This window comes from Coregonus clupeaformis, unplaced genomic scaffold (genome assembly GCF_020615455.1).
Source record: "Coregonus clupeaformis isolate EN_2021a unplaced genomic scaffold, ASM2061545v1 scaf0328, whole genome shotgun sequence".
Lineage (NCBI taxonomy): Eukaryota > Metazoa > Chordata > Actinopteri > Salmoniformes > Salmonidae > Coregonus > Coregonus clupeaformis.
In genome coordinates, this window is record NW_025533783.1 from 162744 (window position 1) to 233859 (window position 71116).

General features: G+C 48.0%; 6 non-coding genes and 3 pseudogenes across 6 annotated transcripts in view; 6 read left to right on the plus strand and 3 right to left on the minus strand.

Moving 5' to 3' along the window:
* Positions 1–182, minus strand: part of LOC121558785 — a 187-nt gene extending 5 nt beyond the window's left edge. The window contains exon 1 of the small nuclear RNA XR_006658547.1: positions 1–182. This exon is cut by the window's left edge and continues 5 nt beyond it. This is a non-coding gene — a small nuclear RNA (U2 spliceosomal RNA).
* Positions 183–5888: 5706 nt separating this feature from the next.
* LOC121564253 lies at positions 5889–6005 on the minus strand. Its single transcript, XR_006000111.2, has one exon. It is a non-coding gene; the product is annotated as a U5 spliceosomal RNA (small nuclear RNA).
* Positions 6006–6409: 404 nt separating this feature from the next.
* Positions 6410–6584, minus strand: LOC121564256 (annotated as a pseudogene).
* A 20444-nt stretch (positions 6585–27028) lies between these two features.
* On the plus strand, positions 27029–27203 carry LOC121558791 (annotated as a pseudogene).
* Positions 27204–27544: 341 nt separating this feature from the next.
* On the plus strand, positions 27545–27661 carry LOC121558782. The gene has a single exon (XR_005998602.1). It is a non-coding gene; the product is annotated as a U5 spliceosomal RNA (small nuclear RNA).
* A 13767-nt stretch (positions 27662–41428) lies between these two features.
* LOC121558793 lies at positions 41429–41613 on the plus strand. Its single transcript, XR_005998609.2, has one exon. It is a non-coding gene; the product is annotated as a U2 spliceosomal RNA (small nuclear RNA).
* A 381-nt stretch (positions 41614–41994) lies between these two features.
* Positions 41995–42113, plus strand: LOC121558788. Its single transcript, XR_005998607.1, has one exon. It is a non-coding gene; the product is annotated as a U5 spliceosomal RNA (small nuclear RNA).
* A 5533-nt stretch (positions 42114–47646) lies between these two features.
* On the plus strand, positions 47647–47810 carry LOC121558777 (annotated as a pseudogene).
* Positions 47811–48067: 257 nt separating this feature from the next.
* LOC121558781 lies at positions 48068–48254 on the plus strand. Its single transcript, XR_005998601.1, has one exon. It is a non-coding gene; the product is annotated as a U2 spliceosomal RNA (small nuclear RNA).
* The last annotated feature ends 22862 nt before the right edge of the window (positions 48255–71116 follow it).

Sequence of the window (71116 nt, forward strand, 5' to 3'; positions counted from 1 at the left end):
TTGCACCGTTCCCGGAGGTACTGCAATACCGGGTCGATGCGTGGAGCGGACGGAGCAAGCCCCATTTCCGACTCCCTGTTCGAAAAATCCATTTAATATGTAGTCCCCCAATGGGGGACGTATCAGATATTAAACTGATAAGAACAGATTTTTTTTTTTTTTTTTTTTTTTGAAAAAATTATTTATTACGTTCAATGCCATTCATACTTTACAAAATCATACATTCCATTCCCACTCAAATAATATTGGCATTTTTAAATCAAAACAAAAACTCAGGGGAGCATCTTCCCTCCCCGTCATCCTACAAACTACCTCTCCCTATATCTCCCCGTCCCTAAACTATCCCATTAAACCATCTAACTTAACCCCAGCCCTAAACCCCCTTTCCACCTCTCCCGGGCAGCGTGCTGCCCCCACTTCCTCTCCTCCCTCTTCATCCTCCCCCTCAAATCTCCTTCCACCCTCCTCACTACCCCTTCCACCCCCCAATCTCTCCCTGTCTTAACCATGTTCTGCCTGGCTTTCCACAGCCCCCGTTTAAAGAGACTCATTAGAAACCAGAGCAGAAACCTATCCCTATCCGTCCCTCTCGCTCTCCCTACACCTCTCTCTAACTTTGCCCACGTCAACACAAAATCCCCTCTTACCCTTCCTAACAACACCCGTGCCCTAGCCCATACTACTCCGGCAAAGGCACAGTCCCAAAATACATGACGCACAGTCTCCTCCCCGCCACAAGACGGCCTTGGGCAGGTGGGGGATCTCGCCAAGCTATGTCGGTACATGATGGACCGTACCGGCAAACACTTGTGGAGGCTCAACCAATTCAGGTCCTTGAGCCTATTGTCCAGGCCCCGCGCCTGCACTCCCTCCCACACCACTGCCGGGATGCCCACTACCGGCGCCAGACTCCCTGCCTGTCTGACCTCCTCGTACAGGTGCCTGTGATCTAAACCTACTCGGGCAACTTCAACCTCGGGGTGTGCACGCAACCACTTGGCCGCATGACCGAAGTGCCACGGCAGCTGTTCCGCCCGAGGACCCGCGTTAGACCACACCATTACGCTTCTCGCCTGATACGAGAAGAACACCCGCAGGAGGTACCCGGACGGGTGTATTACCGGCTTAGCAAGCTCCGTCAACAGAAAAGAAACAAAAATTGTGTCCAGCTTGAGGGGGAGATGTGGTACCCCCCTACCTCCCTCCCCGATGGGGCAGAGCATGCGCGCCCTGGCGACCCTCTCGTACCTGCCACCCCACATGAACTGAAACACTAGCCTCACCAGAGGCCTCCTCAGACAAGCCGGCAATGGGTAGATGTATGCCAAGTACAAAAGAGACGGCAATACATCCACCTTGAGAACCAGGACCTTGCCTATAAAGGACAATGACCTAGCCCTCCACATCGCTAGCTTCCTCTGTACCACTGCGATACCCATGTTCCAGTTCAGCGTCGCTGAGCCGGAGGTCTCAAAATGGACCCCGAGAATCCTCAGGGCCCCCTTACAGAGAGATAACCCCCCGGGCACATCCGTCCTACCACGCCATCTTCCGAAGAACTTAACGGAAGACTTTGCGTGGTTAAGAACCGCTCCCGACGCCCGGGTGAAGTCCCCAATAATGGCAAGGGACCTTGTCAGGCACGAGTCCTTGCAAAGCAGCAAGGAAGTGTCATCGGCGTACTGCGTCAACTTGACGCGCAACCCACCGCTTCCAGGAATCAACAAGCCCTCCACCCCTGTGTCTGCCCTAATGGCAGCCCCCAGAGGCTCCATGTACAGAACGAAGAGGAGAGCCGAGAGCGGGCACCCCTGCCTGACCCCAGACTCGAGGTCAAAAACGTCACCCAAGTGACTGTTTACGCTAACCCGGCACCCCGCTCCGACATATAATGTACGGATCCATCCTATAAACTCATCCCCAAATCCTAATCTACCTAACACCCTGAATAGAAAAGACCTATTCACGCGATCAAAGGCTTTCGCCTGATCTAGCGCTGCTACCATTAGAGGCAACCCTCTATCTTCTACCCAAGCGATGGAGTCCCTGATCAACTGTAGGTTCCATCTAATGGAGCGACCCTCTACCCCGCACGTCTGATCCTCGTGGACGACGTAGGGAAGGGCTGTGCGCATCCGGTCTGCTAAAACCTTTGCAAGTATCTTGTAGTCTACGCACAGCATGGTCAACGGCCGCCAGTTGCCAAGGTCTGTTACTTCCCCCTTCTTATAAAGAAGTGACAGCACACCAACAGCCATTGATCCCCCCGGGACCCCCGTCCCAAGGATGGCCTTCAAGACTTCAAGGACCACCGGTCCAAGTATACCCCAAAATTTGAGATAAAACTCGGCCGGCAACCCATCCATCCCGGGCACCTTCCCTTTTCCCATCCTCCTAAGAGCGCTCTCAACCTCTTCTAGGGAAATCTGAGCCTCCATCGCTTCTCTGATGTCCTCCGGCAAACGCCGGGACAAGTGTTCTAAAAACACATTTCCCTGCTCTACATCTATTTCCCTCCCCTTGAATAAACCTCGGAAATGGTCAGTTGTCACCCTGACCATCTCCTCTGGCTCTCTGACTATCCTACCATTTTCTTCCCTAACCCCATTCATTACCTTCCTACTCTGTCTACTCCTAACTGACTTAAAGAACATAGCGGAACAAGTCTCATTGTGTTCTAGAAAGCCATTATGCGCACGCTCCAGGAAAGCTCGAGCCTTCCGCTCCTGCAGCTCCCTGAGCTGCGCCTTCAGGGCTGCTGATCTCTCCCAGTCAATCGACCCGCCGAGGTTGCCTGCCTCGTACTCGAGTTCGAGCAACCTTTGGATACGATCCACCTCCCTCCTTTCCTCCCTTTTTTTCCTCTTACAATATCCTATTATAAAGGCCCTAATCCTTACCTTAACTAAATCCCACCACTCTAACACCCCCTCACACATGGACCGGAGGCCTTCCATCCTCCGAAAGAAAATGCAAAAGGCGTCAACGAAAACTTGCTCCTCCAACACATCCCGATCTAATTTCCAGTACCCCCTACCGAAGAGGCAGACTGGCGACCCCACCTGCAGGAGCACCCCGTCGTGATCCGAAAAGAAAACAGGCAACAGCCGCCCAGACAACTGACCCAAAGACCTGGATATAAAAATGTAGTCAAGCCTCCGCGCAACCCCCCGGGAGTTGCGCCACGTGGGACCAGCCATTGTCGGAGTAGTGTGCAGGCCACCATCAACCAAACCATGGCAAGCCATTAGCCCGGTGATGGCACCTGCACTGCTGTCCCCCCCTACCCCTAAATATATATTAAAATCCCCTCCTATCACCAAGTGCCTATTTGTAACACACAGGGGCGCCAGACAGTCCACCATCTCCCTCCTGTCTGCCGCCACCTGTGGCCCATACACCCCCACTAACCTATACCTACTATCCCTAAAAGTAACATCCACCCCCAAAACCCTGCCCTGTATCACAACAAAAGTATCCTCTATTTTCACCTCCCTATTCCCAAACAAAATCCCCACCCCTGTTGAATGAACCCCACCTATACCCCAAACTGACTCCCCCTTATCCCACTCCCTCCTAAACCTTTCAACATCCCCTCCATCCCTCAGGTGAACCTCCTGTAAAAAACAAACATCAAAACCCACCCCTTCCAAAAAACTAAAAACTGCCCTCCTCTTAACAAAATCCCTCAACCCCCTTATATTTAAACTGAAAATATTAACAGAAAGATCCATTATAAAATAAACCTCACATCAACAAAACGGAAACCAACAAAAACAAAAACAGGAGACTCACCCGATGCTCCCCTGCTCCATCTCATCCGGCAGGGACGTCTTCTCCTCTCCTGACGTCCCCCCGTCCTCCTCCATCTCTCCAACCCAGGATGCAGGCATAGTGTTAAGCCTTGTAAAGCCCTGCATCCTGGGTTCCCCCTCAACACCCTCCAATCCTCCCTCCCTGTAGGCTGCTGGGCTAATAGTAGGGGACCCCCCCCACCCCAAACAGGAGTTGAGATCCCCCCTCAGCCAACCAGGCCTGAACCAACCCTTGGGAGTCACCCTCCACCAAACGTTGAGGGACTGAGGAAACCAACGAGGACAAGGGCGTTCTTCCCTCCCCCATCCCTCGCTTGGCCAACCCCTCCCCCACCCCCACTCCCCTCCCCCTCACAGCCTGTCGAGCCCCCCCTCCTCTTCCCTTTCTTCTTCTTTGGTGTTGGAGGCAACGGGGAGACACCACCCCCCTTCTCCGCTATCTCCTCCACCATCCCCCTCATCTCTTCAACTAAGGCACTCGACATGCTGTCCATCACGCTGTCCCCCCACTCCTTCACTCCTTCTCCCTTCTCCGCTCCTTCTTCTGGTCCCGTCTCAGCTTCTCCTTCCATTCCCGTCACCGTTTCCTCCTCCTCCTCCTCCTCCTCTCTCTCCACTGACCCAGCCTCCTTCTTCTCCGCTCCTTCACCTCCTTCCGCCTCCTTCCCCTCCTCTCCTCCTGTTCCAGCCTTCTCTTCTCCTCGCCCCTCTCCTCTCGCAGCCTCCTTCCTCCCGTCCTCTTCCTGTGCATTCTTTTCCCCCGTGCCATTACTGTCTTCCGCTCCCTTTCTTTCTCTTCTCCCTCCATCCCCCGCTCCCCCTCCAGCTGCGGACGCATACGACCTCTTACGAGTCGGGCAATCACGCCACAGGTGTGCTACCGAGCCACACCCGTGGCAAGCCTTGGGCTCGTCACAATCCTTGGCCTCGTGCTCTCCCGACCCACAGAACCTGCACTTTCTGGTGTTGCACGAGGCCAGGATATGGCCGTAGACCATACACCGCCTGCAGAACGGGGGCTGACGGGCATAAAACAATGTCCCCCTGTCAGCCCCCAGGGAGAACATTGCCGGAGGATGGAGGTAGCCACCCAAACCCTTCGGGTCCTCCCTGAGAAGCACCTGGAACCCTCTCCTCCCGTTCCAGAATCCCAGGGAGTCCCTGAGGTGCCTCACTGAGGAGACGTTGTCAACATATCTCCCCAGAAAGGCCCTCACCTCCTCATCCTTTACATGTGGATTGTACATAGTCACGGTGACCACCCTGAAATTGTTCCTTGCCAGGCTGGTCACCTCGTAATGGCACAGGGGTCTTGCGCCTTTCCCTTCCCTCACCTTCTTCATAACGCCCTCATGCTTCTCCTCCAAGTGGAACGTTACATCATAAGCGTTCTCCAATGGGTTCCCTTGAAGGCAAAGAACATCTTTTACCTGTAGCTTCAGGCACCCCATCAGGATATTTCTCCCAAACGTCTCTCTTCCCCACGGCTCCATCTCCTTGTCCGTCCAGGTAAACCTCACCGTGTTGGCCAGTCCCATCCCTGGTATTGGCTTCTGCTGCTCCATTTCTTCCCAAAAAAGCTCCCTTAACAAAAGAAGCCAATGAAAAATGAAACTCGAAAAAATCCGGTTCCCACCAATCCAAAAAGTTAAGCACCCTCCTCCCTCCTGCCTTTCTTCGACCTCCTGACTCAGCGGGCTTTGGGGCACCTCGGTACCAAGCTTGATCTGAGCCAAAAGGCCGAGAAGCGATAACCCACAAATTGAACCCTGCACCCGCCGGGCACCCGGGGGTCTCGGGAGACCTCAGCGGTTTGGCTAAAGTGTGCTCCACCCATCGCCACCCCTCCACGTTTCCATGGCGACAGGCAAGTGTTTTTTTTCTCCAAAAAAGTCGCTAATGCGAGTGTAATGCGTCCAGTGCTAAGTTAGGAGCCAGTCTAGTGACTACTTTGACTGGAAAAATACGCCGGTCAGCCAGCACGAACTCAAATGCCTGAGCAAAAAGTCTGCGCGGCAGGCAGGCAGGCAGGCAGACGCCGTCTCTGTTGATTTCTCTTGAAACAAGATATCGGGCTCTGCCAGAAGCAAAGCCCCTCCAAAAATACGTTGAACTCGTAAGTGTTCCTCTCCACGGAAGTCTTTAGTAAAAGGCGAAAGGCTTGTGCGTAATGAAGAGAAACCAGAGTCATATGGAAGTCAGAGGTCGGGGCCCGAGACGCACTCTGTTTACTCAAGGCTGGGTTCTCGCGGGTTGTCCCCGAACCCACTCGCCAAGTTTTCGGGGGCTGTGGGGAAAAAGTCACAGACAAACACACAAACAGACACAGACCCACTATCCTGGTGAAGTATTTGTTCTTTTTTTGGTGAAAAGACAGACAGACAGACAGACAGACAGACAGACACTATCCTGGTGAATGCCAAACCAAATACATTTTTTTTTTTTTAGAAAAATGGAGGGAAAACGCTGGACCGCACGAAAAGCGCTTCGCCCTTCTTTCAGTTTGGATTTTTTTTTTTTTTTTTTTTTCCTCTCTTCTTCTGCTGGCTGTTTTACCTACCTCCGTGTAGTTGTTTTCATTGACAATGGGAGGAAAGTGTTGCACCGTTCCCGGAGGTACTGCAATACCGGGTCGATGCGTGGAGCGGACGGAGCAAGCCCCATTTCCAACTCCCTGTTCGAAAAATCCATTTAATATGTAGTCCCCCAATGGGGGACGTATCAGATATTAAACTGATAAGAACAGATTTTTTCTTTTGGAAAAGTTTTTATTGTACATTTCCTTTAAAACAGCTCACATTTGCAATTCATTCACACACATAAAAACGGCATAAAGTGCATAAAAACCAGCATTATATTACAATTACATTTTTAAAAGGTACATGTTTATTTAAAACAATAAAACAATCCTATATAAAAGTACCAATTCTTGTAAAAGCCGATTAGTAAAAGCCATTTAAAATGTGTGTACATGATTTAACAAAGTAAAAACAATTTTAAGACATAAAAAGAAAAGCCTGTCAAAAAGTCACTTTGTTAAAAAAGCTGTCTTCGGTCCTTTGTACAAAAACAGGGTGAGTCCTTATCAAAAAAGCCTCCTCCTGCTCTTCCTGAATCGACTTCGTACCCGTCCGTCGGGGCCCAGAGGAGACTCCTCCCCTAGGCGCATCGCCCTAGGCACCGCAGCGCTGTCAGGCCGTGGCCGCCGGGACCTTAGGTGTTGTGGGGGACCCTTCGCCTGGGGTCGAGGCCCCTGTCGTTCCGTAGCACCCCAGGGCTTCCGTGGCTACCAAAGCCACTGCCTGGGGGTGGTCTCTACCTGTTTCCCCACCAGCAGGTTGCGGGAGGACCACAGTGCATCTTTCAGACACGTGAGGGTGGGCCAGAGTTGTGTGAAGGCCTTTGGTTGAATAGGCCTTCGGCCCACCCCATACAGCACGAGCTGGGGCGTTAGGTCCTCCCCTGCTGGCAGGCGTGGGGAGATCAGGGGGCCTGCTTCCTTCCACAGGTCCCGTGCGGCTCTGCACTCCCAGAGCAAGTGCCTCACCGACTCTTCTTGGCCGCAGCCTGGTCGGGGGCAAGCGGATGTCCTCGCCATGCCCCGGGAGTGCATAACGGCCCTGACCGGGAGGATCTCGTGGGCGACCATCCAGGACAGGTCACGGTGCCGATTCAGCAGAGCAGGATGGGCCACGTTGCGCCAAACCGTTGAGGGCTCGCCTATAGCAAGCCCGCGCACTGGACACACCGGTTCCCGTTCCTGCACAAGATAGAGAAGAGAGCGGTGTTTAGTTAAAACTGTGACAGGCTCTTTTTCCAGTTTAAAATGTCTTAAAAACGTTCTGAGCTGTACGTAGTGTGTGGGGAGCAGGAAAGAGACTGGGGCTCGCAGGTCGACTGGGATCAGCCTCAGAGACCTGAGGTAAGATCCCAGCCAGAACCGTGCGAGGGCCTGGGTCTTGTTGCTGACCGGGGAGGTGGCAAGAGTAAGATGTAACGCTGTGTAGCGGCTGCCCAGGAACAAGTAGAGGTCAGGCAAGCCTTTCCCCCCCTTGAACCTGGGCCTCTTTACCACCTCCCTCCTCAGCCTCTCCCACTTGCTTCCCCACAGAAAATAAAATAACATCCGGTCCAGAGCTAAAAGAGTTGTTCGTGGGGGGATAAAAACAGAACTGATTAATAAAAGGACAGGTAAAATCACAGCCTTGATGATTAAAACCTTGCCCTCAAAAGTCAGTTGTCTCAGTCCCCAAAACCCTAGTCTCTGTCTAACTGTCCCTAACATCCCGGTCCAATTACCACTACCTCCTCCCTCCCTGTCAAATTTAACCCCTAGAACCCTAATGTCCGTCATTCTAACAGTCAGTGGTAGTCTGGTCAAGTCTGAGTCTGCCCACGGTCCGAAAAATTGGGCCTCTGTCTTGGTTCTGTTCAGTCTCGCCCCAGAGGCTCGTCCGTACCAGTCAGTCCTGTCCAAAGTCCTGTCGACGGATAAAAGGTCAGTGCATAAAATGTTGACGTCGTCCATGTAAAAAACGCACTTGGCGGTCATCCCCCCACTCCCCGGGATACCCACCCCACTGATCCGTTGGTCCCTTCTCAAGACCTGTGCCAGTGGTTCTATGCAGGCCACAAACAGGAGGGGAGATAATGGACATCCCTGACGGACGCCGCAGTGTACTCCCACTGCTCTTGACAAATGCCCATTTACAAGGATTCTGCTGGTGATGTCCCCATACAGCAATCCCACCCACGCTAGAAAGCTTTCAGGGAATCCCATTTTTTACAGTACCTTGAAGAGGTACTGGTGCGAGACCCGATCAAAAGCTTTCTCAAAGTCTAAATTTAGGACTATAAGCCGCATGTTTCTGTCTCTCGCATAACAGATGGCATCTCTGATCAGTACTAGGCTGTCCGTGATCTTCCTTCCCGGAATGGCACAGGCTTGATCCGGGTGGATCACCTCCCCTAAAACAGAAGACATTCTGAGTGTTAAAACCTTGGTAAAAAGTTTATAGTCAAAGTTTAAAAGGGTGATCGGTCTCCAGTTTTTAAGGTCAGTCCTGTCGTTTTTCTTATGTAAAAGAGTCACTATCCCTGTTCTAAAACTGTCAGGTAGTCTGTCAAGATGTTCAAAGTCAGTAAAAACAGTCAGAAGTTCGTCGGCTAAAACATCCCAAAAGGTCAGATAAAACTCCAAAGGGAGGCCGTCCTCCCCCGGTGATTTACCCCTCTTAAAATGTCTCAGTCCTTCGTCGAGTTCGGTCATTGTCAGGTCTTTTGTTAGGTCGTTCGTGTTTGGTATAGTCCTGTCGATGTATGTTAAAACCTCCTCCATTGTTTCCTCACACACATCTTTAAAACCGAACAAATCCCCATAAAAACCCTCAACTACTTTTTTAATACCTTCTGTGTCTGTTTTTAAAACCCCATCTTTATCTTTTAACCCCGTCATAACCCTACCCTTACTAACTATCTTTTTAAAAAAGTACCTAGTGCACTTCTCCCCCTCTTCTAACTCCCTTTCCTTACTTCTTAAAATAACCCCCTTACTCTTTTGTTCTGCTAAAAATGCCATTTCTTTCTTTACTTCTTTGATTTCTTGGTTAAAATCAAAGCCCTGTTGGTGTAGGTTAAAATACCGTTCCAGTCGTTTCTGCAGTCCCACCATGCGTCTATCTTTCTCTCTACTTTTTTTCTTTCCTATCTCTCTAAAGAAGGTCCTCGTCTTACCCTTCACCATTTCCCACCACTGTGCTCGTGTGTCAAAGAAGTCCTGTAGCGTCTGCCACTGGCTGAACTGCTCCCTGTACTGGCTAACTACTCTATCATCTTCTAAAAGGGAGCAGTTCAGTTTCCAGGGCCCTCTTCCTACAGTCACACCCGAAGTTAGTGAGAGGGTGCACGTCAGCATCACGTGATCTGAGAAGAAAGCAGGGGTTATTCTAGCATCAGTTGGCGGGCAGTCGCGGGTAAACAGATAGTCAATGCGAGAGGCTCTGGTGCCGTCACCACTGGTCCAGGTGAAGCCCTCCTCTCTTGGATGCAGGGTTTTAAAACAGTCCGTTAGTTTAAAATCCCTGCACAACCCTTGAAATAAAACACTAGACCTATCTACCTTAAAATCTTCTCCCGCCCCTCTCCTGTCTGCTCTACTTAAAACACAGTTAAAATCCCCACCCACCACTAGAGGATCCCTCCCCAGCATGTGGGACTGCAGGTCTTCTAAAAGTGTACAACGGTCGTGTTTGTTATTAAAACCATACACATTTAGCACGTTAAAATCCCTCCCCATAAAAGTACAGTTGGCTAAAAGAGCACGTCCCCCAACCACCACTGTGCTCCCCTTCACCACCACCTGTGGGGTCTTGATTAAAATGGCAACACCATCATTTTTATTAAAATTGGATCCACTCCAAATGGAGGGCCCATGCTGCCACTTCTCCTCCCATTTCCTGTAAGAGGTTAAAAAGGGTAGACCACACTCCTGTAATAAAAACACATCTGAATTAAAACTTTCTAAAAAGGATAAAACAGATTGTGCTCTTAAATCCGTCTTGATACTCCTTACATTTATGGTGGTGATGTTAAAAGCCATAAAAGAGGTTAGTAAACAGTGCTAAAAGGAAAGAAGGCATTAAAACAGTTTAAAAGGGGTTATTTATTAGAAACTTTCTCTCTCTCCCTGCGGGGTAAGGGGGGGTGGCAGGGAGAGGAGGTAAAAACAGGGTTTAAAATTGATTCTTGGTTGGGGGAGTTTGATGGGAAGACCCTGGACTCATCCTCCCCCTGGGAGCTCTCCCACTCCAACTTTCCCTTCTTCTCCTCGCCCTGTTCGGGGTCGGAGAGCTCCTCAGCGTTTCTCTTCCGTAGGGGAAGGTGTTCGCCCAGGGTCTCTCCCACCTCTCCTGCACTCTCCCCACTTGACAGTGTCGTTTCCGACACTGTCATCATACTGTCAGACCCACTTGGGGAGCTCTCACTCTCAGTCTCTCCAGAGCCGTCTTTCTCGGCCCTTTCTCCTTCAGGGGTCACATCAGTCTGGGGCGGGGGGGTTGGGGTGGGGAGGGTTTTTGCCTCCACTCCCACTTCTCCCACCACCGCACCTTCCGCGCACTCCACCTTCTCTACCACTTCCTCCACTACTGCCACCACTTCCTCAACAACCGCCACCACCTCCTCCACTACCGCCACCACCACCTCCTCCACTACCGCCACCACCACCTCCTCCGCTACCGCCACCACCACCTCCTCTACCACCTCCTCCACTACCGCTACCTTGGCAACTGCCGCTTCCTTCTTCTGGCGCTCGGAAGCCCGGTCCGCAGCCGCCGCCTCCATCCTGCCAGCCCTGACCTTATTGGCCCAGGAGGAGGGGCAGCTGCGGATGAGGTGAGTTAAGTGTTTTTCTTCCCTTATTTATTTCTTGCTTTTCCTTGTGTTAGTTTGTTGTTGTTGTTGTTGTTGTGTGTTTGTGTTTACTCTTTATTAAAAAAAAAAAATCTATAAAAAAATATCTGTTCTGTGTTTGCTCGTTGTTGTTTCTTTTGTTATTTTTATATTTGTTATTTTTTGTTCTTTGTGCTTCCCCACCCTCTTGTAGCCCTAGTTTCCCTTTAGTTTTACCCCCTTGTTTTCTGTTTGTGTTTGCTAGCCTGGTTGGCTTGCTGGCTGGCTGGCCGGCCTCTCTAGCTTTTAGCTTGGCTGGCCTGCTAGCCTCCTCGCCCCTTAGGCTTAGCAGGCATTGTTTGTTCCTTTCTGTTCGTCTTGTACCCCCCCCTGTAACCCATCCATACCCCCTCAAATTGTATTTCCATCCCCTGAACTTTCCCTTGTCTTGGTTTTTGTTTGTTGACTTTTGTGTTCACTTGGGGGGCCATTTGTTGGCTGGCCGGCCTGCTAGCTGGTTAGCTTAGTCTGGCCTGCTGGTGAGGCCTGCTAGCCTTCCTCGCCCCTCAATTTGGCTTGTCTTGTGAGTATTTGTTTGTTTTTTCCGTGTCCTGTCACCCCATCCATATTATTTCCCTCGTTTTATACCCATTTTTTTCCCTCTTGTTTGTTTTGTCATCTGGGAGGTTTAGCATCCGGCCTGCTAGCTTGTTAGCTTAGCCTGACTTGCTAGCACGGCCTGCTAGCCTCCTAGCCCTTGTACATTGTTTGTTTGGTGTGTTTTTTGTATTATATTTCCCATCCTTCCCTCGTGTCCCTCTTGTTTGCTTGTTTGTTTGTTTGGTCAACTGGGAGGTTTTAGCACCCGGCCTGCTAGCTTAGTCTGACTTGCTAGTGCGGCCTGCTAGCCTCCCAGCCCCCTGTAAATTTGTTTGTTTGGTGTGTTTTTTATTATTATATTTCCCATCCTCCCCTCATGTCCTTTTGTGTTTAGTTTAAACCCCTTCCCCCCACAGTCTTTACCTAGCACAGCACCCAACTAAACTTATCAACAATAGGGAGTTTGTTTTGTGTCCCGGGAATTGGTAGGCCCTGTTAGCTTAGCATAGCTGGGCCTGCCAGCCTCCCCCACTATTTTATTGTGTCTTTTTTTTATCACTGGTGTTGGGTTAAAGGGAGTGGGCCTCCATCATGTCAGCAGCACAGGCTGGCATGCGGAGGCACCACGCCGTGCGCCTCCTGTTAAAGGAGAAGGGAGGAAAAACCATGGAGTTATCCCGGTTGGATTTCTCCAGGAAATTCCTCCAAAAGGAACTTCGTTTCATACCTGCGCAGGTGAACTGCATCCTAACCCTCCCATATGGGAAGGGTTTTGATGTCAGTTTCGCCGGCGCCAGCTTCTTGAGGGAGTTCTGGGGGAAACTCCAGAACTCCCAGAACAAGCAGGGATCCCTCGCAGCAATGTTTGAGGTGATCAAGCTGACGGACAACAGCATGAAAACTGTTATTGTCCGTATGTACAACGAGACGGTACAGCCGGAGGACGTTGCAGTATGGTTGGGAAGGTTCTGCAACGTGAAGGGGCCCCTGACCCAGGTGAAGGATCCCGATGGGATCTGGACAGGGGCCTGGAGGGTTACTGTCCAGCAAAGGGAGGATCCCGGGGGCTATGGTGGGTTGAAAGCCATCCCATCCACCATAGTCCTCGGAGAGAACAGGGGCCATGTTCACTACCAGGACCAGCCAAAAATGTGCCGTAAGTGTGGTGAACATGGCCACCTAGCAGACGCCTGTGAAAAGGTGGTCTGTATGAAGTGCCGGGAGGTGGGCCATCGCTACGAGGAGTGCACGAACGGAAGGTCGTGCAACCTCTGTGGCGAGCGGTCCCACCTCATCCGCAGCTGCCCCTCCTCCTGGGCCAATAAGGTCAGGGCTGGCAGGATGGAGGCGGCGGTTGCGGACCGGGCTTCCGAGCGCCAGAAGAAGGAAGCGGCAGTTGCCAAGGTAGCGGAGGAGGTGGTGGAGGAGGTGGTGGCGGTAGTGGAGGAGGTGGTGGTGGCGGTAGTGGAGGAGGTAGTGGAGGAAGTGGTGGCAGTAGTGGAGGAAGTGGTAGAGAAGGTGGAGTGCGCGGAAGGTGCGGTGGTGGGAGAAGTGGGAGTGGAGGCAAAAACCCTCCCCACCCCAACCCCCCCGCCCCAGACTGAAGCGACCTCTGAAGGAGAAAGGGCCGAGAAAGACGGCTCTGGAGAAATGGTGAGTGAGAGCTCCCCAAGTGGGTCTGACAGTATGATGACCGTGTCGGAAACGACACTGTCAAGTGGGGAGAGTGTAGGAGAGGTGGGAGAGACCCTGGGCGAACACCTTCCCCTACGGAAGAGAAACGCTGAGGAGCTCTCCGACCCCGAACAGGGCGAGGAGAAGAAGGGCAAGTTGGAGTGGGAGAGCTCCCAGGGGGAGGATGAGTCCAGGGTCTTCCCATCAAACTCTCCAAACCAAGAATCGTTTTTAAACCCTGTTTTTACCTCCTCTCCCTGCCATCCCCCCTTACCCCGCAGGGAGAGAGAGAAAGTTTCTAAAAAATAACCCCTTTTAAACTGTTTTAATGCCTTCTTTCTTCTTTAGCACTGTTTTTACTAACCTCTTTTATGGCTTTTAACATCACCACTATAAATGTCAGGAGCGTAAAAACCGATTTAAGAGCACAATCTGTTTTATCCTTTTTAGAAAGTTTTAATTCAGATGTGTTTTTATTGCAGGAGTGTGGTCTACCCTTTTTAACCTCTTACAGCAAATGGGAGGAGAAGTGGCAGCACGGGCCCTCCATTTGGAGTGGTTCCAATTTTAATAAAAACGACGGTGTTGCTATTTTATTCAAGACCCCACAGGTGGTGGTGAAGGGGAGCACAGTGGTGGTTGGGGGACGTGCTCTTTTAGCCAAATGTACTTTTATGGGGAGGGATTTTAACGTGCTAAATGTATATGGTTTTAACAACAAACATGACCGGTGCGCCCTTTTAGAAGACCTGCAGTCCCACATGCTGGGGAGGGATCCTCTAGTGGTGGGTGGGGATTTTAACTGTGTTTTAAGTAGAGCAGACAGGAGAGGAGCGGGAGAAGATTTTAAAGTAGATAGGTCAAGTGTTTTATTGCAAGGGTTGTGCAGGGATTTTAAACTAACGGACTGTTTTAAAACCCTGCATCCAAGAGAGGAGGGCTTCACCTGGACCAGTGGTGACGGCACCAGAGCCTCTCGCATTGACTATCTGTTTACCCGCGACTGCCCGCCAACTGATGCTAGAATAACCCCTGCTTTCTTCTCAGACCACGTAATGCTGACGTGCACCCTCTCACTAACTTCGGGTGTGACTGTAGGAAGAGGGCCCTGGAAACTGAACTGCTCCCTTTTAGAAGATGATAGAGTAGTTAGCCAGTACAGGGAGCAGTTCAGCCAGTGGCAGACGCTACAGGACTTTTTTGATACACGAGCACAGTGGTGGGAAATGGTGAAGGGTAAGACGAGGACCTTCTTTAGAGAGATAGGAAAGAAAAAAAGCAAAGAGAAAGATAGACGCATGTTGGGACTGCAGAAGCGACTGGAACGGTATTTTAATTTTTTGGGATGTTTTAGCCGACGAACTTCTGACTGTTTTTACTGACTTTGAACATTTTGACAGACTACCTGACAGTTTTAGAACAGGGAGTGACTCTTTTACATAAGAAAAACGACAGGACTGACCTTAAAAACTGGAGACCGATCACCCTTTTAAACTTTGACTATAATCTTTTTACCAAGGTTTTAACACTCAGAATGTCTTCTGTTTTAGGGGAGGTGATCCACCCGGATCAAGCCTGTGCCATTCCGGGAAGGAAGATCACGGACAGCCTAGTACTGATCAGAGATGCCATCTGTTATGCGAGAGACAGAAACTTGCGGCTTATAGTCCTAAATTTAGACTTTGAGAAAGCTTTTGATCGGGTCTCACACCAGTACCTCTTCAAGGTACTGCAAAAAATGGGATTCCCTGAAAGCTTTCTAGCGTGGGTGGGATTGCTGTATGGGGACATCACCAGCAGAATCCTTGTAAATGGGCATTTGTCAAGAGCAGTGGGAGTACACTGCGGCGTCCGTCAGGGATGTCCATTATCTCCCCTCCTGTTTGTGGCCTGCATAGAACCACTGGCACAGGTCTTGAGAAGGGACCAACGGATCAGTGGGGTGGGTATCCCGGGGAGTGGGGGGATGACCGCCAAGTGCGTTTTTTACATGGACGACGTCAACATTTTATGCACTGACCTTTTATCCGTCGACAGGATTTTGGACAGGACTGACTGGTACGGACGAGCCTCTGGGGCGAGACTGAACAGAGACAAGACGGAGGCCCAATTTTTCGGACCGTGGGCAGACTCAGACTTGACAGGACTACCACTGACAGTCAGAATTACGGAATTTAGGGTTCTAGGGGTTAAATTTGACAGGGAGGGAGGAGGTAGTGTCGTAGTAAATATATTTGTTATAGTCAATATGGAATATGATATGTTGAGTAAAATGTTGTGCTAAGATCTATTTAGGTCAGGAGCTGGTTATAAGTTCTGTTCCTATCCAATAACAATGGACAAAAGGGTCCTATCTTGTCAGCAGGTGGCCAAGGACAACACCCACGCCATAGGCCTCTCAGTTCTTCCAACTCACGAGTTCTTGCTCTGACGACACACACACACACACACACACACATCATCACTGATAACACACACACACACACACACACACATCATCACTGTTAAACACACACACACACACACACACACAAAATCCCCTCCTTTAGGCTGAACATTTGAAGACAGAGAACCCGACTCAGAGCCAATGCAACAGTGACACTAGCCTGGAGGGGACCTCGCCCAACTCATCAGGACCAATCAGAAGATCAGAACTACTAGATTCAACCTACTTCATTTATTGCATAAAATGTCTGCACACAATGTTTCGGGGCTCTCTTCAGATAACTCCCTACGAGTTTGACGAACGAGTCCGTGCACGCTATTCCAGATATCTTTACCTCTGAATAAACTGCCTTATATTATACCATTATCCACCCTGTCCAAAGTCTCTACTTGGTCTCAGTTCTCCAGTAAACTTGTGATCATCAACAAAATTGGTAGCAGAGGATGGTTTTCTAACTCTGAAATTCGGTCCATAGAAAGTTGATAGAGAAAGGAGACAAGTAAGAGACGGATCAGAAAGGACGGGTGACCTGTCCGCAGGAGCAGCCGGGAATCCAGCTCGCCTCAGGAAACTGATCTAAATGGCCGACAATACAAAGGTAAGCAGAACCTGTTAAAACAAAATCTGCATATTGTATTATAGGATAAACCAAAATTAAGATCAGTAGTACTGAGCGTGAGTATGGATTACTGTTAAATTTATAACATATCTATTATGACTCAAAAGGCACATATGTAAAGATAACTGAAATCTTAAGGTTTTTACTGTTGAAATGTGACTCTCTAGAGAGGAGTCTAGTTACAGTGGTTCACAAGAGAAGGACCGACTTTTATTTTCTGTTGAATTGTGACTCTCTAGGTGAGGAGTCTAGTTACAGAGGTTGTGGTTCACAAGAGAAGGACCCTTTTATTTTTACTGTTGAATTGTGACTCTAGGTGAGGAGTCTAGTTACAGAGGTTGTGGTTCACAAGAGAAGGACCCTTTTATTTTTTACTGTTGAAATGTGACTCTCTAGAGAGGAGTCTAGTTACAGTGGTTCACAAGAGAAGGACCGACTTTTATTTTCTGTTGAATTGTGACTCTCTAGTGAGGAGTCTATTTACAGAGGTTTTGGTTCACAAGAGATGGACCCTTTTATTTGATCCACAAGAGAAGGATCTGGTGGCTTGATAAAAAGATTCAGATAGTCGGGTTGAGTTAATTCCGTGAGAATCCAAGTCCAGAAAAGGTTCTCCCGACTAGACGCCAGTTGAATGGTTAAAACGACTGGGAGTCTTGGTTGAGGAGAATCAATAAAATAAAATAAAAATACAAGTTCAGATAGTCGGGCAATGGTTGACTTGGCACTCAACTAGATGTACTGTGAAGAACTCAAACTGAATCCATGTGTTGATGTTGATATGTAATGCAAAATGTAAATGTTGAAATGTTAACCTGAATGTTGTGTAAGATTGGCCGTTTCATGAGACTAACTAGTTGATAACTTTTAAGAGGACCACCGAGTCCTATTCGGCCTGTTGTGCAGCCGCTACGCTGAAAGCTGACTTGTACTTTTTCCCTCTTGTGGTGTTGGTATTTCCCTAATTCCTAAAATTAAATTGATAATTATTTTAGGAGCGCTCGAGTTTGTTAATATATTGTTCCAAAAGGGCGATTCTGATACCTTTTGGGAAAATATATAATAACTCGAATAACTGAAAAACAATAATAACTTTTGCAAATAATTCCCAAAATTAAATTGATAATTATTTTAGGAGCGCTCGGGTTTGTTAATATATTGTTCCAAAAGGGCGATTCTGATACCTTTTGGGAAAATATATAATAACTCGAATAACTGAAAAACAATAATACCTTTTGCAAAATAATTCCTAATAATAAATTATTGGAAATTCTTTGTGTACGAGGGTGGGGCACCTGAGATAAGTCGGTGTTGGCACCAAGAATACATTGCTGACCTCGGCCAGTGACGGGCTAAGTACACCAAGATAGTCGGACCTTACCCGAAATTCTATATACATATATATATATATATATATATATACTGAAATAGCCATGGCCGTCACTACTATCCCTGATAGTTGTGAGTTTCCACAGTTAAAAGGTCCTATTTTAGATAGGTTGTGTGGTAGGTGTGTTTTGATGTATGAGTGGATAAGATTTGACCCATCATTAGGTGGGGGAGAATCACCGAAATTGACCAGAGGTACTAAATTCCCGGAGATGCCAGCTATCTCTGTAATTTCACATTTAAAACGTTCCATTTTAATGGTTGTGTGAAAGGTGCAGTTAACCTGAGACAAAAATCTCTAAGGGATCCAGTTGCTTCTGTGACTTCACATAATGAAGGTGCCTAAATAAGGCTGTGTGAAGGGTGGTAGTCGAACTGAGACTATGTTTTAGGACGCTCTGGTAATCTAAATTCATTAGTTGCTTCTGTGACTTCACATGTAAAATTGGTCCTTACATAAGGACGTGTGAAGGGTGGCAGTCGAACTGAGAATGTGTTCTAGGACGCTTTGATAGCCTGAATACATTAAGCATTGTAATTCCAATTGGCTTTTTGGGTTGTGTGTTTTTATGTATTATAACGCGTTAATGGGTGATGGGAAGTTATAGTGAAACTTATGAAACTGAATACCAATCTGTAGAATTGAGGGAATTGACGGAATTTTCTGCAGCACTCTCTTCTCAGGTGCGGAAGGCCCAAGAGGGGGAGCTGTCGGGAAACACGCCACCACTGAAGGTAAAAGTGGGAGACTGGGTGAGGGTGAAAGTCCACAAAAGAAAGTGGCTGGAACCCAGGTGGACTGGACCGTACGAAGTGAAGGAGGTTACTTCACACTCAGTCCAGGTCAGAGGTAAATCAGGAGCACCCTGGCACCATCTAACACATTGCACTCCAGCCCCCACTCCTTCCAGACTATTGTCTGAAGTAAGAGCTGATTTGAGCAGCGAGAACCAATCCTGACAACACAATGAAGAAACCCTTATGGGAACAACAATCTCACTCAGGGTGAAGAAGAACTTTTTCCCCCTGGGAGAGATTGGGAGTGTCTGAATGTTTGTATGTATGTTTTCTGATAGGAATTGGACTCCTGCTGGGCACTCCTTATGAGGTGTTGTTGTGTGAAGCTATTTTGAATTACTTGTTAAATTGACTTGTAATATAGAAAAGGTGGCTAAGGGATTTTTAACAGTACCAACCGGGGGGCAAATCCTCACAAGAGGTCCCAGAATTTACTGGGGACGAGAAATGCTTGATGTAATTAAAATGGAATCCAGAGATAGAAGAAATCTCCATTATATAACCAGGTGGAGGGAGAGGTATGGTTTTGAGGGACGTCTGGACGCAGATAAACTCGAATCCATGCTTAAACAGATACATAAGGTGTGTAAAGGAGAAATAAGCAGTGAGAGAGAGAGAGAGAGTAGGAGGGGGCCAGTACCCACTGATAGCCTTACCTAATCTATTGGCGGGGAATGAAAGGGGCCCCAGCAACCTTAGATGTATACAGTAATAATAATAATATGCCATTTAGCAGACAGGCCATGAACACAGAGGACGTGGCTTTAATTGGGGTTTTCAAATAGAAAACAACACACCTAGTATGATGTTAATAAAGTCTTGTTGTTTCAATTTTGGAGGGTTTTCAGCAGGTCAAGGGTTATAGGTCTTAGAGGTGCACACAGTGAATTTTATGGAGTTTTTTAGGTTTTGGCTGAGTTTGGGGTATACAGTGGGGAAAAAAAGTATTTAGTCAGCCACCAATTGTGCAAGTTCTCCCACTTAAAAAGACGAGAGAGGCCTGTAATTTTCATCATAGGTACACGTCAACTATGACAGACAAAATGAGAAAAAAAAATCCAGAAAATCACATTGTAGGATTTTTAATGAATTTATTGGCATATGATGGTGGAAAATAAGTATTTGGTCAATAACAAAAGTTTCTCAATACTTTGTTATATACCCTTTGTTGGCAATGACACAGGTCAAACGTTTTCTGTAAGTCTTCACAAGGTTTTCACACACTGTTGCTGGTATTTTGGCCCATTCCTCCATGCAGATCTCCTCTAGAGCAGTGATGTTTTGGGGCTGTCGCTGGGCAACACAGACTTTCAACTCCCTCCAAAGATTTTCTATGGGGTTGAGATCTGGAGACTGGCTAGGCCACTCCAGGACCTTGAAATGCTTCTTACGAAGCCACTCCTTCGTTGCCCGGGCGGTGTGTTTGGGATCATTGTCATGCTGAAAGACCCAGCCACGTTTCATCTTCAATGCCCTTGCTGATGGAAGGAGGGTTTCACTCAAAATCTCACGATACATGGCCCCATTCATTCTTTCCTTTACACGGATCAGTCGTCCTGGTCCCTTTGCAGAAAAACAGCCCCAAAGCATGATGTTTCCAACCCCATGCTTCACAGTAGGTATGGTGTTCTTTGGATGCAACTCAGCATTCTTTGTCCTCCAAACATGACAAGTTGAGTTTTTACCAAAAAGTTATATTTTGGTTTCATCTGACCATATGACATTCTCCCAATCCTCTTCTGGATCATCCAAATGCACTTCAGACGGGCCTGGACATGTACTGGCTTAAGCAGGGGGGACACGTCTCGCACTGCAGGATTTGAGTCCCTGGCGGCGTAGTGTGTTACTGATGGTAGGCTTTGTTACTTTGGTCCCAGCTCTCTGCAGGTCATTCACTAGGTCCCCCCGTGTGGTTCTGGGATTTTTGCTCACCGTTCTTGTGATCATTTTGACCCCACGGGGGTGAGATCTTGCGTGGAGCCCCCAGATCGAGGGAGATTATCAGTGGTCTTGTATGTCTTCCATTTCCTAATAATTGCTCCCACAGTTGATTTCTTCAAACCAAGCTGCTTACCTATTGCAGATTCAGTCTTCCCAGCCTGGTGCAGGTCTACAATTTTGTTTCTGGTGTCCTTTGACAGCTCTTTGGTCTTGGCCATAGTGGAGTTTGGAGTGTGACTGTTTGAGGTTGTGGACAGGTGTCTTTTATACTGATAACAAGTTCAAACAAGTGCCATTAATACAGGTAACGAGTGGAGGACAGAGGAGCCTCTTAAAGAAGAAGTTACAGGCCTGTGAGAGCCAGAAATCTTGCTTGTTTGTAGGTGACCAAATACTTATTTTCCACCATAATTTGCAAATAAATTCATTAAAAATTCTACAATGTGATTTTCTGGAAAAAGAAATCTCAATTTGTCTGTCATAGTTGATGTGTACCTATGATGAAAATTACAGGCCTCTCTCATCTTTTTAAGTGGGAGAACTTGCACAATTGGTGGCTGACTAAATACTTTTTTCCCCCACTGTATATGATTTCTTATGAGAATGAATGTCATGAGGACTTAATGAACACTTGGGATAACTAACATTTATGAAATATTTAGAATAATGGTAATGTTTAGTATACTATGGGATTAAACAGTTCGTTAAATGATTTCAATGGCCTCTGAACTCTGTTTTAACATTCTGGTGTTATTTTAATCATCCACACTAGTAAATTCTAAAGGCATGAGAGGAGGACTTTAAGATAGTTTATTTTACTAAGTTGAGGGTAATTTATAGTACTGTGAAAATTGTGAAGAAGATTATAATTTGGTAATAATATATTTGATTTGAACCATAAAATAACAGAAGAGAGAGTGGAGGAATGGCAATTGGATAATGAAATACCAATATTAACTAAAGTGATTGTTTAGGTAGGTGGTAATATTGACACATGGCCAAATCATGTGTCAAAAAGGGGGATGGTTGGATTAAATATTAAATATATACGAAGGAGAGGACAAAATACTTAAAAAAATAAAATAATAAAACATGTATGATAGTTTATTAACCACACCTGTATGTCAGAAGTTTTGTGCCCCACAGGTGAACTAAAGGAGAAGGTGACCCACTCTATCTAACCAGGAGACTGAATCAGGCCTGGCGGGAAGGGCCCTACCAAGTACTGCCTTTGCCAGCAGAATAGCTGAGAGATCCATCTGGGTGCATGTCACACACTGTGAAAAGGCAAAACCAGCTACACCTGACGAACAAACACAGAGTTAGGAGAAAGATCCGATTACCACTAGGGCTCGGGGGTTGGCTCCTTAACGAAGATTCCCTTACCCTGTCTGATCATCCCTGTGTGAGTTCGATAGAAGGTAAAGCAATGGGTTGGCCTCTGGCATCTGACATGTTCTCAGGGCAAGGGTGGGGATTCACAGGTCTCCCGACGGTAGGTAGCTGTCTGATTGTGGGGGCCATATTCCTAACACACACGGACCCTCCTGTTTCAGCCAGAAGTGGTAGTTAACCTAACACAAGTTGAAAAGGCATAGGAGACAGCTAGACGTAGGGAAAGGGGAAATTCTAGAGTAAACCTCTCTGAGGGAGGTAGTGAGACCGGGGCTGTGGTAAAGATAGTGCAAAACTATAGACCTGGAGGAAGTAGTACAGGTGGAAACGGGGTATAGAAATCTTAACCTGTGGTTGGAATGGATTCAGTATACGGCAAAAACTATGTCTAAAGAGGACTGTTTTGCCTGTGGGACAGCCAAACCAGGGTTAACAACTACTCCGTTCCCCTTGACAGGCTTTAACTCTCTGTCAGGTTTATCCTCCATGCAAGCCACCCTGGGAATGTGGTGAAAGAGTCTTATGGTAACTTGCACTATCTGTTTCCCCCGATAACAAAGTCATCCCGACCTGGGTTGCCTCAGTTTGAAGTCACAGGGGATTCTAAATTGTTTTTCTAGTCTAATCTCTCCTCTTTGTTGCAGCCAGAGGATTTTAGGAGCCAAAAACCAGACCCGTGCTGACATCTGATGGATGTGTGGTGATAACTGATTGTGAACTCACCTACATACGCAAACAATCAAACGTGTCAGAGACTGGTGAGTTGTCACATAGAAAGTAGGACCTCCTCCCGGAATCCTTTGATGAAAGGATATATATTGATGGGATCCACAATCAGATCGCAGCTGGGTTTTGAATCAAGTATTTTCTGGTGGTCAACAATTAATAAAAATGTAGATTGGATAAATTATACTTAATATAACCAGCAACATATTTATAAACCACACTCGTGATGCAATAAAGGGATTAGCTGAGCAGACAGCGGCAACTAGCTTAATGACATGGCAGAATAGAATAGCTTTAGATATGCTTTTGGCTGAGCGGGACGGGGTTTGTGTTCTGTTTGGATATATGTGCTGTACTTTCATCTCCAATAATATAGCACCGGACGGGCCCGTGACCAAAGCGCTTGAGTGACCATCACCACGCTGGCGAACGAACTGGTTGAGAACTCTGGTATTGATAGCTCCATAAACGGTTGGTTTGATAACATATTTGGTAAATGGAAAACTATTGTTGTGACTATTCTGGGTGAAGTTATGGCCTCTATGGGTATACTTGTTCTTTGTGGATGTTGCCTTATTTCCTGGCTGAGTGACTGGTTTGGTGAGTACTCTTCTATGGTGGTTACTGGATTTCTGACCCTAGTAATTGTGTTTTTGCTGTTAATGTGTTGTGCTGCTTGCATCGTCCCCTGTCTCAGGAGGTCAGTGGTAGGAGTGGTGCAGGCGTCAGGTATGATGCTGTTGTTACCGGCCCAGGATGATGCAGGTGACTCTGCTACTGACTCTGAGACCAAGCTGGATGATCCATGTTTTGCCTAGTAAAATACATACACGCATTTATTTTCAGTTCTTGCTCATTTATTACCTTATGTTTTTACTAACCACTGTGATTGTTTATTCTTCCTGATGTGAAGGTAAAGGATTCCTGGGTGGCTGGTAGCCAACTCAGTACATGTTAGGTGTAGGGGAGGAATAGAGGGTTAAAATTATTTTTTTATTTTTTATTAACATTAAATGTTGTGATTTAATTTCCATATCCTGTTATTCTTAAGGGTGATTATACTCTGTTTAGAGTGACACCATAAAATTGTTGGGTTTTATTTTTAATTGGATCTGTATGTGATGAATAGCTTGGAAGGAATGCATTAAGGAGGAGCACTGTACTGATATGGATTGTTTCACATAACAGGCTGATAAGAACACTCTCTCTTTGTTGTCTGTGAAACTGTCCTTGAACATGGGTACATGGAGTACAGTGGAATGGTGTCTTTTGGGTGCTGACTGTTGTACCATTAATAAAAACGTCGATAGAATTAACTACATACATTAATGTCCAGAAATTAGAAAACTGGACTCAACAAGGTTTTGAGGCGGTTCATGGACAACTAGCTGCAACTTCATTAATGGCTTTTCAGAATAGAATTGCTGTTGATATGTTACTTGCTGAAAGAGGGGGTGTGTGTGCCATGTTCGGGGAACAATGTTGTACTTTTATTCCTAATAATACTGCTGCAGATGGAAGTTTGACAATTGCTCTAGAAGGTTTGAGGACTCTTAATGGTAAAATGAAAGACCACTCAGGGGTGGATACTTCAATGTGGGACTCTTGGATGGATGCGTTTGGTAAATATAAAACGCTTGTTTCTTCTATACTTGTATCCATCTCTGTTTTTGCTGCAATTCTAGTGCTTTGTGGATGCTGTTGCATTCCATGCATACGGACGCTGACAACCAGGATTATAACCACCGCTATTGATCCAAATCCTGCAGATAATGGTCAGATGTTTCCTTTGCTTGCTATTGACGATGCTGACCAAGGATATCTGGATGATGAATAGCATTTAAGCTTTTTGTCACGTCTCTTGTGAGACGTGAAGAGGGGGAATGTAAAACTTTATCTTCTGATAAAGTTTTCCCTATTTTGCAAATTGCACTATTAGCTTGTGTCACGTCTCTTGTGAGACGTGAAGAGGGGGAATCAAAACTTTATCTTCTGATAAAGTTTTCCCTATTTTGCCAATTACACTGTTAGCTTGTGTCACGTCTCAAGTTTTCCTTCTTTACTGTTACTTGGTCACGTCTCTGGGGAGACGTGAAGAGGGGGATTTGTCGTAGTAAATATATTTGTTATAGTCAATATGGAATATGATATGTTGAGTAAAATGTTGTGCCAAGATCTATTTAGGTCAGGAGCTGGTTATAAGTTATGTTCCTATCCAATAACAATGGACAAAAGGGTCCTATCTTGTCAGCAGGTGGCCAAGGACAACACCCACGCCATAGGCCTCTCAGTTCTTCCAACTCACGAGTTCTTGCTCTGAGGACACACACACACACATCATCACTGTTAAACACACACACACACACAAAATCCCTTCCTTTAGGCTGAACATTTGAAGACAGAGAACCCGACTCAGAGCCAATGCAACAGTGACACTAGCCTGGAGGGGACCTCGCCAAACTCATCAGGACCAATCAGAAGATCAGAACTACTAGATTCAACCTACTTCATTTATTGCATAAAATGTCTGCACACAATGTTTCGGGGCTCTCTTCAGATAACTCCCTACGAGTTTGACGAACGAGTCCGTGCACGCTATTCCAGATATCTTTACCTCTGAATAAACTGCCTTATATTATACCATTATCCACCCTGTCCAAAGTCTCTACTTGGTCTCAGTTCTCCAGTAAACTTGTGATCATCAACAGTAGTGGTAATTGGACCGGGATGTTAGGGCCAGTAAGACAGAGACTGGGTTTTTGGGGACTAAGACGACTGACTTTTGAGGGAAAGGTTTTAATCATCAAGGCTGTGATTTTACCTGTCCTTTTATTGATCAGTTCTGTTTTTATCCCCCCAAGATCAACTCTTTTAGCTCTGGACCGGATGCTCTTTTATTTTCTGTGGGGAAGCAAGTGGGAGAGGCTGAGGAGGGAGGTGGTAAAGAGGCCCAGGTTCAAGGGGGGGAAAGGCTTGCCTGACCTCTACTTGTTCCTGGGCAGCCGCTACACAGCGTTACATCTTACTCTTGCCACCTCCCCGGTCAGCAACAAGACCCAGGCCCTCGCACGGTTCTGGCTGGGATCTTACCTCAGGTCTCTGAGGCTGATCCCAGTCGACCTGCGAGCCCCAGTCTCTTTCCTGCTCCCCACACACTACGTACAGCTCAGAACGTTTTTAAGACATTTTAAACTGGAAAAAGAGCCTGTCACAGTTTTAACTAAACACCGCTCTCTTCTCTCTCTTGTGCAGGAACGGGAACCGGTGTGTCCAGTGCGCGGGCTTGCTATAGGCGAGCCCTCAACGGTTTGGCGCAACGTGGCCCATCCTGCTCTGCTGAATCGGCACCGTGACCTGTCCTGGATGGTCGCCCACGAGATCCTCCCGGTCAGGGCCGTTATGCACTCCCGGGGCATGGCGAGGACATCCGCGTGCCCCCGACCAGGCTGCGGCCAAGAAGAGTCGGTGAGTCACTTGCTCTGGGAGTGCAGAGCCGCACGGGACCTGTGGAAGGAAGCAGGCCCCCTGATCTCCCCACGCCTGCCAGCAGGGGAGGACCTAACGCCCCAGCTCGTGCTGTATGGGGTGGGCCGAAGGCCTATTCAACCAAAGGCCTTCGCCCACCCTCACGTGTCTGAAAGATGCACTGTGGTCCTCCCGCAACCTGCTGGTGGGGAAACAGGTAGAGACCACCCCCCAGGCAGTGGCTTTGGTAGCCACGGAAGCCCTGGGGTGGTACGAACGACAGGGGGCCTCGACCCCAGGCGAAGGGTCCCCCACAACATCTAAGGTCCCGGCGGCCACGGCCTGACAGCGCTGCGGTGCCTAGGGCGATGCGCCTAGGGGAGGAGTCTCCTCTGGGCCCCGACGGACGGGTACGAAGTCGATTCAGGAAGAGCAGGAGGAGGCTTTTTTGATAAGGACTCACCCCGTTTTTGTACAAAGGACCGAAGACAGCTTTTTTAACAAAGTGACTTTTTGACAGGCTTTTCTTTTTATGTCTTAAAATTGTTTTTACTTTGTTAAATCATGTACACACATTTTAAATGGCTTTTACTAATCGGCTTTTACAAGAATTGGTACTTTTATATAGGATTGTTTTATTGTTTTAAATAAACAACATGTACCTTTTAAAAATGTAATTGTAATATAATGCTGGTTTTTATGCACTTTATGCCGTTTTTATGTGTGTGAATGAATTGCAAATGTGAGCTGTTTTAAAGGAAATGTACAATAAAAACTTTTCCAAAAGAAAAAATCTGTTCTTATCAGTTTAATATCTGATACGTCCCCCATTGGGGGACTACATATTAAATGGATTTTTCGAACAGGGAGTTGGAAATGGGGCTTGCTCCGTCCGCTCCACGCATCGACCCGGTATTGCAGTACCTCCGGGAACGGTGCAACACTTTCCTCCCATTGTCAATGAAAACAATTACACGGAGGTAGGTAAAACAGCCAGCAGAAGAAGAGGTAAAAAAAAAAAATAAAAAAAATAAAAATCCAAACTGAAAGAAGGGCGAAGCGCTTTTCGTGCGGTCCAGCGTTTTCCCTCCATTTTTCTAAAAAAAAAAAAAAATGTATTTGGTTTGGCATTCACCAGGATAGTGTCTGTCTGTCTGTCTGTGTGTTTGTCTGTGACTTTTTCCCCACAGCCCCCGAAAACTTGGCGAGTGGGTTCGGGGACAACCCGCGAGAACCCAGCCTTGAGTAAACAGAGTGCGTCTCGGGCCCCGACCTCTGACTTCCATATGACTCTGGTTTCTCTTCATTACGCACAAGCCTTTCGCCTTTTACTAAAGACTTCCGTGGAGAGGAACACTTACGAGTTCAACGTATTTTTGGAGGGGCTTTGCTTCTGGCAGAGCCCGATATCTTGTTTCAAGAGAAATCAACAGAGACGGCGTCTGCCTGCCTGCCTGCCTGCCTGCCGCGCAGACTTTTTGCTCAGGCATTTGAGTTCGTGCTGGCTGACCGGCGTATTTTTCCAGTCAAAGTAGTCACTCGGCCAATTGAATTCAAGCCCGACAACGACGACTGGCGTATTTTCCGGCCTTTGAACAAATAATAGCACTGGACGCATTAGCGACTTTTCCTTGACGCATTAGCGACTTTTTGGAGAAAAAAAACACTTGCCTGTCGCCATGGAAACGTGGAGGGGTGGCGATGGGTGGAGCACACTTTAGCCAAACCGCTGAGGTCTCCCGAGACCCCCGGGTGCCCGGCGGGTGCAGGGTTCAATTTGTGGGTTATCGCTTCTCGGCCTTTTGGCTCAGATCAAGCTTGGTACCGAGGTGCCCCAAAGCCCGCTGAGTCAGGAGGTCGAAGAAAGGCAGGAGGGAGGAGGGTGCTTAACTTTTTGGATTGGTGGGAACCGGATTTTTTCGGGTTTCATTTTTCATTGGCTTCTTTTGTTAAGAGAGCTTTTTTGGGAAGAAATGGAGCAGCAGAAGCCAATACCAGGGATGGGACTGGCCAACACGGTGAGGTTTACCTGGACGGACAAGGAGATGGAGCCGTGGGGAAGAGAGACGTTTGGGAGAAATATCCTGATGGGGTGCCTGAAGCTACAGGTAAAAGATGTTCTTTGCCTTCAAGGGAACCCATTGGAGAACGCTTATGATGTAACGTTCCACTTGGAGGAGAAGCATGAGGGCGTTATGAAGAAGGTGAGGGAAGGGAAAGGAGCAAGACCCCTGTGCCATTACGAGGTGACCAGCCTGGCAAGGAACAATTTCAGGGTGGTCACCGTGACTATGTACAATCCACATGTAAAGGATGAGGAGGTGAGGGCCTTTCTGGGGAGATATGTTGACAACGTCTCCTCAGTGAGGCACCTCAGGGACTCCCTGGGATTCTGGAACGGGAGGAGAGGGTTCCAGGTGCTTCTCAGGGAGGACCCGAAGGGTTTGGGTGGCTACCTCCATCCTCCGGCAATGTTCTCCCTGGGGGCTGACAGGGGGACATTGTTTTATGCCCGTCAGCCTCCGTTCTGCAGGCGGTGTATGGTCTACGGCCATATCCTGGCCTCGTGCAACACCAGAAAGTGCAGGTTCTGTGGGTCGGGAGAGCACGAGGCCAAGGATTGTGACGAGCCCAAGGCTTGCCACGGGTGTGGCTCGGTAGCACACCTGTGGCGTGATTGCCCGACTCGTAAGAGGTCGTATGCGTCCGCAGCTGGAGGGGGGAGCGGGGGATGGAGGGAGAAGAGAAAGAAAGGGAGCGGAAGACAGTAATGGCACGGGGGAAAAGAATGCACAGGAAGAGGACGGGAGGAAGGAGGCTGCGAGAGGAGAGGGGCGAGGAGAAGAGAAGGCTGGAACAGGAGGAGAGGAGGGGAAGGAGGCGGAAGGAGGTGAAGGAGCGGAGAAGAAGGAGGCTGGGTCAGTGGAGAGAGAGGAGGAGGAGGAGGAGGAGGAAACGGTGACGGGAATGGAAGGAGAAGCTGAGACGGGACCAGAAGAAGGAGCGGAGAAGGGAGAAGGAGTGAAGGAGTGGGGGGACAGCGTGATGGACAGCATGTCGAGCGCCTTAGTTGAAGAGATGAGGGGAATGGTGGAGGAGATAGCGGAGAAGGGGGGTGGTGTCTCCCCATTGCCTCCAACACCAAAGAAGAAGAAAGGGAAGAGGAGGGGGGGCTCGACAGGCTGTGAGGGGAGGAGTGGGGGTGGGGGGAGGGGTTGGCCAAGCGAGGGATGGGGGAGGAAGAACGCCCTTGTCCTCGTTGGTTTCCTCAGTCCCTCAACGTTTGGTGGAGGGTGACTCCCAAGGGTTGGTTCAGGCCTGGTTGGCTGAGGGGGGATCTCAACTCCTGTTTGGGGTGGGGGGGTCCCCTACTATTAGCCCAGCAGCCTACAGGGAGGGAGGATTGGAGGGTGTTGAGGGGGAACCCAGGATGCAGGGCTTTACAAGGCTTAACACTATGCCTGCATTCTGGGTTGGAGAGATGGAGGAGGACGGGGGGACGTCAGGAGAGGAGAAGACGTCCCTGCCGGATGAGATGGAGCAGGGGAGCATCGGGTGAGTCTCCTGTTTTTGTTTTTGTTGGTTTCCGTTTTGTTGATGTGAGGTTTATTTTATAATGGATCTTTCTGTTAATATTTTCAGTTTAAATATAAGGGGGTTGAGGGATTTTGTTAAGAGGGCAGTTTTTAGTTTTTTGGAAGGGGTGGGTTTTGATGTTTGTTTTTTACAGGAGGTTCACCTGAGGGATGGAGGGGATGTTGAAAGGTTTAGGAGGGAGTGGGATAAGGGGGAGTCAGTTTGGGGTATAGGTGGGGTTCATTCAACAGGGGTAGGGATTTTGTTTGGGAATAGGGAGGTGAAAATAGAGGATACTTTTGTTGTGATACAGGGCAGGGTTTTGGGGGTGGATGTTACTTTTAGGGATAGTAGGTATAGGTTAGTGGGGGTGTATGGGCCACAGGTGGCGGCAGACAGGAGGGAGATGGTGGACTGTCTGGCGCCCCTGTGTGTTACAAATAGGCACTTGGTGATAGGAGGGGATTTTAATATAGATTTAGGGGTAGGGGGGGATAGCAGTGCAGGTGCCATCACCGGGCTAATGGCTTGCCATGGTTTGGTTGATGGTGGCCTGCACACTACTCCGACAATGGCTGGTCCCACGTGGCGCAACTCCCGCGGAGGCTTGACTACATTTTTATATCCAGGTCTTTGGGTCAGTTCTCTGGGCGGCTGTTGCCTGTTTTCTTTTCGGATCACGACGGGGTGCTCCTGCAGGTGGGGTCGCCAGTCTGCCTCTTCGGTAGGGGGTACTGGAAATTAGATCGGGATGTGTTGGAGGAGCAAGTTTTCGTTGACGCCTTTTGCATTTTCTTTCGGAGGATGGAAGGCCTCCGGTCCATATGTGAGGGGGTGTTAGAGTGGTGGGATTTAGTTAAGGTTAGGATTAGGGCCTTTATAATAGGATATTGTAAGAGGAAAAAAAGGGAGGAAAGGAGGGAGGTGGATCGTATCCAAAGGTTGCTCGAACTCGAGTACGAGGCAGGCAACCTCGGCGGGTCGATTGACTGGGAGAGATCAGCAGCCCTGAAGGCGCAGCTCAGGGAGCTGCAGGAGCGGAAGGCTCGAGCTTTCCTGGAGCGTGCGCATAATGGCTTTCTAGAACATAATGAGACTTGTTCCGCTATGTTCTTTAAGTCGGTTAGGAGTAGACAGAGTAGGAAGGTAATGAATGGGGTTAGGGAAGAAAATGGTAGGATAGTCAGAGAGCCAGAGGAGATGGTCAGGGTGACAACTGACCATTTCCGAGGTTTATTTAAGGAGAGGGAAATAGATGTAGAGCAGGGAAATGTGTTTTTAGAACACTTGTCCCGGCGTTTGCCGGAGGACATTAGAGAAGCGATGGAGGCTCAGATTTCCCTAGAAGAGGTTGAGTGCGCTCTTAGGAGGATGGGAAAAGGGAAGGTGCCCGGGATGGATGGGTTGCCGGCCGAGTTTTATCTCAAGTTTTGGGGTATACTTGGACCGGTGGTCCTTGAAGTCTTGAAGGCCATCCTTGGGACGGGGGTCCCGGGGGGATCAATGGCTGTTGGTGTGCTGTCACTTCTTTATAAGAAGGGGGAAGTAACAGACCTTGGCAACTGGCGGCCGTTGACCATGCTGTGCGTAGACTACAAGATACTTGCAAAGGTTTTAGCAGACCGGTTGCGCACAGCCCTTCCCTACGTCGTCCACGAGGATCAGACGTGCGGGGTAGAGGGCCGCTCCATTAGATGGAACCTACAGTTGATCAGGGACTCCATCGCTTGGGTAGAAGATAGAGGGTTGCCTCTAATGGTAGCAGCGCTAGATCAGGCGAAAGCCTTTGATCGCGTGAATAGGTATTTTCTATTCAGGGTGTTAGGTAGATTAGGATTTGGGGAGGAGTTTATAGGATGGATCCGTACATTATATGTCGGAGCGGGGTGCCGGGTTAGCGTAAACAGTCACTTGGGTGACGTTTTTGACCTCGAGTCTGGGGTCAGGCAGGGGTGCCCGCTCTCGGCTCTCCTCTTCGTTCTGTACATGGAGCCTCTGGGGGCTGCCATTAGGGCAGACACAGGGGTGGAAGGCTTGTTGATTCCTGGAAGCGGTGGGTTGCGCGTCAAGTTGACGCAGTACGCCGATGACACTTCCTTGCTGCTTTGCAAGGACTCGTGCCTGACAAGGTCCCTTGCCATTATTGGGGACTTCACCCGGGCGTCGGGAGCGGTTTTTAACCACGCAAAGTCATCCGTTAAGTTCTTCGGAAGATGGCGTGGTAGGACGGATGTGCCCGGGGGGTTATCTCTCTGTAAGGGGGCCCTGAGGATTCTCGGGGTCCATTTTGAGACCTCCGGCTCAGCGACGCTGAACTGGAACATGGGTATCGCAGTGGTACAGAGGAAGCTAGCGATGTGGAGGGCTAGGTCATTGTCCTTTATAGGCAAGGTCCTGGTTCTCAAGGTGGATGTATTGCCGTCTCTTTTGTACTTGGCATACATCTACCCATTGCCGGCTTGTCTGAGGAGGCCTCTGGTGAGGCTAGTGTTTCAGTTCATGTGGGGTGGCAGGTACGAGTGGGTCGCCAGGGCGCGCATGCTCTGCCCCATCGGGGAGGGAGGTAGGGGGGTACCACATCTCCCCCTCAAGCTGGACACAATTTGTTTCTTTTCTGTTGACGGAGCTTGCTCAGCCGGTAATACACCCGTCCGGTTACCTCCTGCGGGTGTTCTTCTCGTATCAGGCGAGAAGCGTAATGGTGTGGTCTAACACGGGTCCTCGGGCGGAACAGCTGCCGTGGCACTTCGGCCATGCGGCCAAGTGGCTGCGTGCACACCCCGAGGTTGAAGTTGCCCGAGTAGGTTTAGTTCACAGGCACCTGTACGAGGAGGTCAGACAGGCAGGGAGTCTGGCGCCGGTAGTGGGCATCCCGGCAGTGGTGTGGGAGGGAGTGCAGGCGCGGGGCCTGGACAATAGGCTCAAGGACCTGAATTGGTTGAGCCTCCACAAGTGTTTGCCGGTACGGTCCATCATGTACCGACATGGCTTGGCGAGATCCCCCACCTGCCCAAGGCCGTCTTGTGGCGGGGAGGAGACTGTGCGTCATGTATTTTGGGACTGTGCCTTTGCCGGAGTATTATGGGCTAGGGCACGGGTGTTGTTAGGAAGGGTAAGAGGGGATTTTGTGTTGACGTGGGCGAAGTTAGAGAGGGGTGTAGGGAGAGCGAGAGGGACAGAGAGGGATAGGTTTCTGCTCTGGCTTCTCATGAGTCTCTTTAAACGGGGGCTGTGGGAAGCTAGGCAGAACATGGTTAAGACAGGGAGAGATTGGGGGGTGGAAGGGGTAGTGAGGAGGGTGGAAGGAGATTTGAGGGGGAGGATGAAGAGGGAGGAGAGGAAGTGGGGGCAGCACGCTGCCCGGGAGAGGTGGAAAGGGGGTTTAGGGCTGGGGTTAAGTTAGATGGTTTAATGGGATAGTTTAGGGACAGGGAGATATAGGGAGAGGTAGTTTGTAGGATGATGGGGAGGGAAGATGCTCCCCTGAGTTTTTTGTTTGGGGTTTGTTATTGTCTTGATTTAAAAATGCCAATATTATTTGAGTGGGAATGAAATGTATGATTTTGTAAAGTATGAATGGCATTGAGCGTAATAAATATTTTTTCAAAAAAAAAAAAAAATCTTACTGGGCTTGATTTTGAGAAGTGATCAGCAAATTGTGCTTTTGTAAAAAAAATTTTTTTCTGTTTCACTATTGTTTTTTGTCCTGGGTAGGTGGTGGTTTGGTGGTGGACTACAGGTGCACCAGCATCTGTAGGGTGAGTTAAGTGTTTTCTCTTTATTCATTTATTGCCTTTATTTTTGTTAGCTTGTTGTTGTTGTTGTGTGTTTTGTGTTTACTTTAGAAAAAAAACCCAAAAAATATTATCTGTTCTGTGTTTGCTCGTTGTTGTTTCCTTTGTTCTTTTTATCTTTCTTAATTTTTGTTCTTTGTGCTTCCCCATCCTCTTGTAGCCCTAGTTTCCCTTTAGTTTTACCCTCTTGTTTTCTGTTTGTGTTTGCTAGCCTGGTTGGCTTGCTGGCTAGCCGGCCTGTCTAGCTTTTAGCTTGGCTGGCCTGCTAGCCTCCTCGCCCCTTAGGCTTGGCAGGCATTGTTTGCTCCTTTCTGTTCGTCTTGTACCCCCCCCATAACCCATCCATACCCCCTCAAATCGTATTTCCATCCCCTGAACTTTCCCTTGTCTTGGTTTTTGTTTGTTGCCTTTTGTTTTCACTTAGGGGGCCATTTTGTTGGCTGGCCGGCCTGCTAGTTGGTTAGCTTAGTCTGGCCTGCTGGTGAGGCCTGCTAGTCTCCTAGCCCCTCAATTTGGTTTGTCTTGTGAGTATTCGTCTTGTTTTTTTGTGTCCTTTCACCCCATCCATATTATTTCCCTCGTTTTATACCCATTTTTTTCCCTCTTGTTTGTTTTGTCATCTGGGAGGTTTAGCAGCCTGCTAGTTTGTTAGCTTAGCCTGACTTGCTAGCACGGCCTGCTAGCCTCCTAGCCCTTGTACATTGTTTGTTTGGTGTGTTTTTTGTATTATATTTCCCATCCTTCCCTCGTGTCCCTCTTGTTTGCTTGTTTGTTTGTTTTGTCAACTGGGAGGTTTTAGCACCCGGCCTGCTAGCTTGTTAGCTTGGTCTGACTTGCTAGTGCGGCCTGCTAGCCTCCCAGCCCCCTGTAAATTTGTTTGTTTGGTGTGTTTTTTATTATTATATTTCCCATCCTCCCCTCGTGTCCTTTTGTGTTTAGTTTAAACCCCTCCCCCCCACAGTCTTTCCCTATTGTTGATAAGTTTAGTTGGGTGCTGTGCTAGGTAGTTTGTTTTGTGTCCCGGGAATTGGTAGGCCCTGTTAGCTTAGCATAGCTGGGCCTGCCAGCCTCCCCCACTATTTTATTGTGTCTTTTTTTATCACTGGTGTTGGGTTAAAGGGAGTGGGCCTCCATCATGTCAGCAGCACAGGCTGGCATGCGGAGGCACCACGCCGTGCGCCTCCTGTTAAAGGAGAAGGGAGGAAAAACCATGGAGTTATCCCGATTGGATTTCTCCAGGAAATTCCTCCAAAAGGAACTTCGTTTCGTACCTGCGCAGGTGAACTGCATCCTAACCCTCCCATATGGGAAGGGTTTCGATGTCAGTTTCGCCGGCGCCAGCTTCCTGACGGAGTTCTGGGGGAAACTCCAGAACTCCCAGAACAAGCAGGGATCCCTCGCAGCAATGTTTGAGGTGATCAAGCTGACGGACAACAGCATGAAAACTGTTATTGTCCGTATGTATAACGAGACGGTACAGCCGGAGGACGTTGCAGTATGGTTGGGCAGGTACTGCAACGTGAAGGGGCCCCTGACCCAGGTGAAGGATCCCGATGGGATCTGGACAGGGGCCTGGAGGGTTACTGTCCAGCAAAGGGAGGATCCCGGGGGCTATGGTGGGTTGAAAGCCATCCCATCCACCATAGTCCTCGGAGAGAACAGGGGCCATGTTCACTACCAGGACCAGCCAAAGCTGTGCCGTAAGTGTGGTGAACATGGCCACCTAGCAGACGCCTGTGAAAAGGTGGTCTGTATGAAGTGCCGGGACGTGGGCCATCGCTACGAGGAGTGCACGAACGGAAGGTCGTGCAACCTCTTTGCGAGCGGTCCCACCTCATCCGCAGCTGCCCCTCCTCCTGGGCCAATAAGGTCAGGGCTGGCAGGATGGAGGCGGCGGCTGCGGACCGGGCTTCCGAGCGCCAGAAGAAGGAAGCGGAAGTTGCCAAGGTAGCGGAGGAGGTGGTGGAGGAGGTGGTGGCGGTAGTGGAGGAGGTGGTGGAGGAGGTGGTGGCGGTTGTCGAGGAAGTGGTGGCAGTAGTGGAGGAAGTGGTAGATAAGGTGGAGTGCGCGGAAGGTGCGGTGGTGGGAGAAGTGGGAGTGGAGGCAAAAACCCTCCCCACCCCAACCCCCCCCGCCCCAGACTGATGTGACCCCTGAAGGAGAAAGGGCCGAGAAAGACGGCTCTGGAGAGATGGTGAGTGAGCTAACCGGAAGTAAATTTGCATCCTGTAGGGGGAAATGTAAATTGACTGTGGTGTCACATTTTGCTGAAATGTTTTGTTTAAGTATTTTTTAAAAATTTCAGTTAATAAAGCTGTATACAAACATGGTCTCTTTTTTGCTGTCTTGAGTAAGGCAGCTTCAAAATGCAGGTGTTTCAGCCTAGCTGAGTGCTTTGTGTGGTGGTGGGGCAGCCAGCAGAAAATACGGAGCGTAGAGGTCACTACGTTGCTGCCAATCCAGCATGACTTCTGCCGCGTTCAAAACAACTGGAAACTCAGAAGAAACTCGCTCCGACTGGGAAAATACGGAAAATAATTGAGCGGTCATCCAACTCTGAATTCTAAGTCGGGATTTCGGGCCTCTTTCTAGAGCCCACAAGAAGGACCGCCGTGCCACCTTCCTGTTCAAGTGAGCACAGCACAACAAGGTGAGTCCAAAAATGTGTTGTATTCTGCTGCATAAATGATGTAATATGCCAGGGAGATATGTATACTGTAGCTAAGAAAGTAATACTAAGTGTATGTTGTGTAGTAAGCTGTTAGTAGCCCATGTGCCTCACCCTAATAATTGGGTCCCTTTCCTCCCTCAACTTAGCCTACTGTTCTGACTTGGTGGTGCACATGTAGCCCATAGCCTGTTTTAGAGAAATGTAATCATCGAATATTCTAAGAGCTTTCATTGTCTGCTTATATGCCCCCTTTATTTATCCTACGGTTCTGACTTTGTGTACAGGGAGAATACTGTAAGAACGGCCCGTGTTCTGAATTCTGTCGCTGTACATTTCAAAAATGCTGAAGAAATACATTTAGTTATTGACTACATCAGTCCTAGCTCGCTCATGAATGTCTTAAGCTAAATTATGGATTGCCTCTTATCCGCTCGTAGTTCCCTTATGCCATAGTTTGTACATCTCAATTGTCAGTCAAAACCACATTTTAAGCAAGTCAGCCATATCAGCTATGTTTTTCAATGAGGCTGAATGAACTGTTTCAGCTGTCAGACAAGGCTCCACTGATAGCCAGGTGTAGCAGTGGTAAGGATTCACTCCATGGTGCTGAAAAGAAAGCTCTGCTGTTGGTACAGCTTTATGTGGGCACAGTTTGTCACCGGCTTCCAGTTGAAGCTCGCATCTGTTACATCTGGTGCTTGCCTATGGAGCTGTGAGGGGAACGGCACCTCCGTACCTTCAGGCTCTGATCAGTCCCTACACCCAAACGAGGGCATTGCGTTCATCCACCTCTGGCCTGCTGGCTCCCCTTCCTCTGCGGAAGCATAGTTCCCGCTCAGCCCAGTCAAAACTGTTCGCTGCTCTGGCACCCCAATGGTGGAACAAGCTTCCTCACGACGCCAGGACAGCGGAGTCACTCACCACCTTCCGGAGACATTTGAAACCCCACCTCTTTAAGGAATACCTGGGATAGGATAAATTAATCCTTCTACCCACCCCAAAAAAAAAAAAAAAAAAAAAAACGACACTGTCAAGTGAGGAGAGTGTGGGAGAGGTGGGAGAGACCCTGGGCGAACACCTTCCCCTACGGAAGAGAAACGCAGAGGAGCTCTCCGACCCCGAACAGGGCGAGAAGAAAAAAGGAAAGTTGGAGTGGGAGAGCTCCCAGGGGGAGGATGAGTCCAGGGTCTTCCCATCCAACTCACCTAACCAGGAATCCTTTTTAAACCCAGTTTTTACCTCCTCTCCCTGCCACCCCCCCTTACCCCGCAGGGAGAGAGAGAACGTTTCTAATAAATAACCCCTTTTAAACTGTTTTAATGCCTTCTTTCCTTTTAGCACTGTTTACTAACCTCTTTTATGGCTTTTAACATCACCACCATTAATGTTAGGAGTGTAAAAACCGAAGTAAGAGCACAATCGGTTTTATCCTTTTTAGAAAGTTTTAATTCAGATGTGTTTATTGCAGGAGTGTGGTCTACCCTTTTTAACCTCTTACAGGAAATGGGAGGAGAAGTGGCAGCATGGGCCCTCCATTTGGAGTGGATCCAATTTTAATAAAAACGATGGTGTTGCTATTTTATTCAAGACCCCACAGGTGGTGGTGAAGGGGAGCACAGTGGTGGTTGGGGGACGTGCTCTTTTAGCCAAATGTACTTTTATGGGGAGGGATTTTAACGTACTAAATGTATATGGTTTTAATAACAAACATGACCGGTGCGCGCTTTTAGAAGACCTGCAGTCCCACATGCTGGGGAGGGATCCTCTAGTGGTGGGTGGGGATTTTAACTGTGTTTTAAGTAGAGCAGACAGGAGAGGAGCGGGAGAAGATTTTAAGGTAGATAGGTCTAGTGTTTTATTGCAAGGGTTGTGCAGGGATTTTAAACTAACGGACTGTTTTAAAACCCTGCATCCAAGAGAGGAGGGCTTCACCTGGACCAGTGGTGACGGCACCAGAGCCTCTCGCATTGACTATCTGTTTACCCGCGACTGCCCGCCAACTGATGCTAGAATAACCCCTACTTTCTTCTCAGACCATGTAATGCTGACGTGCACCCTTTCACTAACTTCGGGTGTGACTGTAGGAAGAGGGCCCTGGAAACTGAACTGCTCCCTTTTAGAAGATGATAGAGTAGTTAGCCAGTACAGGGAGCAGTTCAGCCAGTGGCAGACGCTACAGGACTTTTTTGATACACGAGCACAGTGGTGGGAAATGGTGAAGGGTAAGACGAGGACCTTCTTTAGAGAGATAGGAAAGAGAAAAAGTAAGGAAAAAGATAGACGCATGTTGGGACTGCAGAAGCGACTGGAGCGTTATTTTAACCTAAACCAACAAGGCCTTGATTTTAACGAAGACATCAAAGAAGTAAAGAAAGAAATGGCATTTTTAGCAGAACAGAAGAGCAAGGGGGTTATTTTAAGAAGCAAGGAAAGGGAATTAGAAGAGGGGGAGAAGTGCACTAGGTACTTTTTAAAAAAGATAGTAAGGGTAGGACAATGACAGGATTAAAAGATAAAGATGGGGTTTTAAAAACAGACACAGAGGGAATAAAAGAGGTAGTCGAGGATTTTTATGGGGAACTGTTTGGGAAAAAAGACGTGTGTGAGGAAACCATGGGGGATGTTTTATCATACATTGATAGATTTTTACCCAACACAGACGACCTAATAAAAGACCTGACGATGACCGAACTTCACAAAGGACTGAGACATTTTAAAAGGGGAAAATCACCGGGGGAGGACCTTTGGAGTTTTATCTGACCTTTTGGGATGTTTTACCCGACGAACTTCTGACTGTTTTTACTGACTTTGAAACACTTGACAGACTACCTGACAGTTTTAGAACAGGAATCGTGACTCTTTTACACAAGAAAAACGACAGGACTGACCTTAGAAACTGGAGACCGATTACCCTTTTAAATTTTGACTGTAAACTTTTTACCAAGGTTTTAACACTCAGAATGTCTTCTGTTTTAGGGGAGGTGATCCACCCGGATCAAGCCTGTGCCATTCCGGGAAGGAAGATCACGGACAGCCTAGTACTGATCAGAGATGCCATCTGTTATGCGAGAGACAGAAACATGCGGCTTATAGTCCTAAATTTAGATTTTGAGAAAGCTTTTGATCGGGTCTCGCACCAGTACCTCTTCAAGGTAGTGCAAAAAATGGGGTTCCCTGAAAGGTTTCTAGCTTGGGTGGGATTGCTGTATGGGGACATCACCAGCAGAATTCTTGTAAATGGGCATTTGTCAAGAGCAGTGGGAGTACACTGCGGCGTCCGTCAGGGATGTCCATTATCTCCCCTCCTGTTTGTGGCCTGCATAGAACCACTGGCACAGGTCTTGAGAAGGGACCAACGGATCAGTGGGGTGGGTATCCCGGGGAGTGGGGGGATGACCGCCAAGTGCGTTTTTTACATGGACGACGTAAACATTTTATGCACTGACCTTTCATCTGTTGACAGGACTCTAGACAGGACTGACTGGTACGGACGAGCCTCTGGGGCGAGACTGAACAGGGGTAAGACAGAGGCCCAATTTTTCGGACCGTGGGCAGACTCAGACTTGACAGGACTACCACTGACAGTTAAAATGACGGACATAAGGGTTCTGGGGGTTAAATTTGACAGAGAGGGAGGAGGTAGTGGCAATTGGACCGGGATTTTAGCGACTGTTAGACAGAGAGACTGGGTTTTTGGGGACTGAGACGACTGACTTTTGAGGGCAAGATTTTAATCATCAAGGCTGTGATTTTACCTGTGCTTTTATTAATCAGTTCTGTTTTTATCCCCCCTAGGAAAACATTATTAGCTCTGGACCGGATGCTTTTTTATTTTCTGTGGGGAAGCAAGTGGGAGAGGCTGAGGAGGGAGGTGGTGAAGAGGCCCAGGCTCAAGGGGGGGAAAGGCTTGCCTGACCTCTACTTGTTCCTGGGCAGCCGCTACACAGCGTTACATCTCACTCTTGCCACCTCCCCGGTCAGCAACAAGACCCAGGCCCTCGCACGGTTCTGGCTGGGGTCTTACCTCAGGTCTCTGAGGCTGATCCCAGTGGACCTGCGAGCCCCAGTCTCTTACCTGCTCCCCACACAATATGTACAGCTCCAAAAGTTAAGACATTTTAAACTGGAAAAAGAGCCTGTCACAGTTTTAACTAAACACCGCTCTCTTCTCTCTCTTGTGCAGGAACAGGAACCGGTGTGTCCAGTGCGCGGGCTTGCTATAGGCGAGCCCACAACGGTTTGGCGCAACGTGGCCCATCCTGCTCTGCTGAATTGGCACCGTGACCTGTCCTGGATGGTCGCCCATGAGATCCTCCCGGTCAGGGCCGTCATGCACTCCCGGGGCATGGCGAGGACATCCGCGTGCCCCCGACCAGGCTGCGGCCAAGAGGAGTCGGTGAGGCACTTGCTCTGGGAGTGCAGAGCCGCACGGGACCTGTGGAAGGAAGCAGGCCCCCTGATCTCCCCACGCCTGCCAGCAGGGGAGGACCTAACGCCCCAGCTCGTGCTCTATGGGGTGGGCCGAAGGCCTATAACAACAAAGGCCTTCACAAAACTCTGGCCCACCCTCACGTGTCTGAAGGACGCACTGTGGTCCTCCCGTAACCTGCTGGTAGGGAAACAGGTGAAGCCCTGGGGTGGTACGAACGACAGGGGGCCTCGACCCCAGGCGAAGGGTCCCCCACAACACCCAAGGTCCCGGCGGCCACGGCCTGACAGCGCTGCGGCGCCTAGGGCGATGCGCCTAGGGGAGGAGTCTCCTCTGGGCCCCGACGGACGGGTACGGAGTCGATTCAGGAAGAGCAGGAGGAGGCTTTTTTGATAAGGACTCACCCCGTTCTTGTACAAAGGACCGAAGACAGCTTTTTTTAACAAAGTGACTTTTGACAGGCTTTTTATGTCTTAAAATTGTTTTACTTTGTTAAATCATTTGTACACATTTTAAATGGCTTTTACTAAATCGGCTTTTACTAGAATGGGTACTTTTATGTAGGATTGTTTTATTGTTTCAAATAAACAATTTGTACCTTTTAAATGTAAATGTAATGCTGGTTTTAATGCACTTTTATGCCTTTTTTATGTGTATAAATGTATTTAAAATGTGAGCTGTTTTAAAGGAATTGATCAATCAAAACTTTTCCAAAAGAAAAAAAACTAACAAATCTGTTCTTATCAGTTTAATATCTGATACGTCCCCCATCGGGGGACTACTTATTAAATGGATTTTTCGAACAGGGAGTCGGAAATGGGGCTTGCTCCGTCCGCTCCACGCATCGACCCGGTATTGCAGTACCTCCGGGAACGGTGCAACACTTTTCTCCCATTGTCAAGGAAAACAACTACACGGAGGTAGGTCAACAGCCAGCAGAAGAAGAGAGAAAGAAGAAGAAAAAAAATTCCAAACTGAAAGAAGGGCGAAGTGCTTTTCGTGTGTTCCAGCGTTTTCCCTCCATTTTTCTTTAAAAAAAATAAAAAAATATAAAACGTTTTGGGCCATTCACCAGGATTGTGTGTGTGTCTGTCTGTGTCTGTTTTTCACCAAAAAAAGAACAAATAGTTCACCAGGATAGTGTCTGTCTGTCTGACTTTTTCCCCACAGCCCCCGAAAACTTGGCGAGTGGGTTCGGGGACAACCCGCGAGAACCCGGCCTAGAGTAAACAGAGTGCGTCTCGGGCCCCGACCTCTGACTTCCATACGACTCTGGTTTCTCTTCATTACGCACAAGCCTTTCGCCTTTTACTAAAGACTTCCGTGGAGAGGAACACATTTACGAGTTCAACGTATTTTTGGAGGGCCTTTGCTTCTGGCAGAGCCCGATATCTTGTTTCAAGAGAAATCAACAGAGACGGCGTCTGCCTGCCGCGCAGACTTTTTGCTCAGGCATTTGAGTTCGTGCTGGCTGACCGGTGTATTTTTCCAGTCAAAGTAGTCACTCGGCCAATTGAATTCAAGCCCGACAACGACGACTGGCGTATTTTCCGGCCTTTGAACAAATAGTAGCACTGGACGTAAAGAGCTAGTAGGGACATGACGCATTGGCGACTTTTTGGAAAAAAACGTGGAGGGGTTGCGATGGGAGGAGCACACTTTAGCCAAACTGCTGAGGTCTCCCGAGACCCCCGGGTGCCCGGCGGGTGCAGGGGTCAATTTGTGGGTTATCGCTTCTCGGCCTTTTGGCTCATATCAAGCTTGGTACCGAGGTGCCCCAAAGCCCGCTGAGCCAGAAAGTCATGGCCGGAGGGCAGGATCATCAGTCAGCCAGAGGGGCTGGACTGCGCAATACTTTGCAGTTCGTATGGAAGAACAAGGGCAAGCAGATTGGGAATCGAGAATGGTTCATCAGGACGGTGATCATTGAAGGTTTAAGGGTGGACCCAGGGCATGTTTACTGCCTCCAGCGGAACACAGCTGCAGAGGGGTATGATCTTTCACTGAACAGCCAGGCCTTGTACAGGCGGTGTATGGATATTTGCAAAGAGAAGGCAACGAGCGAGCCTTTTTCGAATTTCCAGGTTTTCCCCTTGTGCCGGTTGGATTTGAAGATCATAACTGTGCACATGTACAATCCCTATGTGGGGGATGACAGCATCGGTGCTTTTCTAGGCCGGTTTGGGAAAGTGAGTCCCGGAGTACGATATCTAAGGGATGGGTACGGGATATGGTCGGGAAGGAGGCAGTTCTGGGTCGTACTGAACAGGGATCCGGAAGGAGTCGATAAGCTGGTTCACCCACCAGCCTATTTCTCCATTGGTGCGGACCGGGGGTACCTGTTTTATTCAGGCCAGCCAAGTTTTTGCAGACACTGCCGCAGCTTTGGCCACTTGGCCACGGGGTGCACCCTGCTGAAATGCAGAAACTGTGGGAAGCCAGGTCATGGGGCAGCCAACTGCAGGGAGGCCCGAGTCTGCAATGGCTGTGGGAAGCAGGGCCACATTTTCAAAGATTGCCCAAAGAAACAAAGGACCTATGCGGATGCAGCCGGCGATGGCCTCGTGGTAGATGCTGCGAACTCTCCTCTACGGCCAATAGAGGAGGTTCTCAAGGAAATTAGAGCGGTCGCAGATGAGATGGGAAAAGCTCCAGGGGGAAGTGCAGCAGAGGAGGTCCAGACGACGGAGACCTTGGAGGAGATGGAGTTGCTGACGGGCGCCTGGGAGGATAGTCCGCTGAGAGAGATGTCAGACGACTCTGCTACACCCACCCGTTCGCGGAAGATGAGGTCGAGTTCGGCTGGCGGGGCAACTGGATCGGCATCTTCAGGCAATGAGCAGTCAAGTTTGGAGTATAAGGGGAAAAGGAGGAGGGTCACTGACAGGGGGTTGGTGGAAGAACACAGGAGGCCATCGGTGGCCGTCTCCAACCGGTTTGCAGTACTGAACCCTGATACCGGGGATGAAGGGTCGGAGGTAGGGGTCGAGATCCAGGATCCAGGGTCATTGAAGGCTCCTGCACTGGAGGTCTCTGAAGCCTCGATAGGGAGCACTGGAGATAAGGTCCAAGGGTCCTGTTTGGGTCTGGAAGTTTCCAGGAAGGGCGCCTCAGGGGTGGACACCGATCCTGAGGAGGCTTCGATGGAATGTGCACAGGTGTTGTCCGGGGGAGACTGTTCTTCCACCTCTGGGGAGGGATCGCTGGTCTGTGGACAGGTACCAACCCGTGTAGACTCATCTTCCAGTCCTGAACGCTCGTTTGTGGCGCCGGGCACGCCAAACAGTGACCTCTATCTGGAAGAGGTGAGTGGTTTGGGGATGGGGGAGGGTCCTGTCTGAGGGGAAAGTATACGGACCTTGGATGATCTTGTTTTTCTTTTCTTTCTTTTGTATGGCCCTGTTTACAGCTGTGACAGTGAATGTCAGGGGGTTAAGGGATGTGGGGAAGAGAGGAGGAGTGTTTCAGTACCTTTACTGTGTCTATTTTCAGGTCTGTTTTTTACAAGAGGTTCATTTAAGGGACATGGGGGATGTTTATGTTTTTTCAAGAGAGTGGGTAAAGGGAGAATCCAGATGGGGGATAGGGGGGGTGCACTCCTCTGGGGTGGGGATCCTGTTTGGGGATAGGGAGTTTTGTGTGGGGGGTTGTTTTTCTGTCATACAGGGGAGGGTTTTAGTGGTTGATGCAGACTGGAGGGGGGCGAGGTTTCGCTTTATTAATGTTTATGCACCTGCTGAACCTCGGGGTAGGAAAGAGTTATTTTTGGCCCTGACAGATGTTTGTGTTACTAACCGAACTGTGGTGCTGGGGGGGGATTTCAATGTCTCTTTTGAAGGTACCGGGGATTTTAGCCTACCTTATTTGGTGTCTGTTGTTAAGAAATTTTCTTTTAGAGATTCTTTCAGAGTCATCAACCCCACGGGGGAGGGTATGACATGGGCAAACTCAAGGGGTTCACGTAGCCGAATTGACTTTATGTTTTTACCTGCATCTGTGCCAGTCTCGAGAGTCACCGTTTCTCCTGTCTGGTTTTCTGACCATTGCCAAGTACAGGTGGTGTTCTCGGTTGAGGCGCCTATATTTGGGAGAGGGTTTTGGAAATTAAACGTAAACATTTTGGGGGATTTTTCTTTCAGGGAGGCTTTTAAATCCCATTATGAGATATGGGGTGACCTCAAGCCCTATTTTGGTTCTTTAGTCGAATGGTGGGAGTGCGTAAAGCGCAATGTGCGCACACTGGCCATTTCTCACTGTGTTGCTAAGGCTCGGGCTGACAGGGGGGGTTTTCGGCAGCTTCAGGGGGAACTGGCGGCCTTGGTGGCAGCTGAGAACAACGGTGAGGGGAGGGATGTGGAGAGGATGGAGGTTTTAAAAAGTAAGTTGGGGCTGTATTTTCAGGGGAAGGCCAGGGATTTTCTCTTCAGGTGTCAAAGGGATAAGTTTGAGTTTGGGGAGGCGAGTAGTTCATATTTTTTAAACAGGTTAAAGCTGCTCGGGCCAAAGCAGTAATTGCCCAGCTGCGAACAGAAGGGGGCGGAATGGTCTCTGACCCTAGTGGGATGGTGGAAGCAGCGTCCGCATTCTACCGAGATTCCTTTAGGGAGAAGGACATAGACGGTTCGAAAGAGAGTGTCTTTTTGGGTTTTTTGAGGAGGAAGGTTCCCCCGGAGGCAGTAGTTGACCTAGACCGCCCTTTTGAGCTGACGGAGGTTGAGGCTGCTTTGCGGGCTTTACCTACCAACAAGGTGCCAGGTTTTGATGGGATTCCTCTGGAGTTTTATGTTACCTTTTGGGAGGTTTTGGGGAGAGATTTTCTTTCTGTAGTTAATGCAGTGTTTCATTCAGGGCTTTTAGGGTCTTCAATGAGGGAGGGGGTCTTGACGGTGTTATTTAAGAAAGGGGAAAGGGATAACCTGGGGAATTATAGGCCCATTACACTATTGTGTGCAGACTAAGGTGGTAGCCCGGGTTTTAGCGGGCCGCCTCAGGAAGGTTCTGCCCCATGTCATACATGAGGATCAGACATGTGGGGTGGAGGGGAGGTCCATTCACTGGAACCTGAGTCTGGTGAGGGACTGTATTGCTTGGGCCCAGGACAGAGGGGTGCACCTCATGTTGGTGGGCTTAGACATGGAAAAAGCGTTTGATAAGGTGCACCATGGGTTCCTTTTTTCAGTTTTGGAAAGGATGGGGTTTGGGGCAGGGTTTTTGAGGTGGGTGGGGATTTTATATACGGCAGTGGGAAGTAGGGTTTTAGTTAATGGGCATGTAGGGGAGGTGGTCCCTCAGCAGACAGGGGTACGTCAAGGCTGCCCATTGTCACCACTGCTTTATGTGTTGTACATTGAGCCTCTGGCAGCAGCTTTCCGGGCGGACACAAGTATTTTGGGCCTCCGCCTCCCTGGCGGTGGCTCTTCGGAGGTCAAGATCTCCCAGTATGCGGATGACATGACTTTGTTTCTGACGTCCGAGGGGAGTGTTGCCAGGGTGGTGGAGGTCCTGGGGGAGTTCGGACAGGCGTCGGGGGCTAGGGTCAACCTGGGGAAATCCTCAGTTAAGTTTTTTGGGCCTTGGGCAGGGAGACAGGAAGGCCTCAGTGGTCTCTCGCTCTGCTCGGGGCCGATGAGGGTCCTGGGAGTGGATTTTGAGATTGCAGGTAGCGAGGGCATCAATTGGGGACAGAGGATTGCAAAAGTGCGCACCCGGGTGGGCCTTTGGAAAGCTTGTCGGCTCTCTATGAGTGGTCGGGTTCTTGTCATTAAAGCAGACATTCTTCCGTCCTTGGTTTATTTGGCCTATGTTTTTCCTGTGCCTCCTCGGTACAGGAAGGGCCTAGTGCGAATTATTTTTTCCTTTGTTTGGGGGGGCTACGAATATGTAAAAAGGGATTGGATGGTGCAATCAGTGGAGGAGGGGGGAAGGGGTGTTCCTGACCTCCCTCTTAAGTTGGACACTATTTTCTTTTCTTCGATATGTAAAAGTTTGGTCAGCCCTTGTAGCCACGGTTTCTCTTTTGTTTTGGCTATCCTTCCCACTGCGAAGGTTGGTAGCCTGGGACAACTCCCGCCCTAAGGCGGAGACCCTCCCAGCTCATTTCCAACATGCGGTTAAGTGGAGCAGAAGGCACACTGAGTGCCTGGAGGGTCTGCTCTGCATGGACCACAGGGCTTTATACAGGACCTTGGTGGCTAAGCGGGGTCCTGTAGGTATCTATGGGGTGGGACCAGTGGTATGGAAGGCGATTCAGCAGAAGGGTCTACCTAACAGGTTGAAAGATCTAAACTGGTTGTGTCTGCATAGGCGTTTGCCCGTTAGGGAAGTCCTTCATAGGCACAGCCTGTCAAGGGTTAAGGTATGGCCAAGGGAGGGGTGTGAAGGCGAGGAGACGCTCTGTCATGCATTTTGGGAGTGCTCCTTTGCCGAAGGGTGTGGAGGGAACTGGGTTCTTGGTTTCAGGTGAAGGGGATTTAATCTTTTGAAGCAGTTACGTTGGGGTTGGGTTTGGGCATCAGCAGCGGGAGGGGGTCTTTTTTAATTTGGCTCCTGATCTCTTTGGGGAAGGCAGCTCTGTGGGATTCAAGGGGGGTTTTGGTTAAGTCCAATATGGACTGGGGAGTAGGTGGAGTGGTGAGTAGGGTTAGAGCTGACCTGAGAAAGACGTTTTGATGTGGACAGATATGGTTTCCATGCCTCTAAGGAGAGATGGAAACCTCTTCATCAGTAAAGGACAGTTTGTTAAAAGGTTCTGTTTTCAAGATTGGGCCAATTTGGCTTGTTGAGTCCATTATTCCCTTGGTGCAGTGGGTGGCTGAGGTATATTATTATTTTTTTTTTTCATGACTCGTTATTGTGCGGGTTTGGGTTTGCATTGTCTTGTAATTTCAAGCATTTTGTACAAGGCTTAGTGTTTAATATGAGTGGTTTTGTTTAATAAAAAAAATCTGTTCTTATCAGTTTAATATCTGATGGGGACTACATATTAAATGGATTTTTCGAACAGGGAGTCGGAAATGGGGCTTGCTCCGTCCGCTCCACGAATCAACCCGGTATTGCAGTACCTCCGGGAATGGTGCAACACTTTTCTCCCATTGTCAAGGAAAACAACTACACGGAGGTAGGTCAACAGCCAGCAGAAGAAGAGAGAAAGAAAAAAAAAATCCTAAAATAAAGAAGGGCGAAGCGCTTTTCGTGCGGTCCAGCGTTTTCCCTCCATTTTTCAAAAAAAAATAATAACATATTTTGGCATTCACCAGGATTGTGTGTGTCTGTTTTTGACCAAAAAAAGAACAAATACTTCACCGGGATAGTGGGTCTGTGCAGGGGTCAATTTGTGGGTAATCGCTTCTCGGCCTTTTGGCTAAGATCAAGTGTAGTATTTTGCTGTGCTTGATTTCTAGAAGTAATCGGAGGCCGGTGGGCAGAGCATTGTGCTTTTGTTGAAAAATTGTTTCTGTTTCACTATTGTTTTTTTTGTCCTGGGTAGGTGGTGTTTTGGTGATGGACTACAGGTGCACCAGCACCTGTAGGGTGAGCTAAGTGGTTTTTCTTTATTTCTTTATTGCCTTTCTTTGTGTTAGCTTGTTGTTGTTGTGTGTTATGTCTTTACTTAAAAAAATTTTTTTTTTAAATCGTATTTGTTCTGTGTGTTTTCTTGTTGCTTCTTTTATTACTTTTATCTTTCTTATTTTTTGTTCTTTGTGTTTCCCCATCCTCTTGTAGCCCTAGTTTCCCTTTAGTTTTACCCCCCTTGTTTTTTGTTTGTGTAGTGTTTGCTAGCTGGGTTGGCTTGCTGGCTAGCCGGCCTGTTTAGCTTTTAGCTTGACTGGCCTGCTAGCCTCCTCGCCCCTTAGGGTTGGCAGGCATTGTTTGTTCCTTTCTGTCCATTTTGTAACCCCCTGTAATCCATCCATCCCCTTAAATTGTATTTCCACCCCCTGAACTTTCCCTCATCTTGGTTTATTGTTTGTTGCCTTTTGTTGTCACTTGGGGGGCCATTTTGCTGGCTGGCCGGCCTGCTAGCTGGTTAGCATAGCCTGGCCTGCTGGTGAGGCCTGCTAGCCTCCTCGCCCCTCAATTTGGCTTAGCTTGTGAGTATTTGTTTGTTTTTTCTGTGTCCTTTCACCCCATCCATATTGTTTCCCTAGTTTTTTTACCCAATTTAAAAATTCCCTCGTTTGTTTTGTCAACTGGGAGGTTTTAGCATCCGGCCTGCTAGCTTGTTAGCTTAGCTTGACTTGCTAGTGCGGCTTGCTAGCCTCCTAGCCCCCATAAATTTGTTTGTTTGGTGTGTTTTTTATTATATTTCCCACCCTCCCCTCGTGTCCTTTGTGTTTAGTTTAAACCCCTTCCCCCTACCATCTTTCTCTATTGTTGATAAGTTGAGTTGGGTGCTGTGCTAGGTAGTTTGTTTCGTGTCCCGGGGTTTTGGTAGGCCCTGTTAGCCTAGCATAGCTGGGCCTGCCACCAACCCCCACTATTTTCTTGTTTATTTTCTCACTGGTGTTGGTTTAAAAGGAGTGGGCCTCCATCATGTCAGCAGCACAGGCTGGCATGCGGAGGCACCACGCCGTGCGCCTCCTGTTAAAGGAGAAGGGAGGAAAAACAATGGAGTTATCCCGATTGGATTTCTCCAGAAAATTCCTCCAAAAGGAACTCCGTTTCATAGCTGCGCAGGTGAACTGCATTTTAACCTTCCCGTATGGGAAGGGCTTTGATGTCAGTTTCGCCGGCGCCAGCTTCTTGAGGGAGTTCTGGGGGAAACTCCAGAACACCCAGAACAAGCAGGGATCCCCTGGCAGCAATATTCGAGGTGATCAAGCTGACTGACAATAGCATCAAAACTGTTATTGTCCATATGTACAATGAAATGGTACAGCCGGAGGACATTGCAGTATGGTTGGGCAGGTACTGCAACGTGAAGGGGCCCCTGACCCAGGTGAAGGATCCCGATGGGATCTGGACAGGGGCCTGGAGGGTCACTGTCCAGCAGAGGGAGGATCCCGGGGGCTATGGTGGGTTGAAAGCAATCCCATCCACCATGGAAAGACAGTACCGTGCAGTACCGAAGAGCCCTCACTGCTGCTCGATCATCCTACTTTTCCAACTTAATCGAGGAAAATAAGAATAATCCAAAATTTCTTTTTGATACTGTTGCAAAGCTAACTAAAAAGCAGCATTCCCCAAGAGAGGATGGCTTTCACTTCAGCAGTAATAAATTCATGAACTTCTTTGAGGAAAAGATCATGACCATTAGAAAGCAAATTACGGACTCCTCTTTGAATCTGCGTATTCCTCCAGGGCTTAGCTGTCCTGGATCTGCACAGACTCTGCGAGGGCCTGGGATCGGGAGAGACACTTAAGTGTTTTAGTACTATATCTCTTGACACAATGATGAAAATAATCATGGCCTCTAAACCTTCAAGCTGCATACTGGATCCTATTCCTACTAAACTGCTGAAGGAGCTGCTTCCTGTGCTTGGCCCTCCTATGTTGAACATAATAAACAGCTCTCTATCCACCGGATGTGTACCAAACTCACTAAAAGTGGCAGTGATTAAGCCTCTCTTGAAAAAGCCAAACCTTGACCCGGAAAATATAAAAAACTATCGGCCTATATCGAATCTTCCATTCCTCTCAAAAATTTTAGAAAAAGCTGTTGCGCAGCAACTCACTGCCTTTCTGAAGACAAACAATGTGTACGAAATGCTTCAGTCTGGTTTTAGACCCCATCATAGCACTGAGACTGCACTTGTGAAGGTGGTAAATGACCTTTTAATGGCGTCAGACCGAGGCTCTGCATCTGTCCTCGTGCTACTAGACCTTAGTGCTGCCTTTGACACCATCGATCACCACATTCTTTTGGAGAGACTGGAAACCCAAATTGGTCTACACGGACAAGTTCTGGCCTGGTTTAGATCTTACCTGTCGGAAAGATATCAGTTTGTCTCTGTGAATGGTCTGTCCTCCGACAAATCAACTGTACATTTCGGTGTTCCTCAAGGTTCCGTTTTAGGACCACTATTGTTTTCACTATATATTTTACCTCTTGGGGATGTTATTCGAAAACATAATGTTAACTTTCACTGCTATGCGGATGACACACAGCTGTACATTTCAATGAAACATGGTGAAGCCCCCAAAATTGCCCTCGCTAGAAGCCTGTGTTTCAGACATAAGGAAGTGGATGGCTGAAAACTTTTTACTTTTAAACTCGGACAAAACAGAGATGCTTGTTCTAGGTCCCAAGAAACAAAGAGATCTTCTGTTAAATCTGACAATTCATCTTGATGGTTGTAAAGTCGTCTCAAATAAAACTGTGAAGGACCTCGGCGTTACTCTTGACCCTGATCTCTCTTTTGACGAACATATCAAGACTGTTTCAAGGACAGCTTTTTTCCATCTACGTAACATTGCAAAAATCAGAAATTTTCTGTCCAAAAATGATGCAGAAAAATTAATCCATGCATTTGTTACTTCTAGGTTAGACTACTGCAATGCTCTATTTTCCGGCTACCCGGATAAAGCACTAAATAAACTTCAGTTAGTGCTAAATACGGCTGCTAGAATCCTGACTAGAACCAAGAAATTTGATCATATTACTCCAGTGCTAGCTTCCCTACACTGGCTTCCTGTTAAGGCAAGGGCTGATTTCAAGGTTTTACTGTTAACCTATAAAGCGTTACATGGGCTTGCTCCTACCTATCTTTCCGAGTTGGTCCTGCCGTACATACCAATACGTACGCTACGGTCACAAGACGCAGGCCTCCTAATTGTCCCTAGAATTTCTAAGCAAACAGCGGGAGGCAGGGCTTTCTCCTATAGATCTCCATTTTTATGGAACAGTCTGCCTACCCATGTGAGAGACGCAGACTCGGTCTCAACCTTTAAGTCTTTACTGAAGACTTATCTCTTCAGTAGGTCATATGATTGAGTGTAGTCTGGCCCAGGAGTGTGAAGGTGAACGGAAAGGCTCTGGAGCAACGAACAGCCCTTGCTGTCTCTGCCGGGCCGGTTCCCCTCTCCACTGGGGTTCTCTGCCTCTAACCCTGTTGCAGGGGCTGAGTCACTGGCTTGCTGGTGCTCTTTCATGCCGTCCCTGGGAGGGGTGCGTCACTTGAGTGGGTTGAGTTACTGACGTGATCTTCCTGTCTGGGTTGGCGCCCCCCTTGGTTTGTGCTGTGGTGGAGACCTCTGTGGGCTATACTCGGCCTTGTCTCAGGATTGTAAGTTGGTGGTTGAGGATATCCCTCTAGTGGTGCGGGGGGCTGTGCTTTGGCAGAGTGGGTGGGGTTATATCCTTCCTGTTTGGCCCTGTCCGGGGTTTCTTCGGATGGGGCCACAGTGTCTCCGGACCGCTCCTGTCTCAGCCTCCAGTATTTATGCTGCAGTAGTTTATGTGTCGGGGGGCTGGGGTTAGTTGGTTATACCTGAAGTACTTCTCCTGTCTTATCCAGTGTCCTGTGTGAATTTAAGTATGCTCTCTCTAATTCTCTCGTTCTCTCTTTCTCTCTGAGAACCTGAGCCCTAGGACCATACGTCAGGACTACCGGGCATGATGACACCTTGCTGTCCCCAGTCCGCCTGGCCTTGCTGCTATTCCAGTTTCAACTGTTCTGCCTGCGGTTACGAAACCCCTACCTGTCCCAGACCTGCTGTTTTCAACTCTTAATGATCGGCTATGAAAAGCCAACTGAGAGACCTGAGCACCTAGGACCATACGTCGGGACTACCGGCCGTGGTGACTCCTTGCTGTCCCCAGTCCGCCTGGCCTTGCTGCTATTCCAGTTTCAACTGTTCTGCCTGCGGTTATGGAACCCCTACCTGTCCCAGACCTGCTGTTTTCAACTCTTAATGATCGGCTATGAAAAGCCAACAGATTTATTCCTGATTATTATTTGACCATGCTTGTCACTTATGAACATTTTTGAACATCTTGGCATGGTTCTGTTATAATCTTCACCCGGCACAGCCAGAAGAGGACTGGCCACCCCTCATAGCCTGGTTCCTCTCTAGGTTTCTTCCTAGGTTTTCGCCTTTCTAGGGAGTTTTTCCTAGCCACCGTGCTTCTACACCTGCATTACTAGCTGTTTGGGGTTTTAGGCTGGGTTTCTGTACAGCACTTCGAGATATTAGCTGATGTAAGAAGGGCTATATAAAATAAAATTGATTGATTGATTGATAGTCCTCGGAGAGAACAGGGGCCATGTTCACTACCAGGACCAGCCCAAGCTGTGCCGTGTGGTGAGCATGGCCACCTAGCAGACGCCTTTGACAAGGTGGTCTGCATGAAGTGCCGGGAGGTGGGCCACCGCTACAAGGATTGCACGAACGGAAGGTCGTGCAACCTCTGTGGCGAGCGGTCCCACCTCATCTGCAGCTGCCCCTCCTCCTGGGCCAATAAGGTCAGGGCTGGCAGGATGGAGGCGGCGGCTGCGGACCGGGCTTCCGAGCGCCAGAAGGAGAAAGCGGCAGTTGCCAAGGGCAGGAAAAAACCCTCCTCTCCAAAACCGCCCTGCCCCAGATTGAGGCGACCCCTGAAGGAGAAAGGGCTGCGAAAGACAGCTCTGGAGAGATGGTGAGTGAGAGCTCCCCAAGTGGGTCAGACAGCATGAAAGAAACGACACTGTCAAGCGGAGAGGGTACAGGAGAGGGAGGGAGGGGGGTAGTGAACATGGAGCTTTTTGGCTGGCTGGCCTGCTAGCCTCCTAGCTTTTGTTAGTTTGTCTTGTTTGGGGTGCGTTTCCTCCTTTGTGCCCCTTCCCTTTTGTGTCTCGTGTAAATGTAACAAGCAGTATTGAGTGTTGGTTTGGCGCGGTTGGTGGGTTGGTTGACTGGATATCTAGCTGGCTGGTTAGCCGGCCATGCTGGTTTAGCTGGTTGGTCATTTCACCTTCCAGGCCTTGTTGGCAAGTTCATGTTATTTGCCCCACCCTTTTTTTTTTTGTCTTCAGCAATAGCGGTGTCATTGTTGATAGCTTAGTTGGGTGCTGTGCTAGATAGTTTGTCCTTGGCCTGTGTAAGCCCCCGCCCCGCTTCACTGGTGTTGGTTTGTAAAGGGAGTGGGCATCCATCATGTCAGCAGCAAAGGCTGGCAAGAGGAGACAACATGCTTTGCGCCCTCCTCTTGAAAGGGGGAAATGAGAATAAGTTCTCATTTGGAAATTTACCAGAAAAATCCTCCAGAAGGAGCGCAGTTTCAAACCTGCCCAGATTAACTGCATTTTAACCGCATTGACGTCAGCTTCTCTGGTGCCAGCATCCTGAGGGACTTCTGGGGGAATGCACTGAATACCCAGGTGTCCCTCACAGACATGTTTGAATTGACCAAGCTGACAGACAATAGCATTAAAACAATTGTCTGTATGTACCGTTACGTTCCACAGCAATAAAACCAAAAATGTTGCTCAACCAGAAGGAGGAACTAACAGTCACTGAACAACAACCAAAACAGGCAGGGGTTTAGGAGGGGTTCTGAAAGACACTCATGGGGTTGTCCACTGAAAGTTGACTAGCAACAACAAATAGAACCTTAGACACCCACCATGAACACCCACTAAGTTTGCCCGAAAGAGGCAAATGAAAGAAAAACCCACACCAAACCTAAAGATGAAGCAAACCAAAATCATGGCGCAAAACAAAATCAGATAAAGGATTGTTTGTCTAGAAATCAAAATATGGAGCTCCAACTAAAAGGGTGTTGACCCTCCACATATCTCAAAACAACTGAAGCACTGGGCCAGTCACTCTTAAATAGCACCTGGGCCAGCACAGGTGAAAGACCTTCCCAATAATGAGATGGCAACCAGCACAGGTGTAACACATACTGATTAACAAGGTGACAACAATCGGTGCGCCCTACGTGCTAACGAGCTATACCTGCTAAGGTCCAACCTCAAAACATAAATGGAAAAACCAAAGCCTGTAACACCTTACCCCTTAAGACAACAAATATATCCTATATTTTTGTTGGACAAGTTTGCTCACTAACAAACAGAAAACAACCTCCGTTGCACAACATAATCAATTTAAATCTGTCGCCTCTGCAATATAAATATGGTGACTACTGGCTGTCAACAATTAAATACAAGGCAAACCAGCCACCTCTTATTTATTTTTAAATGTATATATGCTTTGTTTTTCTTTGTATTATACTATATTTTCTACATTTGTGTAATTGTATATATACACACCAGTCAAAAGTTTGGACACACCTACTCATTCAAGGTTTTTCTTTATTTTTGCTATTTTCTACATTGTAGAATAATAGTGAAGACATCAAAACTATAAAACAACACATATGAAGTCATGTAGTAACCAAAACAAGTGTTAAACAAATCAATATATATATTTTAGATTCTTCAAAGTAGCCACCCTTTGCCTTGATGACAGCTTTGCACAGTCTTGGCATTCTCTCAACCAGCTTCACCTGGAATGATTTTCCAACAGTCTTGATGGAGTTTCCACATATGCTGAGCACTTGTTGGCTGCTTTTCCTTCACTCTGCGGTCCAACTCATCCCAAACCATCTCAATTGGGTTGAGGTCGGGTGATCTGATGCAGCTCTCATTCTTGGTCAAATAGCCCTTACACAGCCTGGAGGTGTGTTGGGTCTTTGTCCTGTTGAAAAACTAAATGATAGCCCCACTAAGCACAAACCAGATGGGATGAATTCTAAATAAATCACAGACAGTGTCATCAGCAAAGCACCCCCACACTATCACCCCTCCTCATCCATGCTTCATGGTGGGAACCACACCTAATCTGCGTCACAAAGACATGGTGGTTGGAACCAAAAATCTCAAATTTGGACTCATCAGACCAAAGGACAGATTTTCACCGGTCTAATGTCCATTTTTCGTGTTTCTTGGCCCAAGCAAGTCTCTTCTTCTTATTGGTGTCCTTAAGTAGTGGTTTCTTTGCAGCAATTCGACCATGAAGGCAGTCCCCTCTGAACAGTTGATGTTGAGATGTGTCTATTATTGAACTCTGAAGCATTTATTTGAGCTGCAATTTCTGAGCCTGATAACTCTAATGAACTTATCCTCTGCAGCAGAGGTAACTCTGGGTCTTCCTTTCATGTGGGGGTCATCATGAGAGCCCGTTTCATCATAGCGCTTGATGGTTTTTGCGACTGCACTTGAAGAAACTTTCAAAGTTCTTGACATTTTCCGGATTGACTTGACCTTCCGGATTGACTTGTCTTAAAGTAATGATGGACTGGTGTTTATCTTTGCTTATTTGAGCTGTTCTTGCCATAATATGGACTTGGTCTTTCACCAAATAGGGCTATCTTCTGTATACCACCCCTTCCTTGTCACAACCTAGAAGGTCAGCATCCTGGAGTCGCCTCTATACTGTTGACGTTGAGACTGGTGTTTTGCAGGTACTATTTAATGAAGCTGCCAGTTGAGGACCTGTGAGGCATCTGTTTCTCAAACTAGAGAATAATTTCATTTACACAACATGCCTACCACTTTGAAGATGCAAAATATTTTTTTATTGTGCAACAAACAAGAAATAAGACAAAAAAACAGAATTTGAGCGTGCATAACTATTCACCCCCCCAAAGTCAATACTTTGTAGAGCCACCTTTTGCAGCAATTACAGCTGCAAGTCTCTTGGAGTATGTCTCTATAAGCTTGGCACATCTAGCCACTGGGATTTTTGCCCATTCTTCAAGGCAAAACTGCTCCAGCTCCTCCTTCATTCCAATCCAAGATGGCGTAGCAGTGTTGTCGTGTATTCTGTTGTGTCCTCGTGTAAATAGCCTGTTTTTTAGTTTTTAGTATTTTTTTTTGAATATTTCTCTATCTCACTTTCCATCCTTTAACTAAATATACTTTCCTGCAACCAGCCTCACCCAATGTGGAACGTATTCTATTATTTCTTTATTTTTATCAAAAAACTAGCCAGCTAACTAGCTACTTGCTATTAGCCACCGATAGCGGTCTTCACCACTGTCCGTGGCCTGCACTACCTACCAGCCAGCTCTAGCCTGGATAATTATCGGCCAGTATGCACAGCGTGCTATCGATCCAGAGCATATCGGATTTTCTACCGGAATCACTGGACCTTAACACCGAATCATTGCAACTAACTAGCTGCAACCGAATGGCTGTTGTTGGCTAATCACCACTGTCCCGATGCACCAGTTAGCCTTGAGCTAGCCTCGAACCAGGCCCATCTCCCGGCTATCTACCTCTCTGTCAACTGGACAGGACCTCCTAGTGTCGACACGGATCCCGCTGATCCATCATGACTGGTCTGCTGACGTAATCGTCTGATGTGGTTTCAACAGGCTTCCCGTTGCGACGACCACGAAGATCCATCTACTAGCCCCGGCCCGCTAGCACGCGCAATCAACAGCCGTGCCTCCTGCTCGCCTGTGCTGTAGCAGCCTACGAACAGCTCCCGGACTTACCTATTGCTGTTCACTGGACCTTATGATCACTCAGCTACACAGTTGATGCCTGCTGGACTGTTCCTTTACACAGAACCCTATCCTGTTTATCTTTTTAGCTTCAGCCCAAACTTTCGTCGCCATTACCAGTTGTTGTCTTACCCTCTCGAATAACACCTGTGATTGCGTCATGCGCCTCTCCCAAGTCAATATACCTAGCCTATTGCTGTTTGGGCTAGTTCTAATTGTACTATTTCACTGTAGAGCCCCCAGTCCCGCTCAACCAGCCTCAGAGAGCTCCTTTGTCCCACCCCCCATACACGCGGAGACCGGCTCAATCGGTACCTCCAGTGATGCTACCTCTTTCATCGTTACCCAATGCTTAGGTGTACCTCCACTGTACTCATATCCTTCCATATCATTGTCTGTACATAATGCCCTGAATCTATTCTACAACGCCCGGAAATCTGCCCCTTTTATTCTCTGTACCCAACGCACTAGAAGACCAGTTCTTAAAGCCTTTAGCCGTATCCTTATTATATTCCTCCTCTGTTCATCTGGTGATGTAGAGGTTAACCCAGGCCCTGTAGCCCCCAGTATCACTCCTACTCCCCAGGCGCTATCATTTGTTGACTTCTTTAACCGTAAAAGCCTTGGATTCTTGCATGTCAACATCAAAAGCCTCCTCCCCAAGTTTGAGTTATTCACTACGTTAGCACACTCTGCCAACCCTGATGTTCTAGCAGTGTCTGAATCCTGGTTTAGGAAGGCCACCAAAAATTTAGAAATGTCCATCCCGATTTACAACATTTTCCGTCTAGATAGAACTGCCAAAGGGGGCGGAGTTGCAATCTAATGTAGAGAGAGCCTGCAGAGCTCTATCATACTATCCAGGTCTGTGCCCAAAGAGTTTGAGCTTCTACTTCTAAAAATACACCTTTCCAGAAATAAGTCTCTCACTTTTGCCGCTTGCTACAGACCCCCCTCTGCCCCCAGTTGTGCTCTGGACACCATATGTGAATTGCTTGCCCCCCATCTATCCTCAGAGTTTGTACTGTTTGGTGACCTAAACTGGGATGTGCTTAACACCCTGGCCGTCCTACAATCTAAACTAGATGCCCTCAAGCTCAAACAAATTATCAAGGAACCTACCAGGTACAACCCTAAATCCGTAAACATGGGCATCCTCATAGATATCATCCTGACTAACTTACCCTCTAAATACACCTCACTGTCTTTAACCAGGATCTCAGCGATCACTGCCTCATTGCCTGCCTCCTTAATGGGTCCGCGGTCAAACGACCACCCCTCATCACTGTCAAACGCTCTCTAATACACTTCAGCGAGCAGGCCTTTGTAATTGACCTGGCCCGGGTATCCTGGATGGATATTGACCTCATTCCGTCAGTAGAGGATGCCTGGATGTTCTTCAAAAGTGCTTTCCTCTCTATCTTCAATAAGCATGCCCCATTCAAAAAATTCAGAACTAAGAACAGATATAGCCCCTGGTTCACCCAGACTTGACTGCCCTTGACCAGCACAAAAACATCCTGTGGCATTCTGCATTAGCATCGACCAGTCCCCGCAATATGTAAATTTTCAGGGAAGTCAGGAACCAATATACACAATCAGTCTATATACTGAGATCATGTGACACTTAGATTGCACGCCTTTATTTAACTAATTATGTGACTTCTGAAGGTAATTGGTTGCACCAGATCTTATTTAGGGGCTTCATAGCAAAGGGAGTGAATACATATGCACGCACCACTTTTCCGTTATTTTTTAAAATTTCACTTCACCAATTTGGACTATTTTGTGTATGTCCATTACATGAAATCCAAATAAAAATCAATTTAAATTACAGGTTGTAATGCAACAAAATAGGAAAAACGCCAAGGGGGGATGAATACCTTTGCAAGGCACTGTATATATATATTTTTTGTTATGTTTTTGTTTTCATAGTTGCCTAAAACGCTGAAGTTTTCAAAAATTCACATACTTCTCTATAACTCTCCTCCCCCTGGAACGAGTGCAACCAAAACAATACTCATCTCCTACATGGTAAACTTTCAGTGAGAATAAATTGTGAGCCAGGGCAACACACTGGCTAAACGCAAAACGTATTGACTGCCCACCCTTGAAATACAAATCAGCAACCAAGTTGTCCTTACCACAGTCATGTCGGCTTTCAAGTGGAAACTCCTGTAATATCCGTAGTGATTTTCCTCAGTGGAATGGCCTCAACGAATCGAGTGGCAGTGCACATGATGGTAAGATAAACTGGTTACCACTCTTTGCTTTGGGCAAAGGACCAACACAAGGCAAAGGACCAACACAATCCACCAGAACACTGCTAAAAGGTTTGTCAAAAGCAGGAATGGCTGCAAAGGTGCAACCGGTACAGCTTGGTTCGGTTTACCTGTCCCCTGGCGAATGCGATAGGAATTAAGACAGTAAGACACAACATCCGGTTTCAGACCAGACCAGAAGTTACGCAAGATACGGTCATACGTCTTGTTGACCTCAAGATGGCCTGCCATACTACCATCGTGAACCAACCTCAGTATCTCATTGAAACATAACTGGAATGACAATTTGAAATACACTGGGCCAATTGTCCTGCCCAGAAGTGGCGCGAGAATGCCATTTCCTCATTAGAACCCAATCTCTGTCAATGTGTCCCACATAAAACTTCAAACTCCTCCTCCGGACGTATCTCAGCAAAAAGAGGGGAGAGGGAAACATCTTTACTCTGTTCAGCAATCAGCTGCTTCCTAGACATTGAAGTGTCAACTGTAGGGACCCTCTCTTCCTTCAGCGGTCCTACAAACTTCCTCACCTTTGTGGTTATCAACTCAGAAAGTTTTGTGGAATCAGGATCACCCATAAACGTCTCAGACAGATCGACCATGGTGGGATCGCTGACATCCTCAACACTAGACTTGCTCCCAGCAACTTTCTTAGACGTGTAATGGCACACGCTGGGACACTCTAGGGTACTTTCTGATAACCCATCAGGTTCCTCTACTCTGCGTTCCTTACAAATGACAGGATTTGGCACGACCTTTCCTCCAGCCAAATTGTTTCCCAAAATGAATGACACCCCCTTCACCGGCAGGCTAGGCCTCACTCCAATGACAACTGAACCAGAAATAAGATCGGACTTGAGTTCCACATTATACAAAGGAACTTCCATGCAACCCTTCTCCACACCTTGTACTAACACACTGTATTCAGTTGCTGAAGTGTCAGAAAAAGGCAAAACACTCCAAAATGAAGGATGGCCTGCCCTAGTGTCTTGCAATATCTTCACCGGCTGCTTAACAGCATCACCACTCTGCAGAGACACAAACCCGTCTGAAACAAAGGGTTCGTACACATCTGATCCAAAATCTTGTTAAGGAGATACACCAGTCCCAACCAGAGACTTATTGGGCTGGAGTGCTCCCACAAGAAGAAACAGCTTTTTCTCTCATTTTTCTGTTTCAACTTAGGACACAGAGACAATGTGTCCATTCTCACCGCAGTATTGACAAACTGCCAGAGATGATTGATTTTTGCGTAGGGATAACTACTGGGTACTTTGTTTGTAAAGGTAATGTTATGTGTCAACACAAACTCATCTGCAAGAACTGCAGCTTTCTTCAGAGTGAGATCCTTGTGCTCAAAAATGTAAAATGTAAATGTAATCTTTTCGGGAAGGCAATTCTTGAACTTTTCGAGAAGTAGTAGAGTCTTTAAATCCTCACGGTCGTTGACCTCTTGAGAACCACAACACCAATCAAAAAGACATGCTTGTTTCCTTGCGAACTCAACATGGCTTTGTGATTCTTTCTTTCGTAAGTTACGGAACTGTTGTCCGTATGCCTCTGGGACAAACTCGTAAGCCCAAAGGATAGCAGCTTTAACAGTGTCATAGTCTGGACTCTAGTCAAGAGATAAAGCGGTGTACACTTTGAGCTTTTCCCACAAGAACACTTTGTAGGAGCAGTGACCAAATATATCACAACCATTTTAGGGATGTGGTAATTCACTCAAACAGAGTAAAATATACTTCCACCTCCTTTTCGTTGAAAGGCAATACTAGTCGGCTGTTCCTACCAAGATCAAACTCTGTTGAGGGTGCAGGATGGCCTGACTGGATTCCAAGTGCTTCCAGATCTATCTCTTGTAATCAAAGGGCATGCCCACATTCCTGTTCCCTTTCCTTGTGCTCAAGCTCTAAGCCTGTGTTTATGCAACTTTCAAAATGTTTCCCCCAATCTTATAACCCCTCTGGGTGGATGTCAGTGACAGAAACCCTACCACTAAGTATATTTTGAACACTCAAATATCGGGGCACAGCAGAGCTTCTATTAGAGTGACTATCATAGGAAACATAAACCCGGCCGAGCCCCCATTTTGAAATTCAAAAATGTCACTCAAACAGAAGGAGGAACTAACAAAGAGTCACTGACCAACAACCAAAATGAAACAGGCAGGGTTTTAGGAGGGGTTCTGAAAGACACTCATGGGGGTGTCCACTGAACGTTGACTAGCAACAACAACTGGAACCTAAAAGACACCCACCATGAGCGCCCACTAAATTTGCCCAAGAAGAGGCACCTGGCAGACACCTGTGAGAAAGTGGTCTGCATGAAATGCCGGGAGGTGGGACAACGCTACGAGGAGTGGAACAAATGGAAGGGCGTACAACCTCTGTAGAGAGCTGTCCCACCTCATCCACGGCTACCCCTCCTCCTGGGCCAAGAAGTACAGGGCTGGCAGGACGGAGGCGGCGGTCGTTTTGTATTTATTATGGATCCCCATTAGCTGCTGCCTTGGCAGCATCTACTCTTCCAGCAAAATTAAGGCAGTTATACATTTTAAAAACATTACAATGCATTCATAACAGATTTCACAACATATTAAGTGTGTGCCCTCAGGCCTCTACTCTACTACCACATATCTATAACATAAAATCCATGTCTACATGCGTGTATAGTGCGTATGTTATCGTATTTTTATCTGTATTTTAAATCAAATTTTACTACTGGCATGAGTTATTTGATGTGGAATAGAGTAAAATGTAGTCATGGCTCTATGTAGTACTGTGCGCCTCCCATAGTCTGCTCTGGACTTGGGGACTGTGAAGAGACCTCTGGTGGCATGTCTTGTTGGGTATGCATGGGTGTCCGAGCTGTGTGCCAGTTGTTCAAACAGACAGTTCGGTGCATTCAACATATCAATACTTCTCACAAATACAAGTAGTGATGAAGTAAATCTCTCCTCCACTTTGAGCCAGGAGAGATTGACATGCATATTATTAATGTTTGCTCTCTGTGTACATCCAAGGGCCAGCCGTGCTGCCCTGTTCTGAGCCAAATGCAATTTTCCTAAGTCCGTCTTTGTGGCATCTGACCACGCGACTGAACAGTAGTCCAGGTGCGACAAAACTAGGGCCTGTAGGAACTGCCTTGTTGCTAGTGCTGTTAGACAGACTTCTCCCCATCCTATCTACTGTTGTATCAATATGTTTTGACCATGACAGTTTACAATCCAGGGTTACTCCAAGCAGTTCAGTCTCCTCAACTTGCTCAATTTCCACATTATTCAATACAATATTTCGTTGAGGTTTAGGGTTTAGTGAATGATTTGTCCCAAATACAATGATTTTAGTTTTTGAAATATTTAGGAGTAATTTATTCCTTGCCACCCATTCTGTAACTAACTGCAGCTCTTTGTTAGGTGTTGCTGTCATTTCAGTTACTGTAGTAGCTGACGTGAAGAGTGTTGAGTCATCCGCATACGTAGAAACACCGGCTTTACTCAAAGCCAATGGCATGTCGTTAGTAAAGATTTGTCACGACTTCCGCCGAGGCTGCCTCCCCTCCTTGTTCGTGCAGGTTTCGGCGTTCGTCGTCACCGGCTTACTAGATACTGCCGATCCCATTCTCATCACTCCACTTGTCATGTCTTGTCTTGTCAATCACACACATCTGGTGCTCATTCCCCTAGTTAGTATGTGTATAAGTGTTCCCTCTGTTCCCCTTGTCTTTGTGAGTGATTGTTTATTGTGAGAGCGAGTAGCTTGGTTGAGCTACTCTTCTATTTGTATTTACCAAGGTGGAATATTTTCCCTTGTTATAGTTTTGTTTTTTGTTTATATAAATAGATTAAACTCTGGACTTCGTTGTTTTACCTCCTGCGCCTGACTCCTTTATTCACACCTCATCACAGAATCACTCACCAGCTGAATGGAGTCAGCAGGAGAAGACCGCATGCCTGGAGTTGTGGCAAGGGTCCAGGAGCATTCGTAGATGCTGGCCAGCTTGGGGGAAGCGATGGATCGGGTTCTTCTGGTAGTAGAATGACTGGAGAGGAGAGGACCCAATCTATCGAGACCAGCTGGTCAACCGGATCCAGCCACCTACACCCCAGCCCCTGTAGAGATCCAGATATCCCGGCCACCGGCGTTTGATGGGACGGCAGCGCGATGTAAGGGATTTATGCTCCAACTCAAGCTGTATTTCTCCAGCATCAGGCCGGCGCCACTGGAGCGGGAGAAGGTATCCGTCCTCGTTTCCTGCCTTTGTGGGAGAGCCCTGGAGTGGGCCAACGCGTTGTGGAACGAGAGAGGTGCCGCGTTGGAGGACAACGGGGAGTTTGCTCGCCTCTTTCGGGACATTTTTTATCACCTGCCTGAGGGTCGAGAGGCGGGCAAATTACTGGTCCATCTGAGGCAGGGGACAAGGACCACACAGGACTACGCGCTGGAGTTCCGGACGCTGGCAGCGGGGTCCGGGTGGAACGAGCGGGCCCTGATCAACCATTTCCGGTGCCACCTAAGGGAGGACGTCTGATGGGAGCTAGCCTGCCGTGATGCCATGCTATCGTTTTCCCAACTGATGGACATGGCCATCCGGCTGGACAACCTGCTAGCAGCCAGAGGACGTCCTGGTAGGGGTCTGCCCGTTCCCACTCCGGACGACTCTGACCCCGAGCAGATGGAGCTGGGGGGAGCCACCTGTCGAGAGAGCGCAGGAAGACAGCGACAGGGCCACACTGGTGGCACGAAGGGACAATCCACCTCACATTGCAGTCAACGTTCTTTTGGGTCTGGAGGCGGTAGGCAGGGCACTCAAGCATCACCCCAGGTAACGAACACCCAAACTTGTTCAGAGCCCTTTGCAGCGCACTGTACCCTATCTCCTTTCCCGATCACCTGGTAGTTTCCCAGTGTAAGGCGCTAGTCAATTTAGGCGCAGCTGGGAACTTTATGGACAGGGCATTTGCACGCCGTCAAGGCATTTCATTGGTTCCCCTATCCATTCCACTCCCCATCAGAGCACTTGATAGTCGACCATTAGGGTCCGGGTTGGTTAAGGAGGTTACTGTACCAGTCACCATGATTACACAGGAGACGCATGTTGAGCAGATCACTTTTTTGATTATTGAGTCTCCTGCTTAACCTGTAGTCTTAGGTATTCTGTGGTTAGCCCTTCACAACCCCAATTTTTTATGGCCGCAGAGGGTTTTTACGGGGTGGTCGCGTGAGTGTCCGGGTAGGTGTCTAGGTGTTTCCGTTGGTGCGACCACGGGGGAAAGTCCAGACGGTACTCCCACCATGCGCATTCTCCCCGAATACCATGATCTGGCACTCGCGTCTTCCAAGACGCAAGCGACTAAATTACATCGGGAGGGGGATTACGCGATAAACCTTCGGGTAGACGCTATACCTCCCAGGAGTCATGTGTATCCCCTGTCGCAGGCTGAAACGGAGGCTATGGAAACATACGTCACAGAGTCCCTGCGCCAGGGGTATATACGTCCCTCCACTTCACCTGCTTCCTCGAGTTTCTTCTTTGTGAAGAAGAAAGATGGCGGTTTACGCCCGTGCATTGATTATCGACCACTGAATAAGGTGACGGTACGATTTAGTTATCCTCTTCCCCTCATTCCTTCAGTGATTGAGTCAATGCATGGGGCCCGTTTTTTCACCAAATTAGACCTCAGGAGTGCCTACAACCTGGTGCGTATTTGGGAAGGGGATGAGTGGAAAACAGCATTCAGCACAACCTTGGGGCATTATGAATACCTGGTGATGCCCTACGGTTTGATGAATGCTCCATCCGTTTTCCAGTCCTTTGTGAATTAGGTGTTTCGGGACATGCTTGGTCGCGGTGTGGTGGTCTACATCGATGACATCCTGGTGTATTCCTCTACGCGTGCCGAGCATGTGTCCCTGGTTCGCAAAGTACTGGTACAACTGCTGGAAAATGAAGTGTGAGTTTTTACAGCAGTCAATCTCCTTCCTCGGATACCGCATTACTACCACAGGTGTGGAGATGGAGGGAGATTGCATTTCAGCCGTGCGTAATTGGCCGACTCCAACCACGGTGAAGGAGATGCAGCGCTTCCTTGGCTTTGCCAACTACTATCAGAGGTTTATTCGGGGCTTTGGCAAGGTCGCAGCTCCCATTACCTCCTTGTTGAAGGGTGGGCCGTCCCGGCTCCATTGGTCTGCTGAGGCTGATTTGGCCTTCAGTAGATTGCGGGATCTGTTCACCTCCGCCCCGGTACTGGCTCACCCCGATCCATCACTACCGTTCATATTGGAGGTGGATGCGTCCGAGGTGGGGTACACGGGTGGGGTACATGTCAATAAGCAATTTGGGATTATAAAATCCCATTATATTCGTGTTCGGGCCCCACGGCGGATTGTTCCTAGACTCAAGTGTTTAAACACACTTGGGGACGGGGATATGAGACCGGGTGAGACTGGACATCCAGATGGGGAGTAAAGAGAAACAAAGACATCACCAATTATCAATTGGAGATAGTAGTAGTGTGACTGACTTAAGTTCGGAAGCACAGGAGAGAATTCTGAACCTTACAGCCCCTGTAACTGATGTGTGGTGGGCGTGTGCCAGTAAAGGCAGTATAAGGCAGAGAATACCAAAAGGGTGGCTAGGTACGTGCGCCCTGGTTCTACTGATTCAGCTAGTTATAATTAGTCACCAGGAACCAAGGAAAGGGTTAAACAGACGTAGGAGGAGTTTTAACAAGAAGGGGAATAGCCCTATTTAGATGGAGGCAATTGGGATACCAAGGGGGGTACCGGATGAATACAAAGCTATGAAACAAGTAGGGGAAGGCTTTACTACAACGTTCTTCTGGTGGGTGACAATAAACAAAGACGTGGATTGGATTAATGATATCTATTACAACCAACAACGATTTATTGGCCAGACTAGGTGTTGAGACTTCTAGCTCACTCAGGAAAAGAAAAAAGAGAAAATAATAATATATATATATATAAATAGATAAAAGAGAAGCAAATGGGTCTGATGTGTTCAATTAAATGGGGAATGAGTGATTTCTTTAAGTTTCTTAGATGCTCGGATATGTTATGTTATGTGCGCATGCGCAGCTTCACTAGAGACTTAAATTATGGCACCTGGTAATCATTTCACGACAGACAATCATCAGGAGCACACAGCCCGTTGGTATGTAACTGCGAACTACTCACAGTCTAGTATTAATGTTTAAGTCACTTATATGTTTGAGCACTGAACGTTTACCTCACTGTGTCGGTGTTAGTTGGCAGAGAGTAACTTGTGGCTCGCTGGGTGCGGTAGCTCAGCGACCCAGATGCTGTATAGCATTAGGCTATCATTATCAGCCATTTGCGTTGTGCTGATTGTTCAGAGCACTCTGCTGGTTTCTGGTGGCGATGGTGATAGCGGTGGTTTGGTTCGGTGATCCATGGTGGAGCGCCGCGTTGTGTTGCGTTTGTGCATGGGTGGGTCCTTTGGACAAGGCATGTGGTGGCATGGGTTCTGTGTCCTGTGGCAGCATCCGTGGCAACGGCGGAGTCGCTGTGCGCATGCTCCTCTGGCGCTAGGCATTCTGGGTGATGTAGTCAATGCTGTTTTAAGCCTGATTAGCCACATTTTTTGATGGTGTTGTAGGCTTATTTGATTTTCATTATTTACATTATTATTATATTATATTATTTGAATAATATTTACATTATATATTTGAATAATATATTGTCATTATTTGTTTGTTGTAATTCAGGTTTATGACCTGTGGTCATATGATTTAAAATAAAATTAAGGACAAAACACGAGTCATGACATTGTGTGCTTCCTGGTGAGCCTTTTCGGAGGGCTAAACACGAAAGATCCGAACAGTCATAAACCATGGTTCTCCTTTTACATGGATAATGCAAGGACTAGAACATTCGTCATGAGACTAACTTCTGATAAGCTAACAGTCCACCCATAAAGCTGTCTGCTCATCTGCTGACTTACTAGGCAAATCATTAATGAGTGAAAGCCAAGAAGAGGATAGAGTCTACAGTTAAAGGACTACTTAAAACCCAGTTGGCGGAAAACACTTGAACTTGAGTTAAACGCTAGAAAAGTTGGCAAGATGGCAGCATCAGAGGAGGAGCTGGAGAGGCTAAAACAGAAGCGGTCAGCAGCCCAGACTGCATTCACTAGAAGAGCCAATTACCTCGCCTCCAGAGCTAGTGCACTGGGGGAAAGTGAAATGAGAAGTGAGTGGAGGAACTTTAAAGTGGATCACTCCAGAGTCAGAGATGCAGGGTTTGAGTATGCCACGGCCCTGAGAGAAGTGGACGACGATGAAGTCAAAAAGAAGGCGGAAAACATTGACGGAAAAACTGCAGAATGTGTCTGTAAGTTTGATGAAACTGAACAAATCATCCTGATCAACTTCTGGACAAGGTTCGCTGAGGCGGAAATTACCACCCTCACTGAAGAGGCTGGATCAGCCATGGACCAGGCCGAGGCAACCGATCACCACCATATGACCAGGAGGGAATGTGAATTGATTCATAGGAACCTGGAACGGGAGGTCTACAACTTAAAACAAGGATTGGATGAGTGGAAAGATTTGATCCCTCGGTCCAAGGCCACAGAGTCAAAGGACCAGATCCGGAAGTTGAAGAAAAGGCGTGAAAAACTGTGGGATGAGTGGGCATGGAAAGGCGGTTCTCAATCTGACAACGAAGAGAAACTGGGAAGAGAACCAATTGTGGAGCAGGAGGAGCCAGTTGGGGCTAACAACTACAGGCCCCAGATCAGCCTAGAACGTGCACGCTTGCCCATGTTTGCTGGTAATATGAGGGATTACTACCGCTGGAAAGCTGAATGGGAGGACTTGCAACGTCTGGGAAACCCTCATGGATTGGAAAATGTGAGGAAATTCCATCTCCTGGGAAGCCTAGATGGAAAAAGTCAAGAGGGACCTCATATTGTCCAGCTGTGGATCCGCCAACGACGTGTTCAGGCTCCTGGACAACAAGTACGGAAATAAGCCGAAAATAGTGCTGCTGATTGCACAAGAAGTGCAAGGACTTTTCCCCATTAAAGGAAACCATCCGAGGAAGACAATCGAACTGATTCAAGCCGTGGAGAGAGCTCTTCGTGACCTACAAGTCTTAGGGGAGGAAGATGCTGTAAAGAACCGAGTGGTTGTGCAGTCGATTGAAAGTAAGCTTCCTGACTCCCTGAAAGAAAAGTGGATAACACACAAAAATGACCCTGGAAGCGGGTTTTCACCACGCAACCACTTCGACTGTCTACTGCAATACTTGAAAAAGCAGGAGGACATTCTCGAGGAGCTAGACCAGCTACAGCCTAGCCCGGCGGACAATACTGAGAGGTCAAGCGAAAAGAAAAAAGAAAGGAGGGCATTCACCAGAGCCACATCAGGAAACACCCTAAAGGGCTCTCAACCAAGCTCATGCATCACATGTGGAGACAACGAGCACGGAGGTAGGCTGTTCGCCTGCAAGGTCTTCAAGAAGCTCAATCTGACAGGCAAGAAGGCTCAGCTTAGGAGAGCAGGAGCATGCTTTAAGTGCTTGCGCCTTCATGGTGACGATGGCGGCTGCACACAAAAGTATCTATGCTCAAAGGATGACTGTCAGAAAGAGGGCTCTTCAGACCACAATTACTTGCTCTGTCCAAAGCCACAGATCAAGAAGAAAGAGGAAAAGAGTGGAGAGCAGAGCGAGGCAAAATTGGGGAAAAGGGGGCTTGGACTAACCAACAAACAGGAGGAGCTCTTTGCCAAACTTTCTCCAGAGCTGCGAGCAGAGTTCAAAGAAGCCTTTTCAAATAAGATCACGACAAAAGTGTGTGCTAGCACTGGTTGTGAGCCAAAAGAGTGCCCTGTCATTATGATGGTGTTGGATGTGACAACAAATTCTGGCCAGCTAGTCGGTACGTTGATTGATCTCGCTTCAGATACTAATTATATCTCTAATAAAGCAGCAGAGCGTCTTAAGCTAAATGGTGAGAACATTAAGTTGATTGTCCAAGGTGTTGGAGGGATGGAGAAAACCATTACTACCAAGAAGTATACCCTGAGGCTGAGAGTAAAAACTCCCAAAGGTACAATAGCAGAGCACAAACTCCTTTGTTATGGCTTGGAAGATGTTGCGAAGGTGAACCAGGCTGTCACGCCACAGCAACTGCAGAAGTTCTTTCCAAATGTTCCACTCAAGGACTTGGTCCGGCCCGAAAAGATCAACCTGTTGATTAGCCACAGGGAGGGTCGCCTGGTCCCACAGCCAGTCAGAGTAGTTGGAGACCTCGTCCTCTGGGATGGCCCCCTTGGGAAGACTGTTGGTGGAACGCATCCTGACCTCTTTGAAGTGATAGACCTAGCAGTGCACAGGCCTGAAACACATTTCGCTAGGTCAATGAGAACAGCTTCAAGGGCGTACAAAGAGATTCTCGTGAAGACGGAAGGACCCAATGGAGTTTCGGTGGAAGGAGAAGACGCAATCCTCCGAAACACTGCAACTACCAACAAAGACGTTTTTGAATGGTTCAAGTGGGACAGTATTGGCGCTGCCTGTGACCCTCAGTGTGGTGGCTGCAGATGTGGTAGGTGCCCCCCTGGAGGCAAGGAAATGACCCTAGGAGAGGAAAGAGACTTGGAGAAAATAAAGGAATGTCTCACCTACGTGCAAGCTGACAAGCACAGCGAATCCCCTCACTGGGACGCAGCTTACCCGTGGAAAGGAGACCCCGCAACGCTGCCTGACAATCGACGTGCAGTGGAAGCGACCTTTTTAAACACTGAGAAACGACTGGAGAGGGAGCCGGAATGGAAGGCTGCGTACAGAGAGCAAATCCACGATATGGTCTCAAGAGGGGCTGCCGTTAAAGTCACCCAAGAGGAAATCGATAGCTGGAAGGGACCTAAGTGGTATATCAGTCATTTAGTTGCTCCTAATCCTCACTCAACCACTACCCCTTTAAGAATCGTCTGGAACAGTAGCCAAGAATTCATGGGAATAAGTTTAAATGACCTACTGTACAAGGGTCCTGATGTTCTAAATCAGATAAGGGGCGTGCTTCTGAGATTCAGGACTGGGTTGTATGCTGCCCTGGGCGATGTGAAAAAAATGTACAACTCTGTCTGGCTAGAAGACAAAGAAGTACACCTCCATCGATTCCTCTGGAGAGACAATCCTGAGGAGGTGATCGAAGTCTTTGCTGTCGTCAGGGTCAACATTGGCGATAAACCTGCTGGTTGTATCGCCCAGGTGGCAATGAGAGAAACAGCCAACCTGCCTCAGTTTGCAGCCATGGTTGAGGAGCGCAGAGTTGTGGTAGAAGATAGTTATGTGGATGACATCTTGACGTCCCACAATGACTTGCGGATACTGGAGAAAATCACCAAAGGAGTGGAAAATATCTTAAAGGCTGGAGGCTTCTCCCTTAAGCCATGGGTCTTACAGTGGGGAAAAAAAGTATTTAGTCAGCCACCAAATGTGCAAGTTCTCCCACTTAAAAAGATGACAGAGGCCTGTAATTTTCATCATAGGTACACGTCAACTATGACAGACAAAATGAGGGAAAAAAATCCAGAAAATCACATTGTAGGATTTTGTATGAATTTATTTGCAAATTATGGTGGAAAATAAGTATTTGGTCAATAACAAAAGTTTCTCAAT